General features: G+C 33.4%; 6 protein-coding genes across 16 annotated transcripts in view; 3 read left to right on the top strand and 3 right to left on the bottom strand.

Moving 5' to 3' along the window:
- LOC100783113 (zinc finger CCCH domain-containing protein 21) overlaps window positions 1-259 on the bottom strand; it is a 3291-nt gene extending 3032 nt beyond the window's left edge. The window contains exon 1 of the mRNA XM_003537196.4: window positions 1-259. This exon is cut by the window's left edge and continues 146 nt beyond it. Coding sequence (XP_003537244.1) covers window positions 1-28 — 28 coding nt within the window. The 5' untranslated portion in view covers window positions 29-259.
- Window positions 260-2734: 2475 nt separating this feature from the next.
- Window positions 2735-5545, bottom strand: LOC100782577 (DNA topoisomerase 6 subunit A). Its single transcript, XM_003537195.5, has 2 exons — window positions 4913-5545; window positions 2735-3765 (listed from the first exon to the last, which is right to left on the bottom strand). Exons 1-2 carry the CDS (start codon window positions 5423-5425, stop codon window positions 3019-3021), a joined length of 1260 nt encoding a protein of 419 aa, XP_003537243.1. The 5' UTR covers window positions 5426-5545; the 3' UTR covers window positions 2735-3018.
- Window positions 5546-8533: 2988 nt separating this feature from the next.
- LOC100779881 (probable adenylate kinase 1, chloroplastic) lies at window positions 8534-12274 on the top strand. Its single transcript, XM_003537193.5, has 4 exons — window positions 8534-8989; window positions 10628-10768; window positions 11169-11441; window positions 11677-12274. Exons 1-4 carry the CDS (start codon window positions 8690-8692, stop codon window positions 11818-11820), a joined length of 858 nt encoding a protein of 285 aa, XP_003537241.1. The 5' UTR covers window positions 8534-8689; the 3' UTR covers window positions 11821-12274.
- A 3471-nt stretch (window positions 12275-15745) lies between these two features.
- Window positions 15746-27577, top strand: LOC100806454 (two-component response regulator-like APRR7). 3 transcript variants are annotated; one of them, XM_003536929.5, is made up of 10 exons: window positions 15796-16035; window positions 16150-16263; window positions 16633-16955; window positions 17785-17946; window positions 18058-18191; window positions 18936-19097; window positions 21451-21631; window positions 22686-23052; window positions 23142-23955; window positions 27243-27577. In XM_003536929.5, the coding sequence occupies exons 3-10, from the start codon at window positions 16643-16645 to the stop codon at window positions 27351-27353; spliced, it is 2244 nt and encodes a 747-aa protein (XP_003536977.1). In that variant the 5' UTR covers window positions 15796-16035; window positions 16150-16263; window positions 16633-16642; the 3' UTR covers window positions 27354-27577. The 3 variants fall into 3 exon arrangements, with proteins under 3 accessions (XP_006588745.1, XP_006588746.1, XP_003536977.1); XM_006588682.4 differs by having other exon boundaries at window positions 15746-16035; window positions 16150-16955; XM_006588683.4 differs by having other exon boundaries at window positions 15795-16035; window positions 16150-16955; window positions 22698-23052.
- Window positions 27578-36182: 8605 nt separating this feature from the next.
- On the top strand, window positions 36183-39763 carry LOC100499648 (protein kinase-like protein). 2 transcript variants are annotated; one of them, XM_014762519.3, is made up of 6 exons: window positions 36183-36597; window positions 37439-37629; window positions 37851-38040; window positions 38128-38519; window positions 39117-39376; window positions 39408-39763. In XM_014762519.3, exons 1-6 carry the CDS (start codon window positions 36486-36488, stop codon window positions 39535-39537), a joined length of 1275 nt encoding a protein of 424 aa, XP_014618005.1. In that variant the 5' UTR covers window positions 36183-36485; the 3' UTR covers window positions 39538-39763. The 2 variants fall into 2 exon arrangements, with proteins under 2 accessions (XP_014618005.1, NP_001237717.1); NM_001250788.1 differs by lacking the exon at window positions 39408-39763 and having other exon boundaries at window positions 36486-36597; window positions 39117-39383.
- Window positions 39764-41292: 1529 nt separating this feature from the next.
- On the bottom strand, window positions 41293-56509 carry LOC100805928 (TBC1 domain family member 8B). 8 transcript variants are annotated; one of them, XM_014762975.3, is made up of 19 exons: window positions 56314-56470; window positions 55939-56054; window positions 55356-55425; window positions 53509-54237; window positions 53285-53419; window positions 53059-53172; window positions 51387-51445; window positions 50565-50631; window positions 50367-50418; window positions 50176-50268; window positions 49989-50072; window positions 49444-49862; window positions 48574-48635; window positions 47557-47626; window positions 44471-44551; window positions 44235-44336; window positions 43140-43264; window positions 42006-42096; window positions 41293-41637 (listed from the first exon to the last, which is right to left on the bottom strand). In XM_014762975.3, the coding sequence occupies exons 2-19, from the start codon at window positions 55983-55985 to the stop codon at window positions 41560-41562; spliced, it is 2478 nt and encodes an 825-aa protein (XP_014618461.1). In that variant the 5' UTR covers window positions 55986-56054; window positions 56314-56470; the 3' UTR covers window positions 41293-41559. The 8 variants fall into 8 exon arrangements, 5 of the variants coding, with proteins under 5 accessions (XP_014618461.1, XP_003536976.1, XP_040862263.1 ...); XM_003536928.5 differs by lacking the exon at window positions 55939-56054 and having other exon boundaries at window positions 56314-56505; XM_041006329.1 differs by lacking the exons at window positions 41293-41637; window positions 42006-42096; window positions 55939-56054 and having other exon boundaries at window positions 43141-43994; window positions 56314-56509.
- Between the last annotated feature and the right edge of the window lie 1118 nt (window positions 56510-57627).

Genomic DNA, 57627 nt, shown 5'->3' with positions numbered 1-57627 from the left:
CTTTCGATTGCTGCTGCTTCGGCGGCATTTTTTATCGGCATCAAAAATTAAACAAAAAATGTGTATATGATTTATTGATTGGTTCGATGAAATTGGGGAATAATCGAATTAGGGTAAGATGTGCTCGAGGCGAAGAAGATGGTTGGGTTAGGTTAGGGTTCGGAGTTTGGAGCGAAGAGCCTAGGGGTGGTGTAGATTCCGGAACTTACGAAGAGTTCGAATTCCAGATCTACCCTTCAAATGCACTCCGGTTAGGTTATTCTTAAAAAAAAAATTATATGAGTAAATAGTCCCTTTTATTTTTGAGAACGTGTGATTTGTTAATAAATATGGTGTGAAAGATGAAAATATAAAATTTAGTGTAAAAATTATGATAAATATATTCGACCGTTAAATTTCGTTTGTCATAGCTAATAAATTAGTCTACATGGCACATAGGAATGAAATAATTATCAACGTGGTCATGTTAATTAGATTAGACAAACAAGTTAGTAAAAAACTTATTTGTTGACGTAAATGTTAGTAATTTTTTGTTGGATGAAAATGCCAATATTTTTTTTATTGAAGGAAAATGTCAGTAATTTTTTTTTACCTAAATGTCAATATGTTCAATTTGACCAAAATGTCAATAAATTATCATTATTGGACGAAAATGTCATTAATTTTATTAATGATGACGGATTAAAATTAACACCAAGATATATTTGTTGCACTTTTTATACTTTCGGAGATAAAATTTTGTATTTCCATCTTTTCGGGGACGTATTTGTTAGCAAATTATACATTCATGGATAAAAGTGATTATTTATGCTCCTATTCCCAGAGGATGGAAAGACCAAAATTCTAAGAAAATATTATATGACAAATATGTTTCAATGACAAATTCGTCCTTATAGATCATGTAAATGGTGACAGATGAAATTTAATGGTCTCATATATTTGTGACATTTTTACACTTTTGGAGATTAAATTTTATATTTTTCATCTTTCAAGAATGCATTTGTCAGCGAATTACATATATAAGGACAAAATAACTATTTACCCAAAATCTGAGAAAAAAATAAGGGATATTTCGGATTACAATTGCTTTTTTTCTCTTCACATTGTTTTTTTCCAAAAATATTTATAAAAAAAATTACTACTTGTAAGTTGTACTTTTGTAATACATATTATATAAATGTTCAATGAAAAAAATATTGGTAAAAATCAAGATAAATATTAGATGATTTATAATAATTCATATATCTTATTTAATTAATTATGTTAAATTCTTAGGTGAGTAGAGTTTATATAAAATACTAAATATATTTCAAAAAATAAATTCTAAAATATAATAAAATTATTTAATTTTCAAAACTTTATTTCTAAAATTACCGCATGAAATGAGGTTTTTTTTGGAGTTTTTTTTCTACTATTGGCATCCTAATTAATTAAAAACTCAAACTAACACGTATACATTACTATTACTATTGCTAGCATTTATATTGTTGTTTTTTTTTTCCCACTATTAGCATGTTATTATGAATCTTGGTGTCTCTCTTTTTCCCATGTAAAGTATCCTAATAGGCTAACATGTTCTTTATCATCTTATAACAAAATACATTATTTACATGTTATACTTTTTATAAAATAGAAAAAAAATAAGAAAAAGAAAAAGACATTTCAACATGCTTTAGCACTAGCAATATGAAATATTGACATAAATCACAATGGCCACTACATGGCAATGAGAGAGGGGGAAGGGGGGGTTAAAAAAGTTGGCATGTAAAATTAAACATTCACCAAGGTCTTAATCATGATTTCGATTATTACAAAAGTATTAAGGTTAATCATTTGAAGTTACAATTAGGAGAGGAATTTTTTTTGAAGAGGTCACCGAGAGGTGAGAACTATATGAGCATTTGGTTGGAAATGAATTCTTATCACAATTTTCAAGTTCAAGTAATATTTTGCATTAAGTATTTAAGTGTTTCCAAGCTCGGCTAATTCATAAGGAAATACCTAACACCGTTTCTTTAATCAATGATGATTACTTTTTAACCATTATTACTATGCGAATGAAACTGTCCACACTGTTTATTTGACAATTTATTATTCTACTTTCCTTCTTTCGAATGAGTCAGACCTATGAGATGGAATAATATGAGTTTCTTAGCCATGCAAACAATATTCTGTTCTCCTGCAGATTTTTAATTGTAAATCTCTTTCCTTCCGGTTAATCTATAAATATCTGATTTATGAGTCCGATGATCTGGCATTGCATATACTCTGTGGACCACAATAACATAAGTATCACTAATCAGATAGAATTCTTTCAGTTCAGAATTTGGAGCAAGATCAAACTCAAGCAATTCTAAAAAAACTCGAGTTTTATAATTTAATAAACTTGGTCCCCCGTTTACGGATGGAAGAACAAGAAAACAATACGACGGAAAATTATAAACTCGATCAGAAAGAGCATAGACCATCAACATAATCTTGGAACAATTTTCAGTAAAGGTTACTTAAAAATTCATCCACGATCCAGAGTAAATTGGGTAGACATGCAACAGCTTCACTAAGCTGTTGGGACAAACAGTGGCATAACCCTCATTTCAATTCTTAAATATTCTACATTATTCACAGGTCATAGCTAATCCTTCAACTGCAATTTCAAGGGCGAATAAACTTGTACTAATCGGACAAATAGAGACATATGATGCTTGATGCTTTGAGTTCAGAATTAGGAGCAAGATCAAGGAAAACTCAAGCAATTCAAAAGCACTCGAGCTTTATAATTTTATAAATCCAGTTGTCTGTTAACTGATGCAAGAACAATAAGACAATTATAAACTCAGTCTGGAAAAGCATAAGACCATCAACATAATTTTTTAACAATTTTTCAATGAAGGATACTTAAAAATGTATCCACATTCCAGTGAAAATTGTGCACAGATGTTATAGAATGACTAAGTTGTTGGGAGAAGTAGTGGCATAACCACCATTTTAATTCTTAGATATTACTACATTACTCCGAGGTCACAGCCAATCCTTCTGCTGCAACTTCAAGGGCAAATAAACTTCTGACAGATACTGAAAACCAAAGGTGCTCAAAGCCTGTATTTCAGCTTTTTGCTTAGTTTTGACCATCAAGGTCAATTCCTCCACCCAACCAGGGTTCTTTTTGACAAAATCCTCCTCAAGCAAGTCCTTGCCAGTCTTAATATCCTGCTCGGTCATCGGCAACCTACACTGCTCAGGTATCTTGTACTTGTCCAAATCACTAGGCCTAACCCCAAGCCACTTGATATCAGGGGTGGTTAAGTTGGCACTGTCATAAGACATGTTCTTTGACCCACAGCCATAAACCGACAGAATCTTCAACCCATAAGGATCACTGTCAACTAGAGCCAGCACCGGCAGCTTTAACTCTATCTTCATCTTCCTCAAGAACAGCCTAGTGGAAACATCGGGCTGCCCCTTTGCAGTCACAATTATGCATGGAAAGCGGTTATAGAACCTATCCTCAGCCAACCTCATATAAGCAGCATCCTTCTCCACCAACAGAATGAACAAAGCATCACTCTGCATATCCCCAACTCGATCAATATTCGGTGGAATTGCCTTCCCGCCCATCCCCATTTTGGTGCAATCAATCATATCCCCATTGTCACTGAAAATCAACCTCCCAACCACCACCCCTTTCTCTGCAGCCACAACATTGAGGCTGGACCGAGTGCACCCCAGCATGCAGGACACATCATCCAGAACAGCATCAGATTGGATCTGATTCACGCAAAATTTGGTGAATTGCTTATTTTTGTAAAAACAACAGCACTGTAAAAAAGAAGATAAATGATGATTTATTTATGGGTTAACAATGTTTTGTCCCTGTAAAATTGCCTATTGTTTGTTTTTGTCTCCTGACTTCTAAAACCTCCACTTTTCATCCTGCATTTTCTAAATACTCAAACTTTTGTCAGTCAGTCTAACTCTACTCCGATTGGATAAACTTCACCACAAGCATTTATAGGAGAAAAAAACAAGAAAGAAAAATGAAATAAGCTTCTAACATAAGCTAAAACTAGTTTATGCATAAGCCAATTTGTAGAAGTCCTCTCATTTAGCTTTTCCAAAAGTTGTTTTAACTTATGCATAAACTAATTTTAGTTTATGGGAGAAACTCAATTCATTCTTGTTTCTTATTTCCTTCTCCTGTAAGTGCTTATGCCTTATGGAGAAGTTTATCCAAAAACCTGGCCTAAGAATAAACTTTTCCACAAGCTTCATAAAATAAATAGCATGTTTGGTTTCAGAGTGTCAATATGGTTTTTAAAGTTAAATCAGAAGCAACATTCTAGCTTTCACGTTTTTCACCGTAATTGAGGAGATTTCCCTGTTTCAAACAGGTGTCCAATTCCAAACATGCTGAAAATCAACTTATACACATATTTTATGAAAGCTCTTTAGTCTAACTTCTCTAAAATCTGAAATACATAAGTTGATTTTGGTTCATGGGAGAACTTCAATTCACTTTAGCTTCTATTTTTCTTTTCTTATAGTAAGTGTTTACGAAGAAGTTTGTTTATCCAAACACGGAAGTTATTCTTAAGTTACTTGATGATCTTTCTAAGAGGTATACTAGTTATGGAACACACAGATTCCACCCCCTCGTCAGACAAACTATCAAGTAACTGCACGCTATCTTACCAGAGTTACATGCAGGGAGGAAAAGGGATTTAAAAACCAAAACTTCTTATTTGACATCTCTTTTACCGGATCGGCCCATTTTGGGGTAAAGTCAGAGATCAAATCACAGAACTTGATTAACGTGCCAACAACTTTTGGCGATGGTACATAGAGTCAAAACACCATTAACATTTTCATTAATTAGTTGTAAAAATGGTGGATGATATGAATAGATATATGATACCTGGTCCTGGAAGAGTTTGACGTCGGTGTAGAAGAGGTCACGCTTGGTGACGTGGATGCCCTTGAGGCAAAGCTGGTGGATGAGCTGCAGAATGCGGGCGGTGATGGCGGACTTCCGCACGGTGGAGATATTCGCGAAGGGGCGAAGAGAGGATTTGTCCTTGAGGACGATGCGGTCGAGCTCGGGGACGTAGAGCTGGTTGGCGGCGGAGCGGGAGGGGACGTCGAAGGAGAAGCCGTGGCCAGAGAGGATGGAGTGGGCGATCCGGAGAATGAGGGACTCGATGTTGGACTGCACGGAGGAGAGGGAGAGGTCCGCCACCTCGCGGCAGCGGAAGGGGAGGGAGAGGTCCTGGAGGGTTAGGGTTTGTGAGACGGAGGCGGAGGAGGAGGAGGATGAGGCGGAGAACTGCTTTAGGGTTTCCATGATTGCGGAGTCCGGTTTCAGCTTGTTTTTGAAGGGGAGCTCGTCGCCGGCGGGGTCCTTTCGCCGGCGCTTTTTGTTGTCTGCCATGTTGGGCGGGAAATGAAAATGAGATGGTGCCGCGGGTTTTGCGTTTTGGGGAGCTTAGACAGGGTTTTGACGCTGACAATGAAAGTAAGAAGAACTAAAAGGGACTAAGGACTAAGGAGTGTTGTAATAAACCTCAATTTTTATTTATTTATTTATTTCAACAACTTTATTTTATTAATTGATTAATTTAGTAACTTGCTTATTAAAAGTATTGAATTTAAAGGAGAAATATCTTTCTACATTCTACTTGTTTATTAGGTGATATGAAATATGAAATAATACTTTTTTCAAACAAAGGTGTAAATAATACTTTGTTCTTAAACACCCTCCACATGAACATGAAAGCCTTAGCTGGAACTTTAATCTTCCAAATACTGCTCTATGACTCATCGGGTTGAACTCTCATTCTTATTTTGTGTATGTCTAGATATGCCGAACCAGCATAGTATAATCACATGTGTTATCTTTTGACCAAATCCACATGTCCAACTTTCCTTCTTGTAAGTTCACACCGCTCAACACACTGTTCAGATTATTGACTTCCCAAAAAACAAACCACCTCCTAATTTCGTTGCTTAGAATTCAAAACACTCTAGCATATGAACTAGTCAAACATTCTTCTCCCATCCATTTATCTAACCGAAATCTTGTCTTCATATACCATTTTTCCTAATTTCTAAGTACTCATCCTTTCAAACCAAATTATCCTGGTTGTGTCCTCCACATGCCTTTCTCAAACCCCTCTGTCAATTGAAAGACTTTTTTACTCACCTCATTTTCCAACAATTCCTTCCAATCATCATATTTACAGTTTAGTATAAATGATTGGACAAAGTGATTAACATTTTAATATTAAGATTAAATTATTTAGATATTATCTGGGATTGATCCTTATCTTCTCACCAAACTCTCAATTAATCATAATTATTTTTCCTTTATAAACCAAACGGATAAGACAAAAGAATACTCTAATATCTCCCCCACACACAATGAGCCTTTGACTGAACTTTACTTACCCCCACCACCCACACACACACACACAATGAGCCTCTTTGGTAAACCATGCTCCATCTCCATTTACCTAACAATGTTTCATTAAAGAAACTTATGTGTTTTTAATCCCTAAGTCAACATGCCTCTTTTGGACCACACATGCTTTTCCAACTTGACTATGGTATTTTCTTTTTACCTTCTTCACTTCCCTATAAAAAATTTCTTTGAATAATAATCAACTTCTTAATAATCACTTTTGGCACTTTGAAAAAAGGTAAGTAAAACAAAAACAAAGAACTTAACGAGGAATTGATAAGACAAACTCTTTCAATAAGTTGACATTTACTTATATTATTCTTACAGAGTATAGACTTAAGAAGAGTGTTTTTTTTTTTAACGTGAATATGATAGTGACTATATACCTAAATCCAGTGAATGTTAAATTTTTTTTAGAATGACAGTGAATGCTATTCCTAAATAAGTTTAATTGGTGACATTTATATTTAGCCTTAGGTACGTTGAGGATTTTGATTTAGATACTTTTTTGGGGGGAGGGTTTGTTGTTTAGGTTGTCAAATTTGATGTGAAGGGTTGTGTGATGCGAATTGGAAATCCTAACAACTAGAACACTCACAAAGGATATGAGAAGACATGATTATGTTGTGATGACTATTCTCTTCAAGAATGACACCACTTGAGCTGGTACAATTGTTGTCAATGATTTGTGTTTTGGGTAATGAGTTCTTTTGAATTCTTTAGTTTTGTGGAAGAGACTAGGTGCCAGTGTCATTTTCTTTCCTAGATCTTTTTTCCATTAATGGAAGATGCCCATAATGAAGATGTTGGTCTTGATAAGACGGTGGGATTTGTAGGCTCGAACAACTTCATGGAGATGGAATTAGGAATCAGGAAAAAGGTGAATCGTGAAAATGTTAAACCAAAACGTTTTTTTTATCAGAGATTATGGGTGTGTAGTTTGCTTCAACTTACTGGCCATGGATTGAATATTAATCTTCCTCTAAAACATATAAATGTGGTTAATTCAGAAGAATTTTACATAGTGATAATTTTTTTTGTTAAATAGATTATTTTCATATATGTGGATGTATTAATAAAAAAATTGACTTAAAATTAAAAGTTAAGTTAAATGATTATTAAAAAGAAAAAAATCTAAAACTTTAAATGAATATATTAGATTGAAAATATAATTTTGTCTTTTCTTAAACCAAGCAAGCAAACATTTAAACTATTTGTTAAAATTAATAATTTTAGGTTGTTGAGTAAATTAGCTATTTTCCCCCTATAGGTTTTAATCCTTTTTTTGTAACGAATAAACTGATTTTATTTTATTGAAATATATTGATAAATGAAGTTAAAATTATAGTCATAAAAGAAATATTTTTATTTTATATAACAAAGGTGGCTACGCACGCACCTGGTGATAATTTTCATCAATTTGTATATTCGGCACACTCAACTTTTTTAATGTACAACTATAAAATTTTGAGTAGTGCTGACAGATTAGTGGATTAAAATAAAATCCCTTAAGTATATCCCAAATTAGAACAATTTTTCAATATTTTTAATTTATAGAACTTATTTTCATTTACTTTTTTATTTCCATTTTTTAATTTAGAAAATAACCAAACAAAAGTGAATGCTACCATTTTAAGGAAAAAAAACAACTAAAAAAAGTTCCACAAATCGACATCCCCACAAAAGCATAAGAGACGTAGAAGAAAAAATAAACAACATGCCAACAAAAAATGTTCCAATCATCCAACACTTTTATTTTTATTTTTATGGAATCATCCAACACATTAAAAACTCAAATGTTGGTAGAATGGTCTAATGATCTTTTTAGTGAAATAATAATTCATGTTCAATTTTTACATGTATAAAATTTCAATAAATCAATGATATTTCTGCATCACAAAGAAATTAATATTTAACCAAGTTAAGAGATACCTTCATCTTTATACATTTAAGGACCAAATGGATAACGTGTAAAATTACTCTCCACGATTATTTAATTTATTCGTACGGCTCGCCTTTTAAATTTATAAATTCATCCACGTGTTTTTTAACATACTATATCTTTGTGACTTGTGTGCAAGCAAAATCTAAGTTGAAAATTTTAGATATTTAAAGCAAATATTGTATAAATAAATTCCGAAAGCGAAAAAATAATTAACAGGTTAATCGATTAATCAATCACCACCGTGTCCGTTGAATTTGATCATTCAGCGCAACTCTGCAAATCACATCATCATGGTGGCCGTAACCCGCCTCGCGAAGCGCGCGTCAACCTTCTCACCCCAGATGAGGAGGTGCCTGAGCTCCTCCGAAGTCAAATCCCACGCGCCGCCGCACGACGCCGCGTCCTTCCGCCCGTTTCCGCGGCGCGAAGATCTGAGCAAGCGGTGCGTGCAGTGGGCGTTCCTCGGCTGCCCCGGCGTCGGAAAAGGAACGTACGCTAGTCGCCTGTCCAACCTCCTCGGCGTCCCTCACATCGCCACCGGCGATCTCGTTCGCGACGAACTCGCCTCCTCTGACCCCCTTTCTTCCCAGGTTCTCTTCTTCTTCCTCTTCACTTTGAATTAACTAGATTAATTTTTGTAACGCAAATTTGGTCAAGGTTATTGAAATTTCTGCGTACGGCGCAGCGCTTAGACAGAAAAATGGGATGATAATTATTATTTTAAAAAATATTAAAAAGTTGTCATCTAATCACAAACCGTTACCAAAAGTTGTTCGTACAAATGTTTTGACACTTGATCCCTTAACTAAGGTCTAGGATTCGACCCCGACTTGGAACATGGAATAGCAATTGGAGGTATATTTTACCCCAAAATGGGCCAACCTTGTGGGAGGGGATTAGTTCAATGTCAGATCAGAAGCCCAAGAGACAAAAAAAAAAAAAGTCTAATCGTTGTGGATGGCTTTTACAATGAGTATTTAAAAGTCAACTATCATAAAAGTCGTGTTAACGATGATTTTTGATTGATTTACAATTTTATATATATATATATATATATATATATATATATATATATATATATATATATATATATATATATATATATATATATATATATATATATTGTATTGAGAGTGTATAGAAATTAAACTTTGTATGGATATCTTCTTAGAACTTACAGGTGTTGGTTTTATTGGTGGGAGTTAGATAGTTTCAGGTGTATCGTTATCCCACTTTGCAGTTTGCATATAAGAAGGAACTACTTGTTACTAGTTTTTTGTCATTTTGCAGACTGAGTTTTGGACTCGAGTCTCTTGCATAGGAGTTGTACAATAAATTATGCTAAACTAGATTGTCCCATGTAGATGTTGGTGGAGGGGGGTCTTTAAAAAATATAAAATAACATAAAATAAAACTTGTTAAAATAATAAGTTCTTAAAATATTGAGGGAACTTACACTGAGCTGTCTGTCCTGGCTGCCCCAGCAGACAGGATGACTTGAGGTCGGTTGGCCCATTTAGCCACCATTACCAACCTGAATTGATAGGTCTATTATCATGTCAGGTAGTGGCATCCATGTGTGTGTAGCTGGATGGCAAGGTCTTCGATCTGGTGATGCAGGAAACTTTAGACATCATAATAATTAATTCTTTGGTTTTTGTTGGACTGGCATACCTCACTGGCAATTGTTTTGGTTTGTTAAAACCAGTTATTAGAGTGGAGTGTCATCATTGGTATTCCCCTCTTTTTGCATTGATTGTATCTTTAGCTCCTTTTACTATATGATTTATATCTGTACTGTTGTTTGTCACAAGACTTACAACTTGTGCAGCAAGAATTTTAAATTGAGATTTGTTGGTTTTCAGTTCCTTGAACATTTTAATTATAAACATTCTTGTATTCTCTTTAGAAATTGTAGAGCATAATCCTGTAACTGTAATTTATTTATTGGGTTATAAGGAAAACCTACCTGTCTGCCATGCTAGTAAGTCTTTAACTTCGAAAGATTGAATTTTGTGTAATTTTCATTGAATCTAAATACTATTCTCGACTTTTTAAAGATCAGTTGACTGAAAATATATTCAAGCTTTGATTAATACATAGTTATGGTATTTCAAGCTGATATATTGTGGCCTAATTGTTGTCTCCTTGTTGGGATAGAATGTTTGTTTTATGTCCATCAGACCAATTCTTCCACTTTTTGATTTGTAATTTTTGGTTTATTACAGCTATCAGAAATTGTAAAACAAGGTCAATTGGTGTCAGATGAAATTATTATACGTTTATTGTCAAAGAGACTTGTTGCTGGGGAAGCTAAAGGCGATCTGGGATTTATTCTTGATGGTTTTCCTCGAACAATTAAGCAAGCAGTGAGTTTCTTCACTTTGGTTAAGTGTATTTCATTATAGGTACTCCCCTTATTTTGTTTACTAAACCTTTACATGAATACAAGGAACACAAATATTTATAGTGGGTTTTGATACCCAAAAATGTAATTTCTAATGAAAAGGAAGTGAATGAATTTTTTCATTAGGCAACCTACCTTATCTAGTTTTTTTTTATTGTTTTTTTTTTCATTTCCCCACCTGATCAGCTATTACTCCCTGTCATACAAGCAGCTTTAATTTGTCTCTGGTTCTGCCTCTTCGTCCCTTCATATGTGTTGTAGTTGCAACAGTTCTGTTGCTTTCTTACTTTTCATAGAAGCAGTTTAAAACTTTAAAAAACGGAATACTCAAATTCTACAATGTTTTTGTTTTTCGCTCGCAGGAAATATTGGAAGGGGTAACTGACATTGACTTGGTAATCAATCTGAAGCTCCGAGAAGATGTTCTGCTTGAGAAATGCCTTGGTAGGAGAATTTGCAATCAGTGTGGGGGTAATTTTAATGTTGCTTCTATTAACATCAAGGCCGAGAATGGGAGCCCTGAAATTATTATGGCTCCACTTCTTCCTCCTGAGAATTGTATGTCAAAGCTCATTACTCGATCAGATGATACTGAATCAGTGGTCAAAGAAAGGCTTCGAATATACAATGAAATGGTATTGCTGCATATTATATTATTATTATTAATTAAGGGCAGACTTCAGTAAGATCTGGTGCTTGAATGGCTTCTTATTTGTAGTTGTATATTTATTGTTATTGTGAAGGATTTATAAACGATCTGAGTGAACTTGTTGGTGTTTCCAATTTCCTGTTGCTTATAATTACATTTTTGTGAATGATTTTGACTTCCCTTTCTACTTGGTTTAAAAATTTGTTTTGTGTTGATTGCAGACTCAGCCTGTGGAGGAATTTTACCGTTCGAGAGGAAAATTATTGGAGTTTAACCTGCCTGGAGGAATCCCGGAATCTTGGCCTAAGTTGCTACATGCTCTTAATCTTGATGATTACGAGGACAAACGATCTGCTGCAGCATAAAGATATAATAATGTATCATAACAGTAAGTATTTCATTCTTTGCGTGCTTATATTGCATGCTTGGCAATTTTGCAGGACAGAGAACCAAAGCAAGGGAACTTCTCTGCTAGTATTATTTTGGACCAATGATGATATTTGTAAGTGTTGTAATCTGATAAGACTGGTAGTGTTGCGTTTTGTTTTCGTATAATTTGGTTATATGGGAAGGGTTTCCTAGCATATAATGTTATTGTGAAGAGTGAATAATATATCACAGTATTGCTAGAAAGATAGTTGGTCAGGAATCAACGTCGATAGGATTGGTGCATCATCACTATTGTTGTAAATTAAATGTGAATGAACTTATTCTATTACATCAACACATCATCACATGCTCGTGATTTAGGGAAGGCTTTTTTACTGGAGTAACTTCCAGGAAAAAAATTATTTAATATGATGTTTCATGTTATTTGAATAAGTCTTTTGATTTCACAATACTAATGAATAACTCCTCCTTTTCTTTGAATATTCTTGTTTCTTTAACAATGATTTTGTTGTCTCAGTGAATAGAACTAGAATTCTCTATTTTATTGCTGGCAATGGTGTGGAACTTATCTTTATTCGTTAGGAGTTGTTATTTTTCTTTAAGAATAGATTGTTTAATTATACTGTTTAGTGGTTTCTTCTACAATAAGTTTAAACAGTTGCTAATATCAAACAAGGCGCAGTACCAGTCTTGACCACTAAAGTTTACGTGGTACAAGATAGATTGTACTGTATATTTTACCCAGGTAGCTCGTTGTTTTTGTCCAAACAGGCTTACTAAAATTTGGTAAAAGGAAAAAAGGGAAATATGTTAACTATTGCTCTAAGGATCAAAAGTAAATAAAAAAGAATGTTAAAAAAATGTTGTTAATGTACTTTCGTCGTAATTTTTTATTTTTAATACATTTCTGGTGAATTTTTATAAATAGTTTTCATTTATTAATTTTTTACTAGTGCTTGCAAGATCCAAGAAAAACGAAATTCCCTCGGTAAATCTTGTCGTAGAATGCGAGTCCTCAAACATATGCAAAGATAATGGATGACTGTATTTAACTTTGCTTTTACCTGCAAAGTCTATATAGGGTTTCCAGTTTTCCATTCATTCAATTGAAACAGTATATAATCCAATTAAATCATTTGTATCCGATGATGATGACAACTTTTATTACAAGAGGGTGCCCAACTGCCCATGCAATTCAAATGTTTCAACGAAGATTCTATTCATATAGGGGAAGAAGAGAATGAGGAATAGGTAGGATTAATGTCATGCTATTTAGCTGTAAAGTGTAAACCAAAATGAAACCCAAAACGCTTGGCGAGCTAGATGTTAGAAATTTGGTACTATCTCAAAGCATCAAAACATGATAGAGGTGCTATCTCAAAGGAAGTAACAGCGATGCACAAGCCCGACTCTATTATCCCCTAAAAAAAAAGCCTGACTCTATTATTTCAGAGTATTGCTGCTGCTTGTGGTCCAAATTTAGCTCAAAGTATGTAAGAACATCTTTAGTTACAACCTCGATTATGACCTTCGCAAATTGCACTTTTGCTTCACCCACCTTTAAGTTTTGTTTCTTTTCTTTATTATTTTATCTCAAGATTATTTGCCTAGTGCGGACGGAGCATTTTAGTATTTTATTATAAGATGAATTGCCTAGTGCATATGTGACTAAGTCTATGATTTAATTTTTTATTTTGGGAAGGGTTATATCCAATTGCTAATAGATTCTCTGTATTTTTTCAAAACATCATTATTAATTACTCATTAACATGTTAAGTAGACAAACCGAAGAAATCAGATTTGCTAAAAAAATAAGTTTTTTTTAATCAGAAATCATAAGTGTTTTCGAACTCATTAAATCAAAGATGAATGTGATTATTGAATACAATTTTTTTTTATTAAATAAATCATTTCCACTCATATAAATGAAACGAAATCTTATATCATTATGTGAATTCTTAAAGAATAAAAAAAATGAGATTTAATGTTTGATTGTTTACCCAACATTAACCGGCTAGTAACTAGTATTAGAAAAAAAATAACTTACAAAAAGGTAGATTAACTAATGTATAGTAAGATAAATATAGACTGCACTAGTATGGTAGTTAGGCCAATTCCTTTTCTGACTTTGTGGTTTGTTGATATTTTTTCAAATTATTATGTATAGAGTTGAATATGACATCAAATAAGTGAAAAAAGTAGTGTAGTAGTTAGAATTAATTAGAGAATTTTTTTTTTAAATTTATTGTTTTTTTTTTATTTCTACCTTTGCATAATGTTTCAGCACCTGTGTATAATATATCAACATCAATTATTGATCTCCGCATTAGACAGGTTATGCATGGAGTATGTGAATTTGGCAAAGAAAAAAATTCATTAAAGTGACAAAAAATACTTCGTACAGATTTGTAAGTCAATTTCTTCTGCAAAAGATGAAGCAAAATCATTTTAATTTTTTTCTTTTAATGAATTAAGCTTACTTATAATAATGAGATATTATCATTATCATTATTATTATTATTATTATTATAAACGGTCAAGTCCAGTTAAGATAACAATAATTATGTGGTTAATATTTTAAATATTAAAAAAGGTACAAATTTTAATCATATGTAAGTTTCTTTTTTAGTGAACTGTTGAAGTAAGATTTGACCCGTTAAGTGGTTAGTTGAGTTCTAATTGGTTAATTTATGTGAAAATAAAACCCCATATTTAAAACTGAACATGTTTGATACGTAATATACATGCAACATATATATATGACTCATTATTTCTAAACTTTCTTTGAGAATTTCCGAACTATTATTTCTCTTGATAATCGAAGTTATATACTACCGTGACAAAAATAGATGTACTGGAGTATTGACATCGGTTTTTTATTTTGGTTTAAACACTTTTTTTTTAGTTTTTGCAATTTAATATTTTTTTCCTTACAAAATTATTATTTTTATTTATAGTTTTTTTAAATCATGTTTATTCTATTTTTCGATTTTCTAACACTTTATATAAGACTTTAATCAGTAAAAAAAACATACTATCTAAAATACTAAAAGAAAAAAAAATAAACATAATTTATAAGGATGAAAAATAAAAAATGATTTTGTTAGAATGAAAAATAAAAAAACATTAAATTATAAGAATTAAAAACATATTTAATTTTTTTTTACTAATACTTTTATAATGAACCGTGGAGACCATAATAGTATGCTTGGTATTAAAAAAATTAAAAGGAATGATATTGAGAGGGAAAGACGAGTAATAAAAATTAATGAATTAATTAAGTTTATAGTTTTCAATTTTTTATGACTTTTAATTTTTTACTATTTTTTGTTTGGATTTTAGTTATTTATTTATTATTTTTAGTCTTTTATTTACTTTATATTTAAAATTAATTTTTCTTAAATTACATGTATAATTAAGAGAAAACAAGTCTGATAAGGCAAATAAAGTTATTATAAACAATAAAAATTTCTTTTCAGATATTCAATAGAATTGCATAATAAATATCCCAATCAGAAACTTTTGTTAAACGAAAACAACTCTATGACGATTGATTCTCTGTCCTTCATGATTTTGAGACTAAATTTGAACAATAAAAATAAAATGAGGACATTTTATTTGGCCGAATTATCTTACTTCTGTGTATCTGAGTTTTTAGCATTTGACGAAAAAGAATTGCTTGTAGAAAACTTGCACAATACTACCATCGACGTTTCCACAAAAGGCCAGAAACTTCCCAAGCGAGATCGCGCCACGTGTCCTTCCCCAAATCTTTGAAGATCCTCTCCTTCACGTTACTCGCCCTCCTTTTGATTTCATCCACGTGGACGCCGACGTGGAAATATCTTCCTCCAACGTGACACGTCAAGAACATTCCACGCCTCCACATCGTCCACGTCAGCAAACGAGGTCATCGCGGTCTGAACCCACCCCAATATCTTTCTCCTCTCTCTCCCCTTCCCTAAACTCGTGCTTTTCAGATTTTGCTCACTCCACGCCACAAACACATCACCTAGTTGCAGATTTTTATTCTTTTTCTTCCAAGTTTGTTTATCCTTATCCTAATTCCATTTGGCTTTAACTTTTAATAACAGCAGTTTTCTTTTTGTTATTTATTGCTATTATGATGTAGTAATTTCAATCGTTTTCATAATGACTCCATAATGGCGATTAATGAAGTTTCTGAGCTGGTAATCATCGTCTTGTTCTCTTGTTTTGAAGTTTTTGATTTGGAATTAGGATATATTGTTTCTATATTCAAATCTATTCTTTCTTCTTTTTTTTTTTCTTTTTTTTTTTTGCAGTGTGAGCGATTTAGCATAAAGTATACGATGCATCGTTTCTGGTTCTGGATGTTCATGTTCGAGCAAAGATCTTTTGTGTGTGTGCAGTTACTGCTTTGACGTTTTGGATTTTCAGTAAGTAAAATCTCGGAAGTCCTCAGTTAAGCTCTTCTGCTTACTTAGGGTTTGGAAAGTCACTTCATGTAGGGATTAGTATTTGCACTAGATCCGTGGTTAGTTTTGAATAATTTCTAAGGTTGGATTTGAAGTGAATGGTTTTAGAAAGGGATACTCTGCTAGAGTGCTGTGGATATATGGTCAGGGCATTTGTTTGTCTTACTTGTATAGTTGTATAGGTTCTTGCTATTTTCTTTTAACTGCATATCTAGTGATTTGCAGTTGCATTTGGGTTGGGGTTCCTGGTGATTATTGCATGTGCTGTTTTTCTTTGGATGAGAACGGGTTGTAATAATCACTGTGAATTTGGGCATTCTGGATGACAAGGGTTGTCCAGATGAGTGTTGATGGCGACAGCAAAGAGCTGAAAGAACTGAATCAGCGCTTACGAGATGGGAAGAAGATTGCTGGTGGGGAGCATGGTTTATGCGAGGAAGTGAAATGTAATGGAATTGCTGAAGAAGTTAAGGTTGAACAGGGGGGGACTGTGGAGTCCTCCTCTGTCCAGCAGCATATACCACAGCCTCAAGGGGCAATAATTTGTTGGGAGAGGTTTTTGCATATTAGATCCCTTAAGGTCTTGCTTGTGGAGATTGATGACTCTACCCGTCATGTTGTCACTGCACTGCTTCGCAATTGTAGTTATGAAGGTTAGTTCTTATCCGTTTATAATGGAATTATTTATTTGTTTGGTTAGGTCTGGACACTGACCTTTTAACAACTACTGTTTGCATTGTCAAATTTTATGTTGCTTACCTCCTTTTGTATGTTGGTTAGTTATACATACCAGTGCATGCCCAAGATGATAGGTGTATTATTACCTTTCTCTCGCTGATATGATGATTGTTCATGTGTGTAAATGTCTGACTTAATAATATCTGCAAATTGGTCAATGACCTACTCAAATTTTAAGGGGTTGAGAAAATGCCTGAAGCCAAACTTTGAGTACTAGGCACTACAGTGCTGAAGTAATCCATCCCATACTTCCAGGAAAAGTTCGAATGACCTTCAACAAGTGGATACCTGTACCCGAATCCATACTGCACATGAATGTTGTTTCTTGTTGAATAGTTTTACTGGAGATGCATGCTTGGCTGAGGATTTGTTTCCTGCATCGATCTGCATCCACTTTTGTTCTTTCGAATAAGTTATTGTATTTTCCAATACTTGCACTATCTTCAACTTTTCAGTAGATCTTTCCAAGATTCTGAAATTACTTGTGAGTTCCAGCTTGGGGGGGGGGGGGGGGGGGGTTAGAATTGTGAAAAAGTGATGTTTTTAAACATCATGAGCATTGTAACCATTTGCAGTGAAAAAGTGATGTTTTTAAACATCTATATATTAACTTTATGAGCAAATATTTTGCCCATGGCATTATTATAATTGCTATTATGAATATTTCTAATTTTTTTAATATAATTCTACATGAAGAGTCTAATATTGTTAAATAAGATCTTAATTTGCGTTTGTATTTTCCAGTTATTGAAGCAGCAAACGGATTGCAAGCTTGGAAGATATTGGAGGATTTAACCAATCATATTGATCTTGTTTTAACTGAGGTGGCAATGCCTGGCTTATCAGGCATTGGACTTCTATACAAGATTATGGGCCACAAAACCCGCAAAAATATTCCAGTAGTTAGTAAGTTTTTCCAACTGCTTATATATGTTTGGTTTGAAGCATTTCTTTTTCTCATCTCATGCTGCAAGAGAGCTACTCTTTTCTATGGCTTCTAATGGGATTGGTCTGCAGTGATGTCATCTCATGATTCTATGGGTTTAGTCTTTAAGTGTTTGTCAAAGGGTGCTGTTGACTTTCTAGTTAAACCCATACGGAAGAATGAGCTTAAAAACCTGTGGCAGCATGTTTGGAGAAGATGTCACAGTGTAAGCTGACTTGAATTTTTCTTTCCTGACATTGTACTTTCTTTTTCCTTTTCTGGCCAATAATATGTATGACAATATAACTTATAAGCAGTTTGTTGCCTTTGCTATCTAATTGGGTGTTTGTTCCAAGGTATGAAATTTTATTCCCGGGAATCACTTTCCCTAGAGTATTATGCCTGGGAATATTATTGCCATGAACATGTTTGTTTGACAATAGTAATTTCAGAAAAAAGTAAATTTATTTAACTAAAAAATAAAAGTAAAAATAGAAATGTGGTAGAATGAAATGGGGATAGGCAGCTAGCTATTACAGTAAATAACTTTTATTTCCATAGGAGTCCAATATACCCATTCTTCTCCATGGTAATAAGAAGCAAGACAATTATGAGTATTTTACATTCCTGGGAATCAACCACTACTGGGAGTGTTTTTACAAAAGTTTTACCAAACTTGGGATTGTGATATTTCCAAGTCTACATTCCCGGGAATCTTGCTTGATACCATGTAACAAACCTCTCCTGAGGTATCATAATATTATTATAGGATTGATGTATATGTGAGAACCACTGATTATTATTGTTATTATTATTATTATTATTATTATTAAATGTGGATGGAATGTTGCTCAATGCCAATGCAGATTTGTGATATCTTCCTTCATGCTTAAAATTATTTGTTTGATATGATGTGAGCCTTCAGTTACTTTGCCAATTATGACTATTATTTTTTTTTCTTTCCCTACAGTCTAGTGGGAGTGGCAGTGAAAGTGGCACACAAACCCAGAAGTCTATAAAATCAAAGAGTCTTGAGAAGTCTGATAATAATTCTGGAAGCAATGACGAAGATGATAATGAAAGTATAGGCCTGAATAATGTGGATGGAAGTGACAATGGTAGTGGCACTCAGGTATAACTTCTGTATTTGTGATGTTTTGTTTGAAAAGCTCTCGTGCATAGATTAAACAGGCCTTACTGTTAAAGCTAGGTTTCGTGGGTGTCTTTTATTTGTTAATTTGGTAATTCATATTGTAAAACTTTTATAAGGATATTCTTAGAATGTGGGTTTAGCCGTTTAGGCCTTACTCTAACCGGCTTTTTTTTTTTTTATCAGCAAAAGTAAGATTATAATATATATAGTAATAATATCAGTACAAGGGCTACTGTTGTATATACAACCTAGCACCATATTATGCAGAGCTATGCTGTCCTAATACAAGCTATACAGCAAGAATTAAGTAACCATAGATCTGACTGTAAGCTTGGCGCCCAACTACACAACATCTATATGCTAATCCCCCCCTGATTACAAAACCCATCCCTGATTTGACTGGACCAGTAGTGGAATGGGATGTCAAATCCTTTTTCCAAGTTTTTTAGCCAGGTCCAGCAGAAGAATAGAGCATCCTCCATCAATTTGTTACTATTGAAGCTTTCATTTGAGAAAACACTCCTATTTCTATGGTGCCAAATACACCATGTAAGGGAGATCCACCAAGTCTGCCATCGCTGTAACCTAATGCCAGAAAAATTGCAGTCCCCCACTTATATACTTTAAATTGGCACCATCTCTAGCCAATGTTGGACTTGGGTTTTTTCTGATACACCCCCTCACACCCAACATTTTTTCGGCTTGGTGCGTGGATAATATGGTAGGTGGCCCATTAATGGATCTAGGATAGACTTTGATACTATTTTAGAATGTGGGTTTGGGCCTAACTTAACCCTACACAATCTGCTTGTAAGGTGAGTATTATCCCTCATTTATATACTCTATATGGGTACTATCTATAGGCTCTAGCCGATGTGAGATTTGGATTTTTTCCAATAGATATGAATTACCATACATCATTTAGTTGGATTCTTGCCTGATCTGTCATTTAGTTACTCTTGGTGTAAGTTGATCCCTCCTCCCTCCCTCCCTCCCTCCCTCTCTCTCTCTATATGAAAAATCAAACTGAGAGAAGCTTAGGCATGCTGCAACTTGCTCACTACCACTGAGAACTAAGAAGATTCTGTTATGAAAACCAGCAAGAAGGGACATTGACAAAAAAAAATCTTGATCCTTTTAATTTTTTCCCCTAGAAGTTAGCACACTCTCAGAAAAGTGTTTTGTGAATCTATATGTTACACATAAACTACCTGGGGGGTAAAGGTTGTCCGTATCATTCACCCGTGAATGAACATGTATAATTTTGCCTGTCTGTGGTTTCTTCATTACTCATCAGTTCAAATTACCCACTTCTGTTTCCTATCTCTGCTGTCCAGTTATAACAGTTTTGGTGCTAAGTTTAACGGATAGCCTTGAGCCTCATGTAGGTTTTCTGCAACAATCCAGGAGGAGGGGGACTCCTTTCATTTGAGTATGTGTATAAGAGGAGAAATAATTACTGATCTGATGTACATGGCTGAGAAATTAATTATACTGATATTTACTCTGTTTTGAAAACTTGGAATTGATATTTTATTTTGTTTTGAAAACTTGGATTTATGTAACTGTCTGGGTTTATCTTTTGTATATCATGTAAAAATGGTTCACTTTGAACCTAACCTGTTAATGTGAAAGTTTTATATTTTTCAAATTACAATCTCTAAAAAAATTCGTTGATTGAGTAGGAAGTGTGGCACACTTTGTTTGACTAATTTAATGCAGAAAAAGTGGTTCATGTAGTTGCTGCTGTCTGACTTTGTTAGACCCCTGAATGAGAATGAGGGGGAGGGATCAGCTGATGGTGTGTCTATTCTATGAGAAAGAATGCCAACATGGCAGGTGGTTATGCAGGGGAGTGAGAATTCTGATATGGGATTGAGGAGTATAGGGAAAGAGGTGAGTTAGAGAGAGGAGGCAGACATAACATGACTTGGACAGAGGACTGGTATAGGAGTTGTAACTCTGGGGGAAGTGTGTTCTTGTTGGGTACATTTTCTGATGATCGAAGATACACCTCATTTTGCATTCATCTCTTACAGTTCTGTGGCTCTGTTTGTGGTGTTTTATTAGACTAACATGAAATGCTGTTATTACTTCCTAGTATATGAAAAAGTAAAGAGCTACAAAACTTCATAATTTAACACATCGTTCATTAAGACACATTAGATTCAAATGTTTTAGTAATTAGGTAAACAGTTTAACAGCAAACACCACAAGAAGTCATCAGCATACTGGTTTAGGACCAACTTTCCAGTATTGTTGTATGGAGACCATGTTCTAATTCTGGTAACCGGAATCTACTTGACAAGTTCTTTGTTACCTCCTTTTGCAGAGCTCATGGACCAAACGTGCTGTAGAAGTTGATAGTCATAAACCAGTTTCCCAGTGGGATCAAATAGCTGAGTGCCCTGACAGTACCTGTGCTCAAGTTGTTCACTCCAATGCTGAAATGGGTGGGAACAAGGTGGTTCCTCTAGCTGCAAAGGATTGTGCAGAACAGAATGAACAACTTGGTAAGGGCAAAGTGCCTTGATCTTCCAGTCACTGCATTAACTCTTTCTCATTCAATCATCCAAATACATATATGATGTTTATGGTAATATTATGGTGTGTTGATTGAAGATTTTCATGGTATTAATTGTAAGTCTTTAATATTTTCTTTCTTGTTTTCACTATGTTGCTTTGCTTTTGGGTTTGCCTTTAGGAACTTCATTTTGGTAGCACTTGATTGTTTAAAAGATAGGTTAAATTCTCTGTAGGTGACATTCATTTAGGAATCAGTCTCTATATAAAAAAAACTCAAGTTTTAGTCCCAATATTTCCTTATTAAGTTTTTTTTTCCATACAAGGATTGATTTATAAATGAAAGTCACCTGTAGGGACCAAATGATTATTTTAACCCTAAAAGATATTTAGATTCTGAATGTATTATTTCCAATGTGCTGCTTGTTATCCTAGTTGCCTGAGTTATGAATTGACAATACTATAATGATGAGTTTAATTCCTGAATCCAATACTAGTATAATATTTCAAAGTACACTTTCCTATGCATTTGTGAAATTCCTATTTATATGTGTTTCATCTAGTCGACATGCTTTGCAATGCATTGTTACTGTCATACAGCTGCATTAGAGGGTCTTTTTTTTTTAATTTAAATGTTTAATCTTGTTTAATTACGGTTTCTTGTTTCTTATTGCAATTCATGCCTACTGATCTCATTCCATTAACAGTGTAATCTCTCCCCTAACTGTGGGTGGTCAGCTGTTCATATATGCATTCATGTACCTAGTGCAGATTCATGTATATGCATGTACTTTATTTGGGGATGATTTATTGTATTTAATTCTTTTACCTAGACAATGTCAAAGAGATGTTCAAAGTTGACTCCCTCAGTGTGGGTGACCAGCTCTTCATATATGCTTTCATGTACCTATTGCACATGCATGTTAATGCATGTACCATTATTTTGGGATGATTTATTGTATTTAATTCTTTTCCTTGGAAGAGATGAAAGTTGACTCAGTAGAGATATTGACTTGATGGTCAACTATATCAATGGGGTTCCAGTCAAAACTGCAGGTTCTCAACATAGCAATGCACCTGATGTCGGCCCCTCTAAATTCAGTGAGCAAATTAATAGAGGACAACTGGACCTTAATTGTGAAAATCAATCTAGCAAGCTAAGGTGCAAAGGTTTATCACTGTCTGATGCCATTACTAGTACTTGTGATTCTCAGATGCATAGTGGAGAATTTGAAGCCCTAAATAAAAAACCCAAGTCCTCAGATATTGAAAATAAAGGTACTAATAATGATGAAGAATTGCCATCTCTTGAGCTCAGTTTAAAGAGGCTTAGAGGAGTTGAAGATGCTGATATTACAATTCAGGATGACCGGAATGTTTTAAGACGTTCTGATCAGTCTGCTTTCTCAAGGTATGATGATTTAGTGTTATTGTTTTGTATTGTTCATAATTAATTTTAAGATGGATAACTGTTTAATTGTTAAAAGTCTTTTGCTGCAGGTACAATGCAGCCTCTAACACTAAGAAATCTCCCACTGGATGTGTTGGAAGCAATTCTCCTTATAATAATAGCTTAGAAGTTACAAAGAAAGATTCATCTCGTGATATTCAATCTCATTCTTGCGGCAATCCTCCTAACCAAAACTCAAATGGTGCTAGCAATAACATTGATATGGGTTCCACTACTAATAATGCTTATGCTAAATCTGCAGTTATGAGTGAGCCAGCAGGGGCATCAACAACAAAATGTTTGTACCAAACATCTGCTTTCCAGCCTGTAAAAAACAGCCTTGTTTGTACCTCTCAACAAGTTGTCTTAAATAATACTGAAGATATGTCGGCAACAATTCTGGCACCACCTAAACTAGACAGACATAAAGATTCTGCAGCTCTGGACTTCCATCTCCATTGTGAAAACCATAACTGTATTGCTGACAACATGAAGCATCAGCTGCCACCTGATCATGATGCTGAATCTATAAAGAAAATGGCTACTGCTGCTCCACATTGTGGATCATCAAACGTGGAAGAAGTGCTAGTTGAAGGTAATGTTGGAAACCACAGTATCAATAGAAGTGTTTCAGGCAGCAACAATGGAAGCAATGGACAAAATGGGAGCAGCACAGCAGTTAATGCTGGAGGGACAAACACGGAAAGCAACAATGGACTCACTGGGAATAGTGGCAGTGGTGATGCTAGTGGAAGTGGAAGTGCCAACAGAGTAGATCAAAACAAGACTTCTCAAAGGGAAGTGGCCTTAACTAAATTTCGCCAAAAGAGAAAAGAGAGAAGGGAGAGGTGCTTTCATAAAAAGGTAACGGTCCATAGATTATTTAAGTGATTTATTATCTATTACTATGATATTGGACCGGTTTGTTTAAACTTAAAATAAGCAATTTTAAAATAAGCGGATTTAAAAAAAATGCTTATTTAATAAGCAGATTGGATTTGTTTATCAAAATAAGCAGAAAACTGTTTTTTTAAGCAGAAGTAGTTTAGACAATTACACTAAAAAATAGAAATCTGTTTATTTTATTTAAATAAGTGTTTTTTTTAACGAATAAGTTTATTATTTAAACAAACTGGTCCATTGTAGGAACTGAAAATTATTTGTAGATATATTGGAGACTATACCTCCTTCACTCAATGGTTGACCTCTGCAAACACAGAATTTTCAGGAAAAATGCAAAAAAAAAAAAGAAATTGAAAGATAGTTATGTATCTATTTTCTCAACAAAGCTATTCGAAACCTCAAATATTTTCTCTGGTCTTCATGTATTCAGAAGCATCAACGCCCTTCACAAATAATCAAGGTCCTATTGTTCCTATTAATCATGTATTCAGAAGCTATTCCATTGTATATTCCAACTCCTTTCTAAGGACTGGAACTCTCAATTCGTAATAGCTTGGGTCCTTTAAATTAGGACCATAATTTCCAACCGCCTCAAGCATTAATTTGAAAGTTTTTGATTGTACATTAGACTGAATTTCATTCTTCAAAAAGAACTTCTTCTCGGCAACAAGTAGCCTAAGCTGATGATGTTAGAGGTCTTTTCCAGTTTGAAACCTTGAAATTTCTTGCACCTCATCTTGATCTTCTTGCACCCGCTCCAAGTATAAGTCTTTTTCACCTTTCTTTTGCTCATAGTCTGGCTTTTTTTTTTCTTCTTATCATTCATAGGCTGCCTTTAATTGTACTTTAACATCCTTTGGTGTTTTTCTACAAGCATTCACATCTTTCATTCCCTTTTAATAATTTTTGGCTCTAGTAATTCCTCTAGTAGACGTTTTTCCACAAAAATCACGTCTCAAATGTACGTAAAGCTTAAGTGTCTTGTATTAAGGGAATTTACCCCAAGACACTTGAGCTTTACAAACAGAAATGGGAGATTGCTATGAATGGAATGAAGCAGCAGCAACCAGATACACAGCAAGCAGGCACAAACCAAAGGCCCAAGAGGAAGATAACCAAGCCACAATATCTCTAAATGATTTTGCGTAACCAATTCCGACAACAGTGCTGAGTTGGCAGGAATTCATTGGCTCCATAAGCATATGCTGTCTGCCATTTATGCTTTTTCTGTTATTTGCCAAATTCTGTTAGTGTTGCTTGTTAGAATGTGCTGGAATCGGATAACAGCTTTTAGCATTTGGTACTTATATATATATGAATGAATCATGTAATAGAAAGCAAGCAGAGAAAATAATAGAATTCCTTTCTCATCTTCATTTCTTCTTAGGAGGGTCCTAGACCTCATGCTAGGAATCATTGAGTTGTTCTTCAGTGCATAACAATTGGTGTTTTCATTGAGCTCCCAATGGCTGCCATGCCAGCCCACACCACCCGTCAAACCATCTCTTTCCATTGCATCCTCTCTACACTACCCTGCATCAGCAACCACCTCTGTCAGACTCATCCCTTCCATTTCAGCACACACCTTCTCCTTATGTACATCCAGCTCAATCCCTTGGGATTGATTTTGAGAGTACCCGGTTCTGCTTGCTAGGCTTGTGCGGGACCACGGCTCTACAAACTGTGTGGACCATGCCGACTCCGCCTTCCATGGATTCTGCAGTGCCAACGACAACGCTAGGACACCAACACATAGACACTTCCTCCGACCTGTCCCTTCCCTGCCGTCCTTCAATGGCAGACGCAGAACTTTCCGCCACTTGCGTGGATCACCTTGATGCTGCCATGGCCAAACTTGCTGCAGTTCAACTTCGTTTCGCCGAGACCCAAGCTTCCATTGAATCCAAACTCGATCCATTCTTCTAAAACTGCCTATCCCGATAACCAGCCACCACTACCCATCTTCCTCCGTGCAGTCACCACTGCTGCCTCCGCTTTCCATACCGACTCCGCCACCATGCTTCACACCCATGCAACCAAGTCCCTCATCAGTCACCATTACCGGCTTCGCTTTCCAGGCTGACTGCGCCTCCATGCCCCGTGCCGATGCAACAAAGCCACTCACCCATGCCTGCTCCCCACCTTGCTGCCAACAGCAAGCACCACGTGCCCCACGTGCCGTCCTCCGTCTTCAACCAGCTCAACCACACTTGTGCCGTTGTTTCCCTCGACAACCTCTTAAGTGTTGTTGTTCATTATGGTCGTGCAGCGGCTCCGCATGACAATCTTTTGGAACATAGAGACATGGCACTATTTGAGATGGTAGGTGAGTCCTATGGGTCTGCCATGGTCGCATGCAAGCGCCAACCAACTGCTTTTGCACTATGGGCAGCTGCTAAACTAAGTGAGTTTCGTCGGGACAGACCTTGAGATCCTGGTATTACTTTTGGAAGTCATGGTTTGAAGTCCCAACACCTTGAGGACAAGGTGTTTTTGATGGGCCAAGGAATGTTATGAATGGAATGAAGCAGCAGCAACCAGATACACAGCAAGCAGGCACAAACCAAAGGCCCAAGAGGAAGATAACCAAGCCACAATATCTCTAAATGATTTTGCATAACCAATTCCGACAACAGTGCTGAGTTGGCAGGAATTCATTGGCTCCATAAGCATATGCTGTCTGCCATTTATGCTTTTTCTGTTATTTGCCAAATTCTGTTAGTGTTGCTTGTTAGATTGTGCTGGAATCGGATAACAGCTTTTAGCATTTGGTACTTATATATATATATATATGAATGAATCATGTAATAGAAAGCAAGCAGAGAAAATAATAGAATTCCTTTCTCATCTTCATTTCTTCTTAGGAGGGTCCTAGACCTCGAATGCTAGGAATCATTGAGTTGTTCTTCAGTTCATAACAGATCTTCATTTCTTCTTAGGAGGGTCCTAGACCTCGAATGCTAGGAATCATTGAGTTGTTCTTCAGTTCATAACAGAGATTGACTAGAGGAATTACTTCTGCAGTTACTAGAAAAAATAGAAAATAAAATAAAAAACAAATGTTTTAAAAATCAAATAGGCCCTAATCTTTTGGGAGAATGGAAGATTGACAAGTTCTAAACTTTGTTGTTGATTTGAACTATTTGTTTAGTTATTTATGAAACCCAGTAGAGTAAGGATTATCATGCGGTTACCCTTTTAGGATGATATATGTCGTAGGGAGCTAACTCAACATGGTTTTAATTTAGGTTCGATATCAGAGCAGAAAGAGATTAGCTGAACAACGACCTCGATTTCGTGGACAATTTGTGCGACAGACCTCTAACGAAAATGCAAGTGAGGCAACAACAGATAGCTGATTCAGAGCATTGGCCACAATGGCATAATGATGGGGATATGCGAAAAAAGGTTGAGGAGTCTTCATGTAGAATTTGGGAATTATTCTGTGTGTTGTGTTAATGTATAAAGACCCTGGTTATTCCAACTTGTTCATTTGGAACCTGAATCAATTTATGTGGAAAGAGATTGTTATGCCGATTGATGCTCGGATAACTTACTGTAATTTAAGTTACTTTTTCCTCGATCTTGTGCTTGAATCAAATGCTTTTTCACATTATCAACTAGTTACTCTGGTGTATGGGTAGAACAGGATCAAGAAATCACACCATCTTCGATGGAGAAAAATGAGAACTGGAATATAAACATGTTGAAACAAATTTCACGCAGTGAAAATCTAGGTTGTTTAGAAACACACCCGACAGACATGTTTATCGGAGGAAATTTTAAAGTGAAAACTGTCATAATCTGTTTACATGAAATCTAAAACATTCTATTAACTTTCTATGATCTCCCAATTCTCGGACGAAGGACTCTTGTGCTAGTTTGAGCAATCTTTCCCATAGGCCATTATTATTCTTTGATTATTATTTTTAGATTAAATGATCTCTTTGGTCATTTTTTATTTGGGTTCATCTTGATATTTTATCTTTTAAAAAATTTAGTTTGATATTTTATTTTTATTTTTTTCAGTTTAATTTTTTATCTTTCTAAAAAGTTTAATTGACTCTTTATTTTATTTTTATTTTTTGAATTTGATTATTCTGTCTATTTAAGATTTCACATTGTTAATCATTTAAAAATCATCTTTTTTGGTTTAGTTTTCTCCCATTTTCCTATTTTATTTTTAACAAAAAAAAGTTATGAAATGATTAACAATGCTAATCTTAAATTGATCGAACGAATGATTAAACTGAACAAACAAACAAAAAGATAAATGATGAAAATAATTTTTTTAAAAGATAAATAACTAAATTGTAAAAAAAATCAAATTAAATAAAAAAATAAAATAAACGATCAAATGATTCATTTGACCTTATTTTTATATGCATGAGTTTAACTCATGATGAGAGTCTCTTTTGGAAAAAAAAAAAAAGAAAAAGAGAAAAGAGCTTCATGACTTTGTATCATACTATCATTGAGCTTCTATATTTACTTATTGTTAGATACAATGATGCATACTGCTTTTAAAAAGCTCTTGTTCATGGCAGTCCTTACTTGAGATACTTGAGATGGCTTTGACTCCGAACCTTCTTTCCCTAATCACTTCCTAGGTAGTTCTTTTTCAGGTCACCTTTTCGTGTTTCCAAAGGCTCTTGATGGGAGTATTAGTGAAACAACCAACATTCCTCTCCTCGTGCATTGATTAACATATCACACAATGATCTGTTATCCCTGAAACTCAACTATGTGATTATATATTTCTTCCACTTTTCATCAACTTTTACTGATTCTGAACTAACGTAACTAATTGGTAGCATGTTTATAGTATACAATGCGTGTTTGCTTTAGCTTTTATGATCTATGTTTAACCCAAATTCATGTCCAAATCAATATAAAAACTACTAAAAGTTGTTTCACGCATCCACGTCCAATAACACTGGACTCCCTACCAAACAGATAATTCGGATACATTTAAACCCTGATAAACACTAACTAACGACACAATTTTTTCCTTCTCCATTTGATGGGTTAGAATGTATAAACGTTCTTCCAAACTGATTCCCAAACAAGCTCTATAAGGGTAACGATAATGACGCAGAACTAACTAGATAACCGTTCTTAATCTGTAGTAAGCTAGCATGTGTCAATATTCGTATGAAACACTCCAACACTAGCTAGGTTGAGTTCATACGTGAATATTGATTTTTTTAGTTGTCGTGGAGTAAGTACTTTTGGGTTGTATCCTGACAAATATATGCATATGACCACATCACATGAAATTTATTTTTCAGAGAGCCTTAGGGTCAATATTTACTCGACAGAAAACCGGGCTTCATAAATTAAATAAACTCACCATGTCTTTAGAGTATTAGTTAAGGAAATAAGTAAGTATTTAATGTGAAAATTATAAGAAAACGTAAAAAAAAATCATAAATAACATAATTTTACACATTCCAATAAAAATATTTTTCCTTTTAATTTTTTAATCAATGTCCTAAAGACTTCAATTAAGATTTTCCTATCAAATATATGTCTATTTGTCAAAAGGGTATGTAGCCAAAATTGATCAAGCACGCTCTTGGAAAAGAAACAGTGAATGTTAGGCAATGGAAAATGCGATTTGAACAGGAAATTTACTATGCAAGGAAATTACAAGTACAAAAAAATCACTGAAATAAAGAGTAGCAATATGAATGTCTCTTATCTTCGATTTTGACTGGTCGCGTGCAAGTGACAAATTCAGGTAAAGGAAAGGGACATGACTTTGGTCTATAGACTAATCTCTAGCGTGCTAAATTATCATCTGCTGGCGTAACTTCTATCCTTGGTACCTTTTTATTCCTTTAAAAAAATATCGACACATAGTGCATTGTGTATGTATTTCTGTGGACAAGGCATGTGTTGTGCACTTCAATTCTTCAAATCATACTAAGAAAAACAAACAACATTAAATCATTCTGTTGGATGTAAGTTTTCATGCCTCACAATCAAACCAGAAAACAAAGATAAAGCAAAGCTCCGACTCTTGCATGCTGGAAAATTAATTCCTTATTCGTCCAGAGTTTATACAGTTTTGTCTTCAAAATTTTATTGGTTTTATTTTTTCGAAGAATTAAAGTTAATAAATAATTTTGATTCAAATAGAGACTGATTCAGTTTTGTTGAAGTTCCTTTCAGTATCGGGCAGTTCAACTAAAAAATTTCTCACTTTAATTTTCATATAATTAATAATGAATAAAGTATATTTGTAGCCAGGGCAAACATCGGTTAACAGTCTATTTAATAGACAAAGTGATGCTTTTGTGCTAATTTGTGATTAACTGTAAGGATAACAACCCACTTGTCCACTACACACTAAACTAGGCGGGTACTATGAAGTACTTAACCAGGTAGGAGCCTAGGACGACCCTTATTTAATGTGGAGAAGAAGAAATTATTACATTGTTTGGAAACATTTGTATTTATGATTTGGACCAATTTATATGTGATTCTTAGTCTCAGGTCAAATGCGAAAAAAAAAATTAAATAGAGACAGTTAAAAACCATAAAATTTAAATGATAACCTAACACTGTAATAGTATTGTTATTATTATTTTAATTAACTGAAGGCATGCGGCTCCACGTTGCACAAGGTAGGTTTGTTGCTGCATGTGTCATGAGATTGAACTTATAAAATTATAATAGAAACATTTACGCAAAATTTAAAATTTGGTTTCCTATTTGTCTCAGAATTTAATTTTTGTTTTTTTATAATTTAATTCACGAATAATTTAATTTTTATTTTTCTATAATTTAATTCACTAATGTAATATTTCAATTTTATGGGAGGTTGACGTTAATTCGATTTTTGATTTCCTATTTGTCTTAGATTTTTTTAATCCTGTTAATTCAGTCTACAATCCTGAGATTAAACTTTGACCGTCACATCTAATTTTATTAGAGGTTAACGTTAATTAGATATACAAAATTAACATCCAATAAACATTCGACATTTAATGGTTAACATCCAATAAAAGCACGACACATGGTGATCAATATTAACAAGTTACAATTAATGTCCAATTTCAGAATTAATAATTGATATAATGAGATTGAAAAAGTCTGAGAACTAAATTCGTAAATTAAATTATAAAAAAATTAATTTTATAATTTTAAGACAAATAAAGGAATCAAATTTATAATTTTACCAAAAGATTTAGATTAAACCGAAACTAAAAGTCCGTTCATGATAAGGGGCTTGAGTGATTTATACAAGCTTATAAATTTAAACTTTGACGTCATTATAGCAAAGCAAACAAACAAAAGATTGATGATCGCTAATTTGTACGTATGTTTGTGCATGAAATCTGGAAAATCTTGACCGTCTATGAACAAATTAACGGTTCGTAGAAAGGAAATAATATAACGTGTCCGAGATTATCACGCAAAGATTAACCACTTGAAAGTGGAAACCACGACTACTAATAAAAATAATTATTCTATTTATTATATACATTTTTTTAAAATTATCCTTCAATAAATATAATTTTTTTTAATTCCTTCGTAAACTTTTAAGATGTAAAGGATGTCACTTCCCTAAAAAACTGTTTTTATTACTTTCTTCAACTATTTTTTTAAATAAGAAAATGTTTTATGCACAGCTTTTTTTTAGTCTTTTTTTTTTGTTGTTGTAAAACGATATCTATTAAACGAAAACAGTCTGGGTAAGAATAAAAATGGTATGAACAAAAAAATATAAGGTTAAAGCGAAAATTTTCTTCTATATTGGATTCAGAAATTTTATTAAATACCCAAAGTTTTCACGATAACCTAATATTATAATAGTATTAAAAATGAAATTACTAAACTATTAGAAAATATTGTTCGAGTTGATAGAACCAACTACATATCTTAAACTTAAATTCAAGATCTTTGATTAAATTAAAATAATCTGCACCAATTGATGGACATGTTTAGTATATAAGAAACAGGAGTATTATATTTTTATTAAGAGCAATGCTATTTTGCACTAAATGCATGAATTCGTATATGAACGGTTACAATTTTTTAAAAATAAATATTAATTAAAAAACTAGAAAGTAAATGAAATATTTTTTGATAGGATACACTTTTCGTGCAAATTTTAGGAAAAAACTTTTGTACATATCAACATTTCCGTTTTATTAAATACCTAAATAACTTTATGCTCATTAATTGCCCTCACTTCATATCAGGCTATCAGCTGCCTCCTGCAGTTGATTTTCAAACCTCAGGCCCCATCCATATTTTTAATTTCTTTTAACAATAATTTAAAGGATGAAATAAGAAACACAAGGGTTCTTTTTTCACATAATTATAGTACGTGTTTCATTTAATAAAGTTCCTTTAGTTTAGATAGGAACGTTATCCGGGCTTTGGTCTTGTCCCTTTAATAATTTATTTATCTTTTGCTTACTTTCATCTGAAAATAATAATTTTTTTACTGGACTGAAAATAATAATTAAAATGCCATAATAACTTATTTCTATCCAAAGAGCTACTTTTTATTGACTAGAAGGGAACAAAATTTGAGTTGGTCTTACGAGACCCACCTTAATTGTAATAATAATTATTGGAATGAAGATTCACAGCTGTTAATTAATACTACTTCTTCAATCGTTTGCTACAAGTTGAACTTTGAGGGTGGCCAAATACAATCATTGCATTACATTGCAGTACATAAATAAAAGAAGGTTTTTATAACTGTCCAACAATTTTTTTAACCTCCCTAATTAACATCTTCAGTTGTTTGATAAAACTCTCCACAAGTTTCGATGCTTTGGACCAAATTATGTATTTAATTCTTGATTCAATATTTAGTTATATTTAAAATATCTTATTCTTCTTTAAAAAGATATTGCTAACTGATGTGCTATAATAATATTAGCTAAGAAATTTTTAAAAAATTTACTATTAAAAATCATATGAAATACATTTTTAATTAAGCATTCCGGTAAAAAAAATCTCCTTTAGTTTTTTAACTAGTGTTCTAATGACACTAACATTTATCAACATTAGAACATCATATATTAACACTAATTTCGGATAGGATAAGAATTTGTTTAACTTTAGTTGAGGACATGCAGGTTAAGATTTTTTACAATATTATGTAATTTTTTTGTTATATAAATACAATTTTTGTTAACTTTTACCGACAAAAACAATTAACTTATTCACTATGTTTTTCTTTTCACCTTTTAGAAACTCCCGATCGATTATTTAAATGCATGAAGTTTTAAAATAAAAAAAATATACATAAGAGATGTAACTTTTGCTTTTGTAGCAAGCTAATCTCAAACAAACAAATTAATAATCACAGTCTTCCTCTGACTCTGAGTATGACAAAAACTAAGTCAACAAATTTCAATTGTACATGACCTATAACATGACATAAAAAAACCCTAAGAATAACTTAATATATGACTTTTAAAACAATTATTACAAAATAAATATTTTTTAATTATATAGCAACCCATGACCTACACACAAAAAAAATTATCTTAAATTTAACTCTTAAGAGGAGGGGTCCATTCTAATCATTCATTTTCTTAAAATTTAATAATTAAGATTAACTACTAAATATAATTACTAAATTTCAAGAAAATTGATGAATAATGAGGATGAGAAATAATTTGAGTAAGTTAATGCTTCCTCAATTCATAAAAGTAATTGTTTAAAAACCCTAAGAAATAATTAACTTTAGATATTAAAAACTATGCGTAATTATTAGTCATAAAAATGTTACATTAAATCACTCTCAATCTTTTAACTTGGGTAATAGTAACGCGTTGCTAGATAACACTCAACAATCACTATTTGTAATATTAAATTAGATTTAATATTGTTGCCAAGATTATGAGAACTTGTAGGGTAACATGCATGAGATAAACTAATTGGATCAAAAGGAGAAATTTTGTTGGAGTTCAATTTCTCACAAGCTGAACTTGCATCGTATAACTCCTTCAAAAGCTAGGCTATAATTACTCAGTTATCTCATTATTAATTTTCTACAAATAGCCATATTTAAGATTGACATGTTATTCGTCATAACATTTTTTATAATTACTCAGTTATCTCATTATTAATTTTCTACAAATAGCCATATTTAAGATCGACATGTTATTCGTCATAACATTTTTTTAAGGTTTGGTATATGATTTTTAAAAGTTTGATTTGAACTACAAACTTATTTAAAGGGTTATTTTACATGAAATCTTTTATATAAATTTGACCCATCTTGATCTAAATCGATTGATAGGATAATGAGATATTTTTTTATACATAAAATAGACTATAAACTATGAAGATTAAAATCACATCAAACTACTCAAAATATATGACAAAAGAGAAAAAAAAACTTGTTAGACTTTATAAGAGTCGGGTTTTACTTTGTATAATGATATAAGCCCATTTTTAAAGTTTAATCTAATATATATCATAACTTATTTAAATGTATATGTTGCAATAAAACCTCTAAATATGGCAAAAATTTATCCAATAATAAGCTTGTAGGCTTGACTTTTTAGGTAGGTTAACATACTTGATATTTAAAACAAAATATATATAAATTTTATACATTAGATAAAAATTAATATAATAGTTTACCAATAAAAATATTATTTATATTTACTTATATAGGATACATGTTAGGACTAAAAGACTTTTTGAAAGGCTTGAATTTAACATTTCTAACAAAAAATAGTTTTTTATAAAAGCTTAAGTCTAGTTTATTTGCAAAAAAGTATGAATTGACCTGCGTTTGATATAGGCTAAACCAAAAGCCCCTAAGGAATGGCTTGACCTAATTCCATCTCTCCTAACAACCCTTAAAGCATCAATTAGGACAGCATAAGCAAGCTAAGCTAGGGAAACATCCCAAGTAACAAAAATCTCATTAGTAGAAGCTTTAGTATTAGCCAACCATTCTATGCATGCATTATATAGATAGAAAACATGTTAGAAAAGACAATTATCATGAGTATTGCATGAAAATTGCATCCTTCTAATCAAAGTTGCATACTGATGAAGTTGATGAAAACCATGCAAAATGAGAGACAAAGCATTTTTGCAATCTGATTCACAAATGACATTTTAAAACCAATATTCCAAACCATATTAAGACCATGCTAAATGGTTAATGAGATTTTGTATTATTTTCAATGTGTATGTTTACTATCCTAATATTGAAAGGTTTTTTTTAATCTAAATTCACCGAATTTTTTTCTCCACTTTTTTAATCCAACTAAACAAGTAAAAAAAAAAATATTCTTTCTTCTCACCCCAATTTTTATCAATCCAAGCAACACATATTCTTATTTAAAATTAACCTTTATTTCCTTTTTTTAATTTCTTTCTACTCTATTTTTCTAATTTCCATTTCTTTATCCTATAAAATAGAGTGTACAAGTTTGATTTATAGCTCTAATAGTTACATTTTGTTAGGCTTAGATTTCTATTATTTCATTCCTCCTAAGTTTTTATCTTTATAATATATCACACATTGGTTTGTAGTTATTGGTTACCTCTTAAAGAGAACATAGATGGCATATTATTAGTAATAAAAGAAAATACAATTATAGGACAAAAATCGTTTGGGGAGATTTTTGGTTGTATGTTTAAAACTTTTTAAAAGCTTTAACTAATTTTGAGTTTTTAAAAATTAGTTTTAGTTTTAGTTTTTCTTCTTCTAATTTTTAAAGTAAATTCAATTCAAAAGTTTCCTACCTTATTAAAATTAATTTAAGGATATATTTATGTAATAATAATAGGCTAGTAATAACAATAATAACGTGGATGCCAACAACAAATAATAACATCAATAATAGTAGATGTGATGATAACAATATCAATAATGTCAATATTGATATCAACAATAAATAATAATATCAATAGTAGTAGAGGTGATGACAACAATATCTATAATGTGAATATTGATGTCGAGGGGAATAATGATCTTATTGTCAAATGCAACGAAAATGTGTTCTTTTAAAAATTAAAAACCAAACTCAAAAATATTTTTTTTAAATGATTTTGAAGATAAATAAATGCATAAGTATTTTGTTTTAAAAATTATATTTAAAAATGAAAATTAAAACCATCCCAAATGACCCTAAACTTTTAAAATGCAAGGATAAAAAAACTATATAGAAGCCCAAAACTCATTTAAACCTAATTTATTTATTGTACGTAGACACCTAAACGACATCGTCAAAGGGATGTAAGCGAGAAGTTTTATCCAGTGTGGCGCATCTCAGCCAATGATGGTGTTTTTCCGACCAAAAATAAGCCAATGACGAATTTCCTCTTCGAAAATACTACGAAAATCGAAAACCAATCGTAGACTACCGATGATGTTCATGATGATATTAAAGAGCAAAGGTGGCCTCTTTTCATGTGAATTTTGAGTGATCCATTGATTCTTCAGCTACCATCTTATCTGCGCCAAAAAGGAAGAGGGAAAAAGAAATTGAAACATGGGTTGGATTCCCTGTTCTGGAAGTTCAAACAGTAAGAAGAAGTTGAAGAAGAAATTGGAGAAGATGGAAGCGCAGAACAGCCTCGTTGATCCGATCAAAGCCACCCCAGGTAGCCATGTTGCTGTAATTGTAGTGTTGGGTGTTAAAACAAGTCATCAATAGTTTGTGATAGTGACACCCCTCTTGTGATAGTTGTGTTTTCCCCTCAATTTCTGTTGCTTCTTTCTTATGAAGATTAATTGGGGTTGAATAATAATAAAAATATTGCCTGTGCTAATTTGTCTCTAGCTTTATATGGGATGTTTTTTAATTAATGGAATTGTGTGAATTTTAATTTTTTATGTATTTGGTAGACCTGATTGAGTCCTTGATGAGTGAACTTCCTAGGTAAAGATGGCTGCTTTTGTTTAACTTCATTTTTTGTGTTTTTCTCCTTCAAACCCAGGGTGGAGCAGATATGTATAATTATCTGCTATGCATGGTTATAGGATCTTCTTAGGAGAACACTTTTATGCTGGTCTTTTGTGTTGGATTTAAGAATTTGTGTGTTAGCTTTTTTGGGGGAAAAAAATGATTTCTTTAATTGGTGTATTACTGACATTCGTTCTGGTAATTCTCTATGTCACAGCATGCAATAGCCCAAGTTAATAAACTTCCCTGAAATTATTGTATCAGTTTAGCCTTGTTATTTGAGTTGTTTCTTTCAGCTTAATGGTTTCTTCGTTTACAAAGTATATATATCAAGTTTAAAATTGTACTACTGATGATAGTAATTTGAAATGATGCATCCTATGAGACAAAGTATGTGATTCTTTTTCTGGGAATTTGAAAATGAGTACTTTTTGAATCCTAGACTCTGAAGCAACATGGGTTGGTTTTGGATGTTAAATCTAAAGCTGCTTTAATTTGTGCTTCTTCCCACTTAAATAAGTCTTTGGAATGGAATGCAGGGAAATTGAAGAGGAATTCATCCATGAATTCCAAAGAGTCCTCCAAAAATGGAAACCCTGAGCACATTGCTGCACAGACATTCTCATTCCGTGAATTGGCAACTGCAACTAGAAACTTCAAAGCCGAATGTCTTTTGGGTGAGGGAGGCTTTGGCAGAGTATACAAGGGGCGTTTGGAAAATATTAATCAGGTGAGTCTGTTTCTCATTATTTCTGTGTTTACGAAGAGTAGGTGAAAGTTTAAGGGAAATGATGCTTCTTTTTTGCTTGTTATTCATCATGTCTCCCTCATCCATGTTGCTTTCTGACAGCCAGAGTAACATCTTATGAGTTTTGGCAGCATGGTAATGAGGTTTAAATTTGTGTAGTTTGATTTGGCCACACATTTCATGCTTTCTAATGTTGAATGTAGATTGTCGCAATTAAACAACTTGACCGAAATGGACTACAAGGGAATAGAGAATTCCTTGTTGAAGTGTTGATGTTAAGTCTTCTTCACCACCCTAACCTTGTCAACCTGATTGGTTATTGTGCTGATGGGGATCAAAGGCTTTTAGTTTATGAATTTATGTCTTTAGGATCCTTGGAAGACCACTTACATGGTATTTGTATTACAGATTTGCATGCTATCTCTTTTCAATTCTTTATGTATTGTCTTCTAATAATGGTAATTAATGTTTAATATGCAGATATTTCTCCTGGCAAGAAAGAACTTGACTGGAACACAAGGATGAAAATAGCTGCTGGGGCTGCAAGAGGATTGGAATATTTGCATGACAAAGCTAATCCTCCTGTCATATACCGAGATTTAAAGTGCTCCAACATTTTGCTTGGTGAAGGATATCATCCAAAGTTATCTGATTTTGGTCTGGCCAAACTTGGTCCAGTGGGGGAAAACACCCATGTATCAACAAGGGTTATGGGAACCTATGGATATTGTGCTCCAGAGTATGCAATGACCGGGCAACTGACTCTGAAATCAGATGTTTATAGCTTTGGTGTTGTTCTTCTGGAAATAATTACTGGAAGGAAAGCAATTGACAATTCAAAAGCTGCAGGAGAGCAGAATCTTGTTGCATGGGTAAGAAAGTCATACTGTTATCTCATCTCATAGGTATGACTGATGATTTATTAGAAGGAAAGCTGAATAATGGATCATCTAATATTTCATTCTGGATAGCTTCATTTGCATAGTAATAGTCAAAAGATAGTGTTGTGTGGATTAAACAAGGGGAGGTAAGTATTTCAATATGAATTGGCCATGCTTGGAAAATTTTACATGCATAATTGGACTTGAGTGAGAATTTTTGAAAAGAAATCATTTCCACTCAAATAGTTAATATTTCTCAGTTATGTCTTAATTAAAAGTAACAAAACATGGTATATAATTAATGATTTAACTGCTTTTGAGAGGAAATTACTGTCATGGTAATTCAAAAGTCCTATCAGTTGATATTTTTTTTGGCTTTTCCTTTCTTTTGGGAGTCTTTCTGATTCCCTCTTTATTTTATTCCCTTCACAATAAATTCTTCTCATACAATGAAATTCCGTTTACTGTGATGTTGAAGTTACTCAAAGTTCTGCATATCCCATAAACTTATCGACTGGCTTTAGCATATTCAATTGTGATATTATGTCCTTGCTTGCTCCTTATTTAAGTAATTTGATTAAATTGCAGGCCAGACCATTGTTTAAAGATCGAAGAAAATTTTCGCAAATGGCTGATCCAATGCTCCAAGGTCAATATCCTTCAAGAGGACTATACCAGGCCCTTGCTGTTGCAGCAATGTGTGTTCAGGAGCAGGCCAATATGCGTCCAGTTATAGCTGATGTTGTCACAGCTTTGAGTTACCTTGCTTTGCAAAAATATGACCCAAATACACAGACAGTACAAAGCTCTCGCCTTGCTCCTGGTACTCCTCCAAGATCCAAGAGGGGATATTGATATGGAGCTGAATGTTTGTTAGCTATATGATATTCTGGTGCAAATTTCAAACATCTTACAACACACTGCAAGTTATAGATTTGTAGATCATAATACCAGTTGTCTTATGGTGGTGATCTTTCTTCAGAGCATAGTTGCTAAAAATGTTTTGTAAAATTTTGTTCTACCTCTGGTGCACAGAACTGCTCCTATTTCCATTTGGAGCCAAGATAGTATATCCTCTTCCTTTTGTTAGTTTCTATTTAAAAGCAAATTGCTGGATTCATTATTCATGTTCCTTTTGTCTTACTGGTGTACCAACATTTTATAGTTGTCTATTCTTCTTGTCCTGGGTGTTTGTATAGTTATGAAGCTCTATAAAATTTGGCTTTTTCAACCAAGAAAGTATGCATATATAGTGTTATGTCCCACTTTCATCTTGTTTAGAAGTTTATATTGTCGTGTACAGAATTTGCCTCGCAATTGTTCATGAACGCATTTTCATTACACAATACTTGAACCTGAGTATCATTGAATTTGCATGTGCAGGCTTATGATGATTTAATGTTGTAATAAACTTCGACTTTTCAAGGCTTATCTTATCAATAATATCACCTAAAATGATGACACATTTTAAGTTAACATAAATTTCAGTGCTTAAAAATTTAGATTGAACAAAAGAAGTACTAACTCTTGCAAGGATATCGGACACTGCAAGAACATAGATACAATTTATATTCTCTCCCATTACATCCCAATAAATAAACCACACGACGCTGAAATGGCAAACGAAGTGCGTGGGACCTGAAACCCATTTAACGTGGAACCTGGATAATACTCATTTTATTTATGGGATTTTGTTGGAGAGAAGTTCCAGTAAGTATTAGTCATGTAAACCAATGTGCTGAGGCATCATGACTCCTTTAAAGTTTAAAGTGTTATTAGCCTGTTAGCACTAATATATTTTATAATTATGAAGCACAAAGTTGGACCACGATAACTAATGGCTTATTTGGACAATTATTCGGAACATACTTTTATATGCCGAGGATGTACTTTTGGAGAAAATTATCCTTTATTTTTTTTTTTTCTGAAATACTTTTATAAAAAGAATGTAAGTTTGATTCGTAAAAAAAGAAAGAATGTAACGTTTGATGAATGAAAATTTTGATTTAGTGTATAACATGGGTTATCCAGCACTAAATCATAATTTTCACTTTTTTTTTATCACAATATTTTGATTGTTATATCACAATGAGGTTCAATCTCAATTTTTTCTCAACCACTTTACACCGACGTCAACAAGTCCTACTTCCAACTCTATTTTTCAAATGAATGAGCCAATGATTACATTTTATTGAGTAACCATTAGGTAATCAAAATAAAGAGTTATCTTGTGCTTGCTTGCACTCATTACAATGTAACTCTTTCGACTTGAATAGTGACAATTTTTTTTGAATCTGGCAAAAATCCTAGACCTTTTCAAAGATTTACATTTTGATAATATAATAAAGTTAAAAGTTAAAATATAATTTAAATAAATCAAATTGAAAACAATTTTGTTGACCAGCACGCTAACAAGCAGGTCTAGATCTATAAAAAATGAATGCGTTTTATCACAATCTTAACTAAATCATTGATTTTGTAACCAATAAGGTTATCAGTGCATTTTTTCCTGAGGTGTAGTTCTTCACTTTAGAAAAGCTAAACCGAGAGGATTACTTCTAAGAGAGACAAGTTGTGACGACTATAAATGGAGGGTGAAAATTGAATAATACCTGTCACAATTTTTATATTTTAGTCTGAACTGTTCACGTGTGTGGATAAAGAAGGCACATGTTTGCACGCGTTAAACTATGGTAGTGACACGGTTGTTCCGCCTCACTTTATTACAAAAATCAGATCAACACACAATGTTTTTGCAAGATTCTTAGTGTCAAAGATAGAATATGCTTAACTTTAAATGTATAAATGTTACCAGCGAGTGTTAGTGTCAGAGACAAAGTGTTCCTTCAACAGCTAATTGACCTATCAACATATAAAACATTCCTTACAATGGATTCCTCCCCTAACTTTGTGACACAATTAACACAGAAAATTGAGTAGTGATAATCAGAAACGGTTAGAACTTCTAAGTAGACAGGAAAGCACTGGGAAGGGTTCCAGTGGTAGTGCTCTGCATGTTCTATCTATCTGTTTATTGGTTATCAGATTCTTTTCTGGGAGAGCTATGGTCATGCAAACTTTCGCTAGATTCTTCAGCATTTGGTTTGCCCTGTTTCATAGGATATGTAAGGGATAATCTTTACGAATAATATTCACTTATCAGCATAAAAACAGTAAACCCCAAGCATATGGACATATTATACAATTCGGGAACACCTCCAAAGATTAATACCCCAAACTAGAAATAGAGAACTTTTTTGCTTGAAACAAGTAGATGTGAGTTAAAGTAACCGTGCACACCAAGATAACTTGTGCAGTGAATTTCAATTTCAATATCAAGAAATTGTTAGTTGGACTGGCATACTAACCAATGGTGAATTCTTTAGAATTCGATTTTGCAACCCATAATTGTAAATAACCAAATTGCATGTCCTCTGCTTGAAAATTGGGAGACAGAGAGGACAGAGAAGATTTTACCTTGTTTTTGTCACGCCAGCCTAGTCCAAAACTTAGCAGACTAACTTTCCGGGTGGGGTTTTCAAACCTTGGGCTTTGTACACGACCAGTCCTACAAAAATAGGTTATGTCATAAATGCAACACGCTCGTTGTATTGACATTCCTTCCCCACAAATCCATGGAAACTAGGTTATGTCTAAGTCCAAGGACACAGATGACAGAACAAACATTATTCACGGTGAAGTACATGAGTATTAGCAGCCACAGCTCGTGTAAAACTTAAGATCAACCTTACACCTATATTATATGATCATATATAAAATTTTGAAGGTTTCCCAGAATACTATAAAATTAAGAACAACCAATCCTTTCAACAATTTTTATTTTATTTTGGAGTTACTTCCAGTTCAGCATTCGAGAAGTGCAAACAATGATATTTACCTTAGGAACACACTCTCTAACACATTCTTTCAAAAACACTTTTTCTAAATGGTTAAAATTTATTAAAAACTTCAAAATCACAAAAGAGAATCATTAAATATGATGTAGGACTCAATTTTTTTTCAATAAGAGAGAGTATGTTCAAAAGAGTATATCAAAGAGTGAGTTTCTAGCATTTCTCTTACCCAGAGACTTCAAGCCTTTCATTGAAGCCCCAGCTGCTTCATTGTTATTCAGTTTCATGATTTCATCAAGGAACCTTAAAACCATTTAGGACCATTATTTAAATTTTTCCTGCATTTCATAGTTTACCAACTACAACAAAAAAAATATTTAACTTTGTTTTGCAATGCAACATGGGTACTTAAAAGAGGCTACTGTTTTCATCTAGTTTTAAACCAGGACAATTATCTAAAGTTGTCTTACTATGCTATCTGCTATCTATCAAGGAAAAAGGGAAAAAATCTAAAAAAAAGGCCTGCTAATCATAATTTCACACAGTTTGTGAACAAAATTCTCAAGCAGGTTTATGAAATTACAATGCTTAATTGGTGATTCATACATGAAATTACAATGGTCTTAAGATATTAAATTCCAAGAGCTTGCAAAGGCAAATTATAGTTTATAACAAGCAATAACTAAACTAATTTCGACACAGAAGATATAATTGAATGCAGAATCCAATGTGATATCTAAAAATAAAATATATGTACCTTGGAGAAGAAAGTGCTTTGGATTGGCCAGATTCATATTGAAGGGTAGCCTCCAACATACTTTCTGCCATAACAACTCGCTTTTGCATCTCAGCAATTGATTGCATGGCCTTGTCATACTTTTCCTGCATATTTATTATACTGGAAATAGATGTAATCATGTCTAGTAAGATCCTTAACAGTTAGCAGCGTGGTTACTTATTTCTCTTTGGGAAATAGATCTACCCATCTTATTATAAAAGCTCTTCAATGCCATGGACATGCTGAGGGTATTTAGATTAAAACAAGGGTTAAATGTGTTTTAGGTCACCTAACTTTCAGTCAGAATTGGTTTTAGTTCATATACTTTAAGAACGGTGATTTTGGTCATTGTATTTTTTTATAATTTGTGAATTTGGTCTCTTTCCCCAGTATCCTAAGTTCCATAAAGAGAAAAAAAAAATTAGCAATTATAAAAAATACAAGGACCAAAATCATCATTTTTACAATATAGGGACTAAGACCAATTTTAACTGAAAATTGTGGGATCTAAAACACTTGATGGAGAAAAAGAGTGCTTCTCAATTTGTAGACATAAACAACTTTATCCATTTTAGCCAAAAACAAAAAAAATAAAACCTTCATCCACAGCCCATTGTAAACTAAAAACAACCAATTAGCAGAGAATATTTTCTTTCCCATGAGCATTACCAAGAGAAAAGGAATAAGAAAGAATATGATAGATATAACGAGATTTGGAGTATATCAGTTATTTTACTTCTTAACTACTTGTGCTTGCGTTCTTTTGTATCAGGCAATAGCATTAAAAGGATGCCTACTAAGTAGCACATGAAACATATAGAAGAGTACCCAAACCTGTATTGAACATTAGTAAACAAATGTCAGCTACATAATGGCTCTCAATGAAATTTAGATTTCAACAAGGAAACTCCCAATTTGATCATGATTCAAAAATGAAGTTTTTATTGTAATTTTTTTTGGGGAAACATTTGAAATGATATTCTAAGCATGATTCTGTTTACGAATTTTACTCTACAATAAACTGAAAAACAAACGACCAAAATCACAATGATCATAAGAGGGGGGAGAGACTACCTGAAGCACGTGAACTTCAAATTTATGAGCTGCAAGATCTTGCTCTGATCTTCTGCGAGCATCTTCAGTAACTTTTTGGTCCTGCTCTAGCCGCACTAGGACCTGTAGTATGGAGAAGATTTCAAACTTTTCTATACGACACATAAAGACATTCTTCTTAATCTCTATTTACTTATTCATTTTTGCATATAAGCTTACAGAAATAGACACTGTAGAAAACAGGTGCACACTAGAACCTGCAGCATGGCAGCTTCTTGTTCTTTCTTATCAGCAATGACTTGTTGTAGCTCAGCGACCTCCTGCTCCAACTGCTCAACCTGCATGATCACAAACATTTTGTAAACCACACAAGCCAAAAGACCAGAAGAAAAATGAGTTGGAGAGAAAAAGAAATCATAAACACAATTGTACATGGATACTGAACAAGCTTTCCTAGTATTTATGCCTTTTATGGGGTTCAATAAAAGTACTCTTAGCTGATTGAATGATTAAATGATATTTAAAACAAGCTTACTTATATTATTTATGCTAAAACATGCCTCAGGAATCGGTTTAGCATAATGATGTCTTCAAGATATAACAAAAAAAATGGTGGTGGTTGTTGGTGGGCAAGGATCTTTGAAGAGTAGAAAATGAAGGAATAGAAGGAAAGTGTGCACAATGTCTTCAAGGCGCCGACAAATACTTTCTTTCAGGATACATTAAAGACCCTTGAGTATGTCTTGCATTTTCAAAACTCAAGTCCTGACAACAGTGGTATTTACAGAATGATACTTTTGCTTCCACCTCTTGTGCACCAAAGGCCAAGAAAATGAATTTGTGAATGAATAGAGAGAATGCACAGTGGCCAGTGGGGAAAAATCTTAGAAAAGATTTGAATTTGGAGACTGCTCCTATTTATAGAAAATATGTGTCTATTCATGAAAAATTACATCTATTCAATTTATGTCATTTCATGAAAAGTCATACATTTTCAAGTAATGTCTATTCAATAAAAAGTCACACCTTTTCACTTTATGTCTTCTACGAAGAGTCATTTATTTCTAAATAGTTGTCTATGAAAAGACAGATTAAATGAAATAATACCAACTCTTTAATATTTAACAATACAACTTTTCATGAAAAAACACAATTATTCATACTTTGAAATATTCTCAATTGTTAAGGTTGGTGTGTAGTTATCTCAATCTAAAAATTCTCCCAATTTTCTCTCCATTTTCTAATGAAAAATACAGATTAACATGAAAGTGAATTCATTTCAGGACTTTCTCCCTATCCTATTTTTCATGATTCTTCATTTAAATTAATAGTCTTTCATGTCATGTTTCTTGTTTGGCATCTAGTCACCAAGGTCATGTCCTTCTGACAATCTTCAATCATGCTTTTTGGTTACATCCATCTCCTTCAACAGTTTCATCCTCCCCCACCTCCCTTATTACTAAATGTACTTCTCTTCCCTTTTGTTAATAACTTTATTTAAATACCTTTTTCCCTTTTCTCCATCTTTTCACCAGTTCAAAATTCAAATACTCCTCTCTTCCCTCTTCCTTTTACTTCTCCCTGTTCCCTCTTTTTCCTTTCCTATTATTCTGCAATGCTTTTCGTTTCCCTTTACTCTTCCTTCTCCGCTGATGTTCTTCCTCCACCACATTATTCTCTTCCTATTTTCCATTTCTGCATTTCATCCTATTATTTATTTTTTGTTTCTGTAGCTTATTCTGAAAATTTATTCCTAGAACATTGTTTTATTTGTATCTAGAAACTAGTTTAATGTCTATTTTAAAAAATCTGAATATAAATTAAAATAGTAAAAAACTCCATTTTGTCAACTTCAATTGACAACAATAGAAAACAACTTCCGTGGCTGGGATTGGGACATAGCTTCTCCCCTTCTTATTTCTTCAATGAAGGGTTCTCAAAGAAAGAATACTGTTGCATATTTATTGTCTCGCTGGAGAATAGTGTTTTGAGGAGGAATGCACCCACATATCTCTCATATGAGGGTTCATTGTGTTTCTACCATGAAGTCTGCTTCATTGTGTTTCTACCCTTGTGGTTATTGTTCATTCATCTCCGCTAACTTGTGTTGAACCATGGATGTCTGGCTTCTTTTGGCTGCGTTTTGCCATAACTTGTGCTCAAATCTATGTGATTTCTCTATGTTCATTACATTTGATGTGTTTGGTTTATCCTGCAACTTTCCAAAGATATAAACCTGGCCCTGCAGCTTTACCAAATATATCAACTGGCCCCATGGCTTTCCTAGAGATATGAGCCTGGCACTACAACTTTAACAGAAATATCTGCTGACCCTGTGACTTTCCCAGATAAATCAACCTGGCTCTGCAACTTTCCCAAATATATGAGCCTGGTCCTATGGCTTTCCTAGAGACATTAACCTGGCATTGCGACTTTACTAGAAGTATTTGCTAGCATTGCGGCAATCCTAGAGAATTATCTTGTCACCATCCCTCAAATTATATTATTTGATTTTTTCTTCTAAAAGCTATATTCTTAACAAGCTTTAGCTTAAGGGATAGTGTTAAAATATGTGAAAATATCTTAGATTACCTTTGTTACAAGTTTAGTTTTCCTATTTTCTCACTATCTTCTAGGACCAGTTACCTTGTTACCTTATCTTATCATGATTTCCTGAGTACTTAAGATTATGATTAATACAAATAAGGACTAATGCTCAAAGTTTATGAACATCCCATCGCATTGTAATACATCTCAATGTTAATTCAGTGTACCATTCTCTTTTATCTCTCTTCTCCCTCTTTACCTAATCTCTTAATTTCAACAGCTTCAAATATATCAACAACAATCAAGCCTAATACCATTGGTGGGGTCAACTACATGGATTGCCCAATGCCTTTTGGTTCCATCAAAAATCAAACTTCATAAAATCCATATAGATTAAGGTCTTTTTTAATGATTTCTCATGTTTTCTTTAGTCTTCTTCTGCCCCTATTAATCAGACTACTTCCATTTGATCCACTTTTTGCACAAGGATGTTTGTGTGAGAGAGAAAGGGAGAGAGAGAGAAATATTGATCAGCAGATCTTATCATGAAGATCAAGTTTAAAACACAAATTATATGGCTTTTTTTAAGTGGTCATGTGAACTTAAGCAACTTTTAATCTTGATAATTCATATAGACTTGTATGCCAAAATTTACTCAATATATATGGATGTATGAGCAAGAAGAAAAAATAAATTCTATTTTATTTTTACACATTTAATACGCATGGATGACCTCAATAAAATACCAAAAATATGAAAGATCACACAATATGATGAATCATCCAAATGGATATACCCTTGCACTTAATTGCAGACGATTATCTTCCTTCACCATCTCCATTAAAGCTGTTTCTAGCTCCTCAGCTCTGTTCAAGGTTGGAAACACACATTGAAATGAATTCATAAGATATCATGAAAATCTAACATTACTGCATGCATAAAGTTATCATATTAACAGAGCCGCATGGGGCATGAAGAGGGAGACATACAAATAAGACATCAAAAGTGCTAAAGGCAATGCATTATAAAGATTTATTAAGTGGTTTGGTGCAACCTAATAGCGGTGTAAGTATTTATAGCATGTTGGCAACAATGGATAAGTTCTAAGGGCCTAAGGGTGGTGCAACCTAATAGCGGTGCAAGTATTTAGTGGATATTGGTCGGCCAGGGCTAAGTTCTAAGGACCACCATTGAGTACTCGTGGATCGAAAATGTTTCAACTTGAGGGGAAGCATACAACGTGGAAGACACTCTCTTGAAGGTCAGATTGTTGGAGTACTAGTGTGAAAGTTGAGTAACATATAAGTGAAAAGACTCGTAAACCTAATGCCTTAAGGCTTTGGATTGAATGTAGTGTCAACTGTCAAGTTTACTTGTGTAATTTGTTAGTGACCTATTAGTGAAAATTTCCCTAATGTTTTTACCCCCCTTCGTATTTCCTGACACTAAAAAGATATGAGGGTTGTAGCAGCAATGAAGGCCACACAAGAAAATAAGAAACAACACAATCAGAAATAACTTCCCAGACAGACTTCTATATAGAATCCCTCAATTCCAAGGATTCTCAACTTCAGATTTTTGGAAAACTAAAAATTTCTCTTGCACCAAACGCCCCCTTAATTCCATGGATTTTCAACCTGATCCACTAAAATAATGTACATTTAGTTAACCATATCTACATTTACAGCTTAACAGTTTTTGCAATTATATTCTAGAAACCTTCTAGCAACTTTCCTTTATAACTAGCAAGCTGAACAAAACATCAGTTTTGAAAGAGCTAGAATTAGAATTTGAACACCAAAGAAACTATAACCTGAGTATGGCAGATCTTTTCTCCTCCATCAATCTGCATAATTCAACCTTCAACCAAACCACCTGCACAGAAGCAGTTAATGATTGAAACTTAAAGAGTTGTACAAGAGCTGGTTATAATAGAGAAACTATTTATAGGCAAAATACTAAAGATAACTGAATCCAAAATTAAGCCAGAAAATTAGACTATGAAATGTAATGAATGTAATATGTAATATATATTATTGACCATCACGAATATATAATTAACTAATGAAGCTGTGGTAGAAGCATTGGAAAAACTACTGTCATACACTGCCAACCAACACAGGAAGAATACAATAGAATATATTCAATGAGTTTCTGATGCGTAAGATTTAATTCTATTTAAAAGGGGAAAATTCAGGAATATAAAAAAAACAAATAAAAAAACCACTAAAGAGCAAGCATATGTCAGAAAATTATTCAATATCATCTTATTCTGATTTCTTTTCAATCTTTTAAGCGGAACTGAAACAAATGATACAGACAGAGTCACAACATGACTGCAGCAATGATAAAAAATGAACTTAACCAATGAAGCATATTATGACCAACAGAAAATTATTCATGCTCACATTTCACAATAAGAGTCTGATTTCACATTGTAAAGATGCTAGCACCTTTTACCACTATTAAGTTAACTGTTAACCTGACTAGAGATAGAATAAGACAAAAGTCACATCTTGAAGGCATCAACAGTCAACAGTATACTAAGGTGAATTTATAAGTCAAAGTTGTGTTTAATGGTTAGTTAAATTTCAATATACTTCACAAATATAGGCCTTTCTGCAGGGAGGGGGGAATGGAAGAAGAAAGTGAATGTTGAGGTGTAGACTGTAGAGGAGGCAACCTGTTCCTGGAGATGTGGTAGGGAACCCACTTCTGAATCAACATTGAGACTATTGAGCATTTCATCTAAATTAGAGGAATGGGATTCCAACTGCACATTTCCATCAGCTACCGTATCACTTCCTTCAGTGAGTATTCTTTCCTCTTCCAATGACCCTGGGTCATGTTTGAAACTGTACAATTTAGATGCAAGCCCTTTCGAATCCTTCCAAGCCCTTCCCTTTTTTGATCTTTCTTCTATGACATCTAACACAGATGGCAGGTGTTTTTCTCTCAGTTCCTTTAGTCTGGCCTCAGTCACTGCTAGATAACCCATACAAGCAGTAAAGACAAGCTGGCTGCTATCAAATGTTGAACCAACAAGTGATTGAAACAATGTAATTGCATCACCAGCATCTTTTGTTGTAACTAATGCAGGACCTAGAATACGAGATAAAAATTGTGTTACATTAAGGAAGATATAAACAATAATTTAATTTAGTTTACTACTTACAGATGCTAGTTTGCTCAGATCACTCATAAACACAGGAAATCAAAATTCAATACCATATAATTCCATTAGAGCCAGTGCTGTTCGAAATAGCATAACACGGTTCCCTTCAAATAGTAGCACATCCCAAACTCGAAGAACTAAGATTGAGAAACAAGGCATAAGATAACATTTAAGAATATACAAAATTCAAAATCAATGCTGTAATATTAAAAGAAAAGATTCACTCCGTATAAATCTCACCACTTTCCCAAGGAATTATGTTTACAAAGATTGATAGAAACCAAGATCCAGATATCCATGCCACCTGCACTCCCAAGTAATCCAGATGATTAACTGCACCAAAAGCATCAGTAGAATAAAAAAATATCCAAACTGATTCAGAGAGACAATTACAAGAAGATTACTGAAGAGCAAAGATAATAAATACAAACCCAGTTTAGGAAATCTTTCACGCATTAATTCCTCAAAAATAAGCTGGTCCACCTGGCACATTAAAAGCTTCCATCATTGGCAAAGAGAATTACAAGTACCTTAATACTACAATTATCCAAAAGACATGTGACTCAAGAAACAGGATAAAGAATGTGTCCTTTTTTAAAAAGAAAAAAAGATAGAAACTTGATCATTACTTGAGATTCAATCATATCCTCAGTATAATAGCCTGCAAAATATTCATCAATAATGCCAGCAAATGCCCTGAGATCCCAATTAAACATTAGATAATATAAACAGAAGACAAACCAAGTGTTTTTTGTTAAACAATACAAAGATATTATCATGTCTTTAAATAGACAGCATTTTTAAAAGATTGAGTTTACCTAATAATCAATTACCAAAAGAAGAAAATCAGTGAAAGTATATGTGGACAAGTCTGGACAGATCTGCACTGGTACACTTAAGCCCACAGTTATGCAGACCAACTAGTATAGGCCCACATTTAAATGAGCTTGCATTCAACCAACCCACAATTAAACAGATCCGTGCACATACCTATGAATCCTTTTTTCCCCACTCAAAATATTAGATTTGTGGGCTGGTCCAAATGGTACACTTAAGCCCACAGTTATGTAGACCAACTAGTATAGGCCCACATTTAAATGAGCTTGCATTCAACCAACCCACAATTAAACAGATCCACACACATACCTATGAATCTTTTTTTCCCCTCTCAAAATATTAGATTTGTGGGCTGGTCCAAATGGTCTGTGGGCCAGTCCAAAAATATTTTTACTAACACAGAAGATTTGTACATATACATGTGGGTAAATGGGTTTGGTTAAACAGGTTGATCTGCAAAGTCACAGGCCAAATCCATTCAACTGCATATTTCACAAATCAATCTGCGTACATCTGCAATTAAACAAACCAAGATTTTGCCTAGCCCAGGCTATTGTCTATGCTGGAAAGAGGGACTGACAAGGGGAAAATATTAGAAAGCTTTGCAAACCTACCAAAAGGCATTTTCTTCTGGCATAAGAAGTAGCAATAAACCAGCAAAGAAATTCATTGCCTGCATGAATTACAATAACAAAATTTAATGACAGAATATGATGATGATGATGACAACAGTAAAGATTACCATTACCACCAGTGAAGAAATTGTTAGATACCATCAAACTCAACAACCACCACCACCAACCAAAACACAAGAGCAACAACTATGGGAATGCATGGTCAAAAATCTATGGTCAGTACATTACACCTCACACTTCACAAGACATACAAAATTTTCAATTGACTTAGGCTTTAGGCTTTAAGCATTCAACATTTTTCTAGCAAACATACAGTTAAGTTTGAAGGGGGTACTAACATGAAGCAGGAACCCTGGAACTCTCAAGATACACTATATTGAAATGCATTAACATATTAAAGCTTATACCAAAAGTAATTGAAAAAGGCATTAAATCAATAAATGATGACTAGAATTTAGCAGGCAGGGTTTAGCAGACCACTAGCAATAATGTTAGAGATCCAGCCATAAGTTGAAGAGACCTGACTAGTATGAAAACCTATACCAAAGTTTTAAGTTGATTTCTAGGCATCATCTATGTTTTAGACTTATTTTCTGTTTATTCAATTGCTTAACCCTAGGACCACCAAATGGAATCTTAACAAATCTTGTCCTACAACCAAATATCTTGAGGATGCAAATTGGTCAGTATCAAGTAATTACTGACTTAATGATCTTTAAAAAGCACAATGCCCACCTTGACCATAGTTCACCATTGTCACAGAAGCATAAACAATATATACATATGTGTGTGTGTGTGTTTGAGAGAGGGGGGGGGGGGGGGGGGGGGGAGAGAAGTAGAGAGAGGGCCAGCAAGACAATTTGGTTTGCAAACTAGTCATTAATAGTATAACACATAAACCAGGCAGCATTTTTTTAAGTTATTCCAGCCTAAACATGTTTTTCATTAAGTGTTCTGCCATGGTTCACAAAAAATTGTTTAGCTTCTTATTTTGACAGTTTTTTCCCCCATTGTGTTTTTCATTTTCAAGAACAGTAGTTCTTTATCAAAAGATAACACTGAATACAGTAAAGCATAAATTTCAACATAACACAAGAAACCGAAGGAGATTTGAAATTTGAAAATTATGAGACAAATGAAATCCAAAAGAACTTTTCAGTTTTTCAGAACATTAACAGCTATAAACACATTTTGTAGTCCTTGAAAGAAAACTTCCATCATCAGTAATATGTCATAATTTGTAAAGGTTGACAATTAAGTACCCTAAATGTTGAAGAAATTACACTCAACATTTATCTCTATGCAAATTAATTTCAATAATACATGAAATATTTATTCTCTATATAAACTGTAGCAAAAAACATATAGAAAAGAACAAAAAAAATTACACACAGATTTTCATTTACATCATCAATAACAGGAAATTTTAATAAAAGGGAAAGTGACCCAGTCCCAAACAGCTTTTGGAGATTATAACTTTGAATTTTCCAATGGCACCACATATTTCAGTTTATTTAACCCTTTGCATGGAAAATACTTATTAGGATAGGGATGGAAATTGTATGAGTGAGAAGTCTGATGAAGCTTGAATATTAGGAAGTAATAGCAGTATTTTCCAAGAAAAACTCTTTTGAACTCCAAATCCAATTACCTGACAGTACCCAACCTCAGGGTTATGTCGAGCATATGCTAGTAGTAAACGCCTCAAGGAATTTCTGCCATTTTCATCCAAAGCAGGGTGACCTGGGAAAGTTCGTGGTAAGTCCTGAGAATGAAAAGTAAGGTTTAGTCTAAGGAGAGAGCCAGTATGCAATATAAAGCATAAGATGCAGCACGTACAAATCAAAATAAAGTCCAAGGCGCATGCAGCTAATGACCTTCTCAATCTGCTTTTTCCATTTCCCAAATGCAGCAGATGAGACATCTTGCTCCTCACTTTCATCACGAGCTAACAGATCCTCATAATAGCTCTCCACCCGTCGTTTCTTCACACCTACAAAGGCTTGCCAGACCTGTAACAGCAATATTGTAGTGTAGGGACGGTTGCAGTATTTTTTTCTCCAACAAAAGTAGACACTTAAGTGAATTAGAACCATTTTACCTCTCCTCTAAGATCCTTTGGGACTCCTCCTTGAACAAGGGATTCCAGTTCTTTCCATCGAGAGAAAAGTTCAGGCAAGTTTTGATCTACTAAAGCATTTTCTGCCCTTGAGCCATTTATACCATCATCTACAGGTTCAGATTCTTCTATTGATGGAAGATGGACATTAATTCCATTTATTTTCCCACCTTTCATTTGTTTCCCCTTCTTTATACGAGAACTAAATATTTCTTCAATGGTAATAAGAGATGGCCTAATTTCGGCCCAGCGTTGAACCTCACAAGTCTTTCTTTCTTCTGAATGGTGCTGTTCCTTTCCAGAGTTATTTCCCGTGGCACTATAACAAATAAAATTCCTGCCACTTGAATCATCCCCTTCACTAACCCTCCCTGGACTAGTACCCTCTTTTATCTCAGTACCTCCAGAAGTCGTCCTGTCACTTGAGTCACCTCCTTTGCTAACCCTATCTTGAATTGTCTCTTCTATTATCTCATTACCCTCAGCAGACTTCCTGACAACAATAGTCTCTTCCTCTAACTCAGAAAACTGCCTCCCACTTGAATCATCCCCATTACTTAGCTTATGCGGATTTCTCTCTTCTCTTACCTCGTTACTTTCGGGTTCAGCCTTCAATGTATCTTTATGTTCGTTCTCAGAAGTTGGTTCAGATGATTCAGCTACCTGTTCAAGGAAGTCACTCCATTTATCTGATCTCTCATCTTCCTCCTCCTAATACAATGAATATATCAGTCCAGGGATGATCATTAAATTGAATTTGTGCTACTTATTCTCAGAATTGCAAAGGATAACATCAAAGGGCTAAAATGCAATGCTTTTGTTGTTTAGGATCATAGTTTATTGAAATCATAAGGAAAGAATATTAAAATGTTGTCTATAAATTCATTTATTTCTTATGTTAGTGTCATACTGCACAAGGAACATCTAGGCAATTATTAGAGGGTGAGCCTTATCGCAACAGTGAGCTTGTTGCCTTGTAGCCTAGAGGTCATGGTTCAAATCCTGGAAACAGCCTCTCTCTGCTTTTGGAGCTAAACCTATGTATGTGTACATCAACCCTCCCCCAACCCACTAATTGGGAGTCTCACGCACTGGGCTGCCCATGTCTAATCATATGGCTGCACACATTATGCATCTTTTTTTGACCTATTTTTTTCTCAAAAGAGAAGACACTTGACTTGACATTAGCTAATGTTGAGTTAATGTTGTAAGTTATTTATTCTTCATCTTCTTGTTGCAACTACTCCCTTTGTCACTTCAGGAGTTTTAATTTATTTCAAATTATTTATTACTTTGGAAAATCAAGAAAGCATTAATTACATATTTCCAATAAAATCCCTTATTTATCGATCACCTAAACGCTTAATTAATCGCAATACACTCTAACTCTTTTAATAAAGGTATTTTAGTTTAAAAAGACTATTATGTCATAGTGATTGGTGGAATTAATAATTTTCTTAAGTTATGCATCATACTTTACAGGACAAATAATTTGAAATGGAAGGAGCAATAATTACAGGATGATTAACTCAGAATCATCAGTCACTGCAGGCAAAGGTTTGTCATTCTTTACTATTTATTATTTAACAAAAGCACTCGTGGGGAAGGATAAACTCCTTTCATTATTTACCCAATAAAGGAACTATGTCTTTTGAATAATGATGAACCTTAAAGCGCTGCTATTTCACTATACTGATCATGGGCAAATGATACATTTATTATATCCCAAAAAAAATGTGTTCGTGCATGTGTACTTGAATATGGGATTGAAACATTAAGCATGGATCAACAGACACATGAAAGAAAAACTTAACTAGTATAATCAATACCTTATAGATGGAAGAATACTCCCTGTATGTTTGTGCGTATTGAGGCCTTAATGCAAATCCATAAGAATCCCTGTAAAACAATACGTGTAATTATTGTTGTGTCAGATAGAAAGAAAAAAAATGGAACATAGTACCACCATTTCCAAAACCAGAAATAAACCATTTCACACAACACAACAGGTAAACTACAATTTCTAGAGAAATGCCTAGCATCACAATCTCTGAACTTTTCTCTGTTATTATTGATTGAAATTTGTTGTGAATTACAAAATTGTGTAGGTCTCACTTTTTATTTAACGAATATCACTTATGATTTTGTCAATAAATTTTAATATGTTAAAAAGAGTATCTTAAAAATAATGTTCTTAGTACTTCTCTAATTTTCTCTAAATCAAATTGCAGTCCCACGGCTAACAAAAAGGAGAAGAGAGAGAGGGAAAGGTCGTAAATTCGATTTTTCCCGCTAAAAAAAAACTAATAATTAACGCTAACATTTGATGATAAAAAAAAAATTTGCAGTCCGACGGCGAATACACACACATAACCCATGCATGGTTATAATTATACCATATACGCACGCTACCTGGAATCAACCTCCAATGAGCGCTTACTCAGTAAGGACAACAACATACTTTAAGAACAGGTACAGTTCTACAGCCCATAGCTTTCGCTCTGAAAGCCAAACCAACAGAGCTAACCCTACCACCACAACATTTCAACATCCAACCAATTACAAAGATTCTAAAATGAACTATTATTGACTAAAGAAATTTTCAGTTATCGTGTTCCGAATTTATGATCGGCATAATAAAAACCGAGTCGACAAAAAAAAAACTGTTGTGTTGTTTCTCAGTTGGCGTGGACGGTAACTGCTTCGAAGAAACGTTCCAAAATGGATCCGAAGCGCTGGAGAAGGCGTGAAAATTGTGATGATTGTATGTTACGTGTAAAGGCGTACCTCTTGGGTTCGAGGCTGTGGAGGAGATTGAAACTGAAGTGCGCCATGTTCGGATGCGTTGGCGCGAAGATGAAGAGAGAGAAGGATTAGGGTTTGGTGAGATTGTTACGGAGGAGGATGAAAGGGTAACTAACTGAATCTTCCTTCTTTGTAGCTCTCTCTGTATCGACGTTATAAATCAACTTCGGTTGCCGCTGGTTTCTTGCAACATGTGAGTGTTTGCAGTAGTAGCCGTTGATGGTATGTTGCCACGTGTCGCCTTGAGAAAGCCCCTTATTAATATTTTTGTATTGAATACTTATTAAATTATCTATAAGTATTAACGAAGATAATCATTCTTTGTACACATTTCTAAATTATTAAATTATCTATAACTATAACGAAGATAATCATTTTTTTTATTGTATACATTTCTAAATTATCCTTATAAACTGCTGACATTATTTTCATTAACTGCTTTTTCTTGTCATAACAAAAAAACATATTTCTATTTTATTCATAGAAATAAAATATAAGTATTATGAAATTTATAATAATTCACACTAGTACACTACATTCAATTAATTAAACTAGATCAATTTGATAACATATCTCTTCTTACATTTTTTTAGTCGTCCTCTGTCTTTTTTACTAATGTAATAATGACTTTAATTAACATCGACTTACAAATTTAATTTTATTTTAAAAAAAACTTACAAATTTAATTATATAATTTCATGTGGTAAAAATATTAGTTTTTGTAATAATTTTTTAATATCCCAAAAAATTACATATAAAGTGAATTTTAATTGATTACTAATGTAAACCTTTTTAGACCAATAATATATAAAATTGAATTTTATGAAAAAAAAAAGTAATAATTAAAAGCATTTTTAACACATTTTTTTAACGAAATAAAAAATATTTTTTATCTAATACATTTAATTCATTATATCAAAGTATAAAAATGATTTAAATTCAATATATATTAAATAATTTGAAATATTTAATAAATTGCATTTAATTTCATTAATTAGTTCTTTTAAAATTTTAAATATTTATTTAATTATGTATTGAAAATAATTTTTATAGACATGTATAAAAAAAAATACAATTAAGCACGAATTATCATTTTTAACTAGTTATTATAAAAATTAATAAATTTATTATTTATAGCGGATTATAAGTAGGTGATGGCACAAAAATAATTATATTATCATGTGTATATTATTTATTATTGAAAATATATTATACAAGTTACAAAATAAAAAGACATAAAAGAATTATATTAACTCTAATTTACTCTCTCAAAAAAAAAAAAAGGAGGAAAAAAAA

This window comes from Glycine max, chromosome 10 (assembly GCF_000004515.6).
Source record: "Glycine max cultivar Williams 82 chromosome 10, Glycine_max_v4.0, whole genome shotgun sequence".
Classification (NCBI taxonomy): Eukaryota; Viridiplantae; Streptophyta; class Magnoliopsida; order Fabales; family Fabaceae; genus Glycine; species Glycine max.
This window is presented reverse-complemented; position numbering and strand designations above follow the sequence as displayed.

Bases quoted from the DNA above. Each gene is read 5' to 3' on its own strand.
- LOC100805928 (XM_003536928.5), bottom strand. From the start codon at position 56,360: ATGGCGCACTTCAGTTTCAATCTCCTCCACAGCCTCGAACCCAAGAG. The intron at 50,269-50,366 runs GTTTGTATTTAT...CTTTTGGTGCAG, and splicing joins TGAAAGATTTCCTAAACTGG to TTAATCATCTGGATTACTTG. The intron at 50,073-50,175 runs GTGAGATTTATA...TCTCAATCTTAG, and splicing joins CATAATTCCTTGGGAAAGTG to TTCTTCGAGTTTGGGATGTG.
- LOC100779881 (XM_003537193.5), top strand. From the start codon at position 8,690: ATGGTGGCCGTAACCCGCCTCGCGAAGCGCGCGTCAACCTTCTCACCC. The intron at 8,990-10,627 runs GTTCTCTTCTTC...GGTTTATTACAG, and splicing joins CTGACCCCCTTTCTTCCCAG to CTATCAGAAATTGTAAAACA. The intron at 10,769-11,168 runs GTGAGTTTCTTC...TTTCGCTCGCAG, and splicing joins CTCGAACAATTAAGCAAGCA to GAAATATTGGAAGGGGTAAC.
- LOC100806454 (XM_006588682.4), top strand. From the start codon at position 16,625: ATGACAAGGGTTGTCCAGATGAGTGTTGATGGCGACAGCAAAGAGCTG. The intron at 16,956-17,784 runs GTTAGTTCTTAT...TGTATTTTCCAG, and splicing joins TCGCAATTGTAGTTATGAAG to TTATTGAAGCAGCAAACGGA. The intron at 23,053-23,141 runs GTATGATGATTT...CTTTTGCTGCAG, and splicing joins GATCAGTCTGCTTTCTCAAG to GTACAATGCAGCCTCTAACA.
- LOC100499648 (XM_014762519.3), top strand. From the start codon at position 36,486: ATGGGTTGGATTCCCTGTTCTGGAAGTTCAAACAGTAAGAAGAAGTTG. The intron at 37,630-37,850 runs GTGAGTCTGTTT...TGTTGAATGTAG, and splicing joins GTTTGGAAAATATTAATCAG to ATTGTCGCAATTAAACAACT. The intron at 39,377-39,407 runs ATATTGATATGG...TGTTTGTTAGCT, and splicing joins CCTCCAAGATCCAAGAGGGG to ATATGATATTCTGGTGCAAA.
- LOC100782577 (XM_003537195.5), bottom strand. From the start codon at position 5,425: ATGGCAGACAACAAAAAGCGCCGGCGAAAGGACCCCGCCGGCGACGAG. The intron at 3,766-4,912 runs GTATCATATATC...TGCGTGAATCAG, and splicing joins TCAAACTCTTCCAGGACCAG to ATCCAATCTGATGCTGTTCT.